Source organism: Equus przewalskii, chromosome 8, assembly GCF_037783145.1.
Source record: "Equus przewalskii isolate Varuska chromosome 8, EquPr2, whole genome shotgun sequence".
Classification (NCBI taxonomy): Eukaryota; Metazoa; Chordata; class Mammalia; order Perissodactyla; family Equidae; genus Equus; species Equus przewalskii.
In genome coordinates, this window is record NC_091838.1 from 77,640,106 (window position 1) to 77,712,194 (window position 72,089).

Genomic DNA, 72,089 nt, shown 5'->3' on the forward strand with positions numbered 1-72,089 from the left:
ATGGCCAACATGTATATGAAAGGATGCTCAACATCACTAATCATCAGGAAAAAGAAAATCAAAACCACAGTGAGATATTGCCTCATACCAGTTAGGATGGCTATCACCAAAGAAACAAAAGATAAGTGTTAGCAAGGATGTGGAGAAAAGGGAACTCTGTACACTATTGGTGGGAATGCAAAAGGGTGCAGACTCTGTTGAAAACAGTATAGAGGTTTCTCAAAAAATAAAAAAAAGAACTGCCATATGACTCAGAAATCCTACTTCTGGGTTTATCCAAAAGAGTTAAAATCAAGTTCTTGAAGAGATATATCTGTGCTCCCATGTTCTTTGTAGTATTATTCACAATGTCAACGATATGGAAACAACCCAAATGCCCATCCACAGAGGAATGACTAGATAAAGAAAATGTGGCATACGCATACAATAGAATATTTTATTCAACTTTAAAAAGAAGAAAATCTTGCCATTTGCACCAACATAGATGAACCTAGAGGAACCTGTGCTAAGTGAGATAGGCCAGTCACAGAAGAACAAATACTGCGTGATTCCACTTACATGAGGTATCTAAAATAGCCAAATTCAAAGAAGCCCAGAATAGAATGGTGGTTGCCAAGGGTTAGGGGGAGGAGGAAATGGGGAGTTGATAATCAACACATATAAAATTTCAGTTATGCAAGATGAATAAATTCCAGAGGTCTGATGTACCTATTGATAACAATACTGTATTACACCCTTATAAATATGCAAGGAGGGCAATCTTATGTTAGGTGTTCTTACCAAAATTTAAAAATATTTAAAAGTTTTAATTAAAAAGAGAGAAACTGAAAGAGGAATCTTAGATCACTCATAAGTGGTCTTTATTTACGTGAACCTGGCTGAAAACAGTGCTAATCAATTCACTTGGAATCCGGTCTTTTCATTGAGATTGTAACATTTGAGCATATTTTGGAAGGACATGTAGGAGTTTTCCAAGCATGAATTATGAGTATGTGGAAGTGAGGATGGAGGAGAGTGGGTATGGGTTTAGAATCCACACAGAGAGATGCATGGAACTGCAGTATTTCAGAGGGAACTTGCAGTGGCTCTGTAAAGCTGAGAGGTAAGCTGAAAGGAGGGGGATGGTGAAGGAGATTGATAGCTGGGTAGAGAAGAGCCATATAAAAAAAGTATTTTTCCATTATTCTAAATGGTTTTAATTTTACCTCAAGTTTGGGCCTTGGGGACATATTGAAAGGTTTAAGTCATTCAGCAATATCTTGGATATCAATAGGAAGGATGAAATAGAGAAGAATTCGTGTTGGAAATCTGTGGATGCCAACCACTCGCCTCTCTTTCCCACTGCTTTCTAACCACTTAAGAAATGGACTTGAAGATGGAAGGGCAACATTACTTATCATTGGTCCAGACGAGTTCTCATTATTCCTAAGTGTTCAGGGCTCTTTGACAGAACCAAACTCAAGAAGGCAACTTGAACTGAAGTCAAAATGAGGCCTCTTCCTACCTGCCTCCAACTTAGTAAGGCAGCCCACATGTGGCAAAAGCATAATCTATCAAGAAGACATCTGCCCAGTCCTTGAAATACAGGTTATGCTGTAGTTCACATACCAGTGTCTGATACAGTAGAGGGGACGAAAGCATCAACATCCAGGTTTGCACGGGCTTTTCAGGGCAGTGGCTCCACCCTCCTCTCATGTTGTCCAATGTGTGTCACACCTCTGAGGTACATTACTCAGATGAGCCATTCTCTTTCCCAAGGGAGGAGTAGAGGGGCAGGTGGGGCCAGATGACCTGAGTTGCTCATTCCAACTCTGCTCCCCTTGGGAATGAAATGGAGTTTCCTCATCTTTCTTTGGAAACTGAGCTGGGAAGGGAAGACAGAGGAAGGATGGGAGATAGACAAAAGTTCCCACCTAACAGTATGCCTAGACACAAGAAAGCCAATAAAAAGATTATGACATCAATAATCTGCCTAAGAGATGATGAGACCCTCAGAATGTCTTTTGTCTGATACTCTCAGAATGGAGAAGGGGGTATCAGGCAACATGGTAGCTACATACATTTCACAAAAGCATCCTCCTTAGAATCTGCTTTTCTGGATTATAGCCCTATCCTTGCCATTGATTCATCCTGTGACTGTGACAGCTCAGGTCACCACTCTGAACCTTAGTGTCTTTATCTACACAACAAGCAGATTAGAGTGGATAATCTGTATAACCCCTTTCCACAAAATCTTCAGCTTGTTGACACTTTTTCGCCGAGTCAAACTTTTTGGATTTTCTTCTGCTATCAAAAACTGCACAGCATAAAACTTAAATGACCAAGAACCTATTAAAAAATTAGTAGCTGCAACCCCAAGGAAATGAAAAGTTTAACAAGGGTGCAAACAGGGCTGGCGTTTAAATGGGGAAGAAGCATTCACATAGAACCCTTAATTGGTAGCTGGGGCAGCCTGAGTTAGGCAGCTAACAAGCTAAACAATTTTGATGACATAAAATTAACACCAGGACATAGGAAAAGCCTGTTTTATTTGCTATTTTATGTGTTATGTGACAATTTAATTAAACTTTGAAGGGATCCAAGCAGTTAATTCCCCAGAGAAATAAACTAAGAATGACTTTCAGGCCTGTCTCCTAAGGAGTTAGGCAAGGGAGTACTTTTACATTTTATAATGCTATAAACCCAACTTTTACCTTGAAATTAATGAGTGTGATTAAATAGTCTTGGCCTTGCCTATATCCTTTCTCCTCTGGGGATTGACTTGAAGCCCCTTGGGGTTTCCAAATGGAACTGTTAAAGGCAGTTTGATCTCACCTCCTGGTCTGTAGAATGAACCTTCAATATATGCAGCACTGCAGGCTTGCCCTGGGCATTTCTGCTTTCTCCTCTCAAGTACTAGTGGAGATGTGTTGTTAATACAGTAATAATAATAACAACAACAACAAAATCATCAGCCAAAAAAGGCTAGGTTATGGTGCAATAACAAACAGCCACAACCTCTCAGTGCTCCAACAGAAAAGTCTATTTCTTGCTCATACTTCTCGTCCACCCAGGATTCTGATTGCTGTTGATGCCTCTCTAGGACCCAGGTGGACGGAGTAGCCATTACCTGGATTGTTTTGGTCTCAGTGTTATAAGGAAAGGAAGAACGCTACAGGAGTATCAGCTATAAAAGCTTCCATGTGGAATGGACACTTGTAAATTCCACTCAGATTTCATTAGCTAGAGCCAGTCATATGATCAGCCCTAATAAGGGGTTCCAGGGAGGGAAAACTGAAACTATTTGGTGGACAGCACCTCCTGTGTGCTTGGCTTTGTCCCAAACAACATATGTATACGCATGCATATGTGTGTGTATGTAAGGGTGTGTATATATCTAGATAGCTCGTATATAAGTGTGTAAGAAAAAACATATATACATATATGCATGCATATATATGTACATACATATTCATTTAGTATAATCAATAATATAAAAATGTCTGTGCAGTAGATTCAAAAGATCTTAAAGTCTGGCATCTCAGTATGTGCCAACATGATGCTTTCTCAGCTGTGTGTCTTGGGCAAGAAAATTAGCGTTTAGTTTCTGTATTTTTCATTTGTGAAATGGAAAGGATCAAATTGCCTAATTCACAGGGCTGGTGTAAATATGTAATGCAGATGACATTATTTCATAAATGATCAACAGGTGTCAGTTATTTTTATCTGCAAGGAAAGCTCAACACATTATCCTAAAAAAAGAAAAATGAACGTGAGACTGATTGAAATTAAAATTGGCCGACTCTCGTCAGAAAAAGTAGGTCTGCTTTCTTTGGAATAAATAAAGACTTGACTTGACTTTAAGCTGTGTGTAATCTTCACTTCTACTCTCATCTGCAGGTCTGTCATCTCAACTTCTAAGTTCCCTCTTTGCTTAAGCTGCGTTTTTCTCTGCAATTCTACAGCATTTACTCTTCGTCCCATTCAGCCAGGTTTTAAGAGTGCAGTGTTTGATATTGCAATGATCTAATAAAGTCCTGACTGAATGTAGGACCTCTAGTTCAGGTTTGAAGCCCTAGAGAGTGGCCATCAGGCCCAGGAGCATGGAGGTGGGAAGAAAACTATTATCAATGGGGTAACTGCTATGTGCTTAGTAAATAATATGTTAACTTTATAAATATATTATCTGATTTGATCCTCATAATAATTCAATGAATTATATATGATCACCCCTTTGCTATATGAGGAAGCTGATACTCAGGTTCCTAGTGGAATAAGGAAAACAGCGCTGCTTATTGAGGATTCACAACAGGATGAGCACCTGCTGTTTGTCAGTCAATATAATAATCACACACTCACACAAATGTATATCACTTAGCACAGTGCCTACACATTAGCCACTTAACAAACGTTAAGATCTGGGTTAGGAAAGAGCAGGGAGACATTTGAACAAGAGGCTAAGGAGCTTGTCCTTATTTCAGTACCATTTCCGGCACAGAGTGGCGTTTGACCATCAGTAATACAGGTTGGCAACTGTATGTGAGATGAGGGGTAGGCAGGGAGAGAGACTGAAGATGGGGAGGTCATTTGAGAGACTGTTGATGTAGCTCAAGCAAGTGGTAGTGTGCTCCAGGACTAGGGAGGTGACGATGGAAACAGCACTGGGCAGCAGGGAGGTTCCATAAGAGATGTTATAAAGTCAGTGTTGAAAGAACTAAGCACTAATAGATGTGAGGGCCACAGAGGGGAGAGGCATCCAAGGCTGGCCAGCTGTAGATTCTGGGTGCCTAGTAGGATAATGGGGCCATTTCTAGCAATTGGGAGGCTCATAAAAACAGGTAGTTTGGGAAGAGATATGACAAATTGATTTCTAGTGTACTGTATTTGAAGTATAGACAAATGATCAAATAGAGCTACCTGGCAGATGTTGGGCCCTCCAGAATCAGGAAGTCAGGAGAGAGAATTAGCTGGACCTGGACATTTGTGTATAAACAGCAGAGGGTTGAATGTTAAAGCACGAGCAGTGAGGAAGAATTTCCCAGGGGGAGTGAGTAGATGCAGAAGATAAGAGATGTGAGAGTGGGACCTAGACGAAGCAGCAAACAGGAGATGAGAAGCATTGTAAAAGTTGGGCAGGGGGCTGGCCTGGTGGCACAGCAGTTAAGTTCATATTCTCTGCTTTGGCAGTCCATGGTTCACAGGTTCGGATCCTGGGCACAGACCTATACATTGCTCATCAAGCCATGCTGTAGCAACATCCCACATACAAAATAGAGGAAGATTGGCACAGATGTAAGCACAGGGATAGTGTTCCTCGAGAAATAGGGGAAGATTGGCAATGGACATTAGTTCAGGGTCAATCTTCTTCACCAAAAAACAAAACAAAACAACACAAGAAAAACCCAAAGTTGGGAGGACCACGGGAATTGAGCTACCATAATCTGGACTCAATTCACTAGGCTCTGATGAAGCATTGAAGGTCTTTTGAGTAGGAGATTGTCATGGGAGCCAAACGACAATCAATGGCTAAGAATAAGGGTGTGATCCACAATGGAGGTGCACAGAAAGCGAGGAAGGTGCTAGTTAGGAAAGGTGGCAGCCTGCGAGGTGCGTTCTTCGTAGACGCTTGGATGTGCGGTGAAAGAGAGAGAGAAAAGTAACCCCACATATTGGGGAGGGGAAAAGGAGGCTTGTTTCTTTCAAACCAAGGAAAGCCAGAGCTCTTCTTAAAGCTGAGGAGAAAAGTCCTAATAAAAGAGATAAAGACACAGGTGAGAGAGAGAGGAATTGATACTGCAGGCGGCACAGCAAGCAAATAGGCTGGCATTGAGGGTGAAGGTGGAGATAATCCCAGTAAGTTTTGGTAACAAAGGGGTCCAAAAGAGAGAGATGGTGATGAGCAGGCGCACTTTATCTGGAGGGAAAGGAAGTTTAAGTCGCTGGAGTCTCACAGTCTGCATCTCCTCAATGAAAGAGGAGTTTAGTGCTTTTGCCAATCGTACTAGCCTCGGGTTAAAATTAGGTTAACTTGACACTGCTAAAGGGAAAGCTTCGTCTATTGTCAGTTTTAGCAGGGTTAGAAGCGCCTGATCGTGCAGAATACACAGAACCCAGGATATGGTACAAGACTAGCACGGAGCAATACTCAATAAATGCACAGTCAATAAATATCTGTTTTGAAAATTATTTAAATTTGACTTATCTTTTCTCTAATGTCTCTCTCTTTCCTAACTTCCGACTAGATGCCAAAGGGAGAAAGGAAAACTATTTCTGAAAAATCTACTCTGTGTTACCATCTTTTATTTCCAGTGTCTTGTACTTGATCTTAGACATTATCCCAATTCTTCTCAGAGTCACACGGTTAGTAAGTGGCATATCCATGGTTCAAACTATTGTTCACTTGTCTCCAAAAAGCATGTATCTTCCCTCCAGCATGAGAATGCCATATTACTAATTTTAATGACTGGTGTCATGTCTCACGTCCACTTAATACCTACACTTTCCCTTCAATTGACTCGGAGCTCTTTTTCTCTTTTTCGGGTTTGCTCCTGCTCTCTGCCTACCCCCACCTCAACTCCAATCTCCTGCATTTCCAGGAAGAGCTGGCCATGAATGTATTACTGATGTTAAGAATCACACCGTGTCAGCATGTGGATCTCTCTCTCAGCTTATCAAAAGAAAACAGCTTTTATTTGTCATGCTGAGGAAAGATTGGGATGATGAAAAAGAAGTAGGGAAAAGTGTGGAGGGAGGAATGAGATAAGAGTAATGGAGAGCTGTGAAGCAGGCTGTGAAAGGACAGAGGGAAAAGTGAGGAGGTGGGAAAAGGCAATGGCTGTTGGGAGGTGAGAGGAAGAAGTGGAAGGGGAGGGAGGAATGGAGGAGGAGGACAGAGGAGAAAAGATGTGTGGACAGAGGTCAACACAAGTGAGAATGCAAGTGAAGGATTGCCTTCAACTGGGTGCGGGAACCTCATCTCCATCAATGTGAATTTTTGCTACTTAGGAACCACAGCAGACCAAGTCTGTGAAGATAGGAGACAGTCTGTTGGACGCTTAATGATTTATAACGAGTACACGAGAATGCCATTAAAAACTAATTCATCACCGACAGGCTAAATGATTTGCAAACGTCTGCTCTGCAACAGGACCCTCTTGGGAAGAGAATTTCCAAGCACTGAAAAGTTCTTCTAATGTAGGTACTGCAGATGGGAGTTAAGATACAGACACCAGCATTTGGGTCATCAGCTTTCCATCCAAAGTGATTAATTAAGGTGACGCCTAAATGTTGCTTTTTGACCTGCCCAGTTCATGTGCTGAAACTTTCTCTAAAGCTTGGTACCCTGCAGAGTGATACGCAGATTCAGACATGGCTGTCTCCCACCCTGGTGGTTCTGTTCCCTGAAATGACTAAGTTTCTTAGAAATGGTAGGTCTCCACCTCTGCATCTGCTGACCTGACCTTCTATCAGACAGCAAATCCAGACATGAACGAGCTCTCAGGCTAAATATCTTCACTTCACTTCTTGCCAAGGACTTGACAGTGGATCACATTCTTCTGGGACTGACCTTGGTTCTCCTCCCATCCTTCAGGCAACTCCATTCCAGGTAATCCTTAAATTTACCGTTTTAGGTAATAACCTGTGGCTATTGGTATCTTGTCCTCCATACTCTGTGCTTACTTCTGAATTAACCTGCAGCCAGGGCAGATAGCTTTCAACATGCTTACAGCTTCCCATGTCTTATGAGTTGAATCATGTTCCTTAAAAAGATGTGCTGAAGTCCTAACCCCCAGTACCTCAGAAGGTAAGCTTATTTGGAAATGAGGTTATTGCAGATGTAATTAGTTAAGATACAGTCATACTGCAGTAGAGTGTGCCCTTAATCCAATGTGACCAGTGTCCTTATAAGAGGAGAAGAGAGACACATGGGGAGGAGATGGCCATGCAATGATGCAGGCAGAGATGGGAGTGATGAATCCACAAGCCAAGGAACGTCAAAGATTATCAGCGAATACCAGAAACTAGAGGCAAAGAAGTATTCTTTTCTACAGGTTTTAGAGGGAGGACTGCTCTGCTGACATCTTGATGTCAGACTTATAGCCTCCAGAACTGTGAAACAATAACGTCTTGTTGTTTTAAGCCACTCAGTTTGTGACACTTCATTAGAGCATCCCTGGGAAACTGTATCTCTCTCCTTTGCTTGAGGACATTCTCTGACATAGTGGGAGCCTGCTCCATCAAGTACAGACACAGCCTGATAGGGTTAGAGAGTGTGAGAACTCTTCAGTATCGGGTGATGAAAGCTAATGGATAAATGCCCCAATTTCCTCATCTCTTGGCCAGATGATTTTGAAGTTGGCTCTACAGTTTCTAAAGGGTCCCCTGAGGGACTGAGATCCAGAAAAGAGGTGATGGTGGTGTAAATCAGGACAAGAGCAGTGGAGGTGTGTACAAGTGGCTGGATTTTGGATGAACTTTGAAAGTAGAGCCAACAGGATTTCTTGGTGTATTAGATGAGTGTGAGAGAAAGAACACGTGGACATCTCCAAGGTTTTAGCTTGAACAACTGGAAAGATAATGTTGCCATCAATTCCAATGGGGAAGTCTGAGGGGGCTGGGTTTTGCTAATCTTTCCTAGTTGAACCCATTTGAATTCTGTAACTTGGTCTATTTCACTACTATGGTGGAATAAAAATGTCCACAAGCTCTTTGCCACTCTTCCCATCAAGAAGAGTCTAAGTCCCCTTTCATGTGGACTTTGGGCTTGGCCTGTGACTTGTTCTGGCCAATGGAGCATCAGCAAAAGTGACGCAAGCAGCAGCTTTGTAAACGCTCACACATTGTCCCTTTCCCAGAGGCTGCCAGATAAGGAAGCTGAGATAGTCTACTGGAGGATGAGAAGCTCCAGGAAGGAGAATCAAGATGTCTCCACTGACAGCCAGCACCAAATGTCATACAATCGAAGCCAAGCTTGGATGTTCCAGCTTCAGCTGAACCCCCACTGATTGCTGCCACTTTGGTGAGCCCGGGGAAGATCAGCAGAAAGACCACTAGGTCACCCCACAGAATTGTGAGAAATAATGTGTTGTCTGAAGTCATTAAGTTTTGGAGCAGAAACAGGTAACTATACAAATATCCAGCAATCCTGTCAGAGTCTGTCGCTAGAAAGCAACCTGAGCTTCATGCTCTGCGCCTCAGCCACAAGCGGCCATGTTCTTGCAATCAGCTCGCATCCCTGGAATAACAATCTGTCTTCTTCTTATTTTTGATGGTCTCTGTGTCCCTTTCAGGGATCAGCTCAAACCCCATATTATCCCTGAAGCCTTCTTCAGGAAACACAGCCTACAGATCTTCCGACGCTTTCGTGGAAGACAGGGGAATTCAGCTGAGTCAGAGAAACTCAGCAACTTGGAAATAATCACAAACAACCTCCCTCATCTTACAGAGGAGAAAATTGAGTCTCAGAGAAGTGATGTCTCCTGCCCAAGGTCACACCAATTGGTTCATGATAGTACAGAGACATGGTTAAATGTTCTGCCTTGAGTCCTGGCTCTGCCCATTCGAAAGATGTGTGTCCATGGGCAACTTCGTTATGCTTCAGTTTCTTAATTTTTAAAATTATATAAGAATAAGTAACTTTGTCATAAGGCTGTTATACTCTCTATGAGGTAATATACTTATGATGCTTAGCACAATGCCTGGCAGATGGTAACTTCTCAAAAATATTAATTAATCCTCTATTGAGTACTAGATACTAGTCTAGGTGCTGGGGGTACTGAGAAGAATAAAACAGACAAAGTCTTTGTCTCTTTGTAGCATATTTTCCAGGAGGAGACAGACCATAAACAAAAAAGGAAAATATAAATAGGATGTAATGTCAAGTAGTGATAGTAACTATAACAATAAACAAAGTAAGATGAGGCCTAGAAGGATGTGTATGTTACCTGGATAGGTGGGTTAGAGAAGGTGTCTTTGAGGAGGTCCCATTTGATTAGGGGCATACATGGTAGCTGCAAGAGCATCATCACCATCATCCCCATTGTTGTCATGGTTGCCATCATTCTCATTACAGCTGGGATTGAACACAGGCTCTTGAAGTCAGGATAAAGCTCTTTTAGCGACATCATACTGCCGCCCAGTGACTGAGTACAGAAAAAGAATTTATAAGCAACCAATCAACAAACAAAGAATAACAGCTAAAATACAAAGCTCCAGTGCATCCCTTCACTCCAAAGTCAGGAAAAAGCTACACAAATAGGTCAGTAAAAACAAATCCTCCTTTCAGAATATCCAAAATATTGGTGTTTGGAAAAGTGACCATTTCTGGTTCCTGCAGCCATTCAGTCTGATTGTAGCTTGCAAATGCCACTCCGGTTTTTTCTCCTTCCTGGCTGAGTATGTGTGTGGGGACTCCAAGGGAAGGAAAGTCTCACTGGGTTGTGCTGTCACCGAGAACAATCAGCCGGAAGGTACAGTGGTTAGAGGCACAGGATTTGGAAGCAGAGAGAACTAAGTTTTAGTTCTAGTTCCACCACTTACCAGTGGGTAATTGGGCAAGAAGATAAACTGCTGAAACGTGAGCTCCATGAAGGCAGGTCTTGCTCACCTGGACAGCACGTGCTCACACTGTGCAGGGGCTTCAGTGGATTGATGAGTGAGTAACTGACGATTCATCTCACACCTCTAATCTTCAACTTTCACATATTCAAAATGGAAATGATATTATACACAGCAAATTTTTGTAAGTTAAATGATAAAATGATTATATAGCACTTAGCACAATGCCTGGCACACGGTAAGCAATCAATAAACAGTAGCTTTATCTTCCAATGATTCTAGAATGAATATAATTATGAATAAATGAAGACCATCCATGCTAATGAGAGAATATGATATTCATTCCTCTAATGAATAGGAGGGCTAAAGTTAGGAACACCTTTGGAAGTAAGTATAAAATAAAACACAGACCATGTTGAAGGAGACTCAGTCCAAGGTGTCTGAGAAAGATCCCCAGAATCTTTAGGTGAAAATAGGAGTTCAGACTCAGATGGCATTTAAGAATTATCACCTGCGTATGCCAAGAACTGTGCTGTATATGTCTATACACAATTTCATCAAGAATCTCATAACAACCCAGTTGGGTGTGTATGGTTATGGTCAAACTCATAGATCTGTAGGGGACAGAGTTAGGGCTTGAGCCATACTTTTAACCTGAGAGATATGAGGGTGACACTGACTTCTAGAGTAGATCAGTTTTCATGCCAGTCTTTCTGGATGAATGTCATATAGTGGATTTATCCAGGATCTTAGGCATCTGTACTCCATCCTGAGTTATATTAACAACCTATCCCATGGGTTTTCTAATCTATCAAATGGAAAAAAAGAATAACATGCTCTGTGTACCTCCCAGAACTGTTCAGAGAACCAAACAAAAACAGTAAAGCATTATGAAAGGGCAAATGTCCAAATTTAATATTATTACTAAATTGAGATAATGATGCATACTCCTTATAATTTTTTAAAAAATCACAAAGTCTTTTTTGTAAGGGTCTTTTTATCCCCTGAAGCATGTCTGGTACACAAATTTGAGACTTCCCAGAACCTGTCATTCAGTGGCAAGAAGTTTAATTGTTGATCAACAATTTATAAATCCTCATATAGACTTTGCAATTTCTAAAGTGCATTTGTATCCATTTTCTTATTCATGCAATCATAACAGTATAAGAAGTCGTCACTATGATTATTTTTATGAGCAGGTGAGGAAATCAAAATGAAGAAAGGTGAAGTGACTTGCCCAATGTCACTTGTTCCTAATTGACAGTCAGGGCTCACAAACAGCTCTTTCAACTCTTGATACCACGACTGCCACCTTCACCTTGCTGCCCCATGACCTTCTCTTAGGCTCAAGGCGCTTAATTAGGCTAACTATTGATAATGTCTTTTTTACATGATTTTATTTGCCATATTGTCCCAAAGCATACATTGTGAACACAGATGCAAGGGACAATGGCCTCTTTTCATTTGTTCTGTTATGCTTACATTTTTTGAAAAACATTTACAGAAAATAAAGCCATGAACCCTTTAAGGGTGTATTGATCTGAATGCATTGTGAAATTATGGGGATTTGCAAAGATGTGACCATGTTAATTGGACTGTGAAGGATTTGGAGAACTTAATCAATTGGGTTAGTAACTTCGTTGCTAAGATCATTCTTCACTTATTGGAAATTAGGACAAGACGTTTTGGACATGACTGTAGGAAGTATGTGCTAGGTATTCTCCTTTAGTTCCCCGTTGCTTCCCTACCTTGCTTTGGGCCCTGAGAGTCTGGTCCCAAGGGACTGCTTCAGCCTCACTTCTTTGTCCTCCTGTTTTAGATTCAGCCCGTGGGAAGCACCAGCAGGAGATGGGAAGATAGAGTTTGGGGTGTTTATTCTCCTGGGCTGTGATTGATAGTGGAGTGCTCCAGCCTGAGGCTACAACTCCTCAGCTGTATGTAGGACAGGTCCGGCACTCCCTGGGGTCCCGTAATTATTCCCTCACCCTGCCCCTTCCAGCCTAAGAGGGCAACCACCCCTGTCTCTTCTATCTCTGTTGTCATTAGCCCAGAGTGTTTCATCATCCTTTACTGGTTGTCCTTAACCCTGCCCTGTCTTTGTAATAGTTCTGGCATTAAACATTTCTACTCTCCCTGTTGAGTGTGACACCAGCTTCCTGCTGGGAATAAGTAGTGATGATAGATGACAGATGCAAAATTGTCTTGCTTCATTCATATACGCTTGGTCCTAGAAGAGGAAAGTCCCCTCCCTCTCAACACACCAATTCAGGTGACTAGGCAATGGGAATGGGTAGTACGTGACAAGTAGTAGAGCTTGATCCACTCCCGGGAATGCATGTATGACAGACTGAGGGATCCCCATGAGGCAAAGCTTCCATCGACAGGGTTTAGTTAAAAAGATGGCAGGAAGAATGTCCACAAGGACTGTGGTGCCCAAGCTGCTCATATCCATCAGTGACTATCAGTGGTCTTGGGGCTCAGAGCTCCTCGATCTCAGAATGCAGGAAGTGAGAGGAAGTTAGAAACAATCCTCAAAAGCAGAAAGGCAGCCAAGGATTTGGTTAAGTAGTGACTGAAAATAGAGTAAGGGACAAAATTCATAGCTATTCCTAATTTTTAATATTTTTTAATGTATATCCTTAACCATATATTATGTTGCATGCGATATAATAGTTTCTATTGTGATTTTAATAAGTACTTGTATTAGAGCAAGAAAAGATGACCACTGGTTAGCTTCTTTGGTGTGTTTGTCAAGAGTCAACAGGGCCTAAATACACCACAGTGTGTAGAATCCCCTTTCGAGTATATTCCAGGTAAGGCTGGAGCACAAGAGAGATTTTGTGCAAGACTGGAAGGCAGGGTGATCAACCATCTCTGTTTGCCCAGGGCTCAGGTATTTTCCCAGACATGGGACTTTCAGAGCTAAAACCAGGACATTCCCAGGCAAACAGGGACATTGTCCACCCTGTTGGATGGTGGAAGCGAAGCAGCAACTCACACGTTGTCCCTTACCTGCTGCTCACCTTGATGGTGTAGGGCAAGAGTGGGATCTTTGGACTGTTCTACCGTCCCACCTCCTCCTTCAGCTTCTCCAATCCTGGGCCAGGCGTGCTCTTAGCTCTGTGAAGAGGGCGTCCCTCCTCTGCTGGACACTGACAGCACCAACATCTGCCAGCTCGCTCTCGAAGGGTCAGCATGTACCTGACTCACCCACTTTATATCCATCTTCTCTTGCTGACCACGTGCCTTGCACAACTCAAGCTCCCAAATCAGATGCCAAAACAACAGCATTACCAGCATGTACAAATGCATAAAGTCAAATTCGTACAATCAATCCCCTTATATATATATCTAGATTGTGCTTCTCAGATTTAACTCTAACAGATACAGTTTCATTTCCCAAGTTTCAGGCCTTAAACATTCCTTAGGAAAGAGGCGTGTGGTTGGGCCCACACAACCATAACACAAGCACCATCTCTTATCAGTTGGAAACTGCCAGAAACACCGCCTTTGGCCCAGAAGGCAGTCATGTACTGGATGCTCACAGTAATATTATAGCTGGTGACTCTAGGAGGGCAAAGAGGTCCAGAATTCAGAATGGTAGTCACTCCACTGCTCAAAATGCAGTGTTTCCTAAGTATCTACTGATGGAACTCTTTATGAAGAATGTGAGGTCCCCTAAGATGGCTCCCTCGTGTGTTGTGTCACCAGATCTCCCTTATTTTGTCTTCATTTTGTTGTCCAACAACAAAGAATGATTTACTATTTCTTCTGTGTTTGCATCTAGCTTTCTGAGTGATCCTGTTATAATATAAATTATAATAATCGCATGTACCTTGGGCTGTTCTCTTTTTGTCATTGCTCTTCTCCTCCTTGTTTGTCTGCACAGTTGTCTTAGTGCCTCTAAGTTTTCCTCCTCTGTTAGGTCTCCTTGACTTCCCCAGTCACACCAAGGAGCTGCTTCCTCTGGGCTACCTCAAAGGAACTCCTACTTCCTCTTCTGCCATTGGTACTACTAAATGACAGTAATAATAATAATAATAATGGGACAGGATGAGTAATTACCATTTACTCTCAGGATCTGGGGCAAACTCCTTACCTGTATTATCTTCTCCAATCCCCACAAAGCCCTAAGGGATGTAATGTGACCATCACCATTCTACAGATGGAGGATACAGAGCTTCCGAGTGGTTAGGAACTTGCCTTGGGTCTCAGAGATCAGTGTGTTCCTGGGATTTGAACACAGTCTGACTCAGAGCTCCAGAGGATGAGTGTTACTCTACTCTGGATCCTGCTGATCACACTCCATCCTCATTGCCTATTTCTGTCTGTGCCTCATCTAGTTGGTAAGATTTTAAAAAGCGAAGAGGTGCCACGACTGCTGATTTTTCTTTCTCTAGTCTTTAACCTTGTGTCTGGCACAATACAACTTTGCAGAGGAAGGCATGAATGGAAAGATGGATGGAGGGTTGACTGGAAGTGGCCTGAGAGCTTACCCTGTCCCACCTGCTGTGTGTGAGGTGACCCTGCATGGCAGAGCTGGCCTGAAAAACCACATCACTGGTTTTGCCCTGTGTCTTTGTTGGGGGAGGTCGTTGAGAGGATGTAACCTCCAGTTGACCCGCGAGCTGGACCCAGGCAATCAGAGGCTCCTTACCCCTTTCCCTGTCCTTGGAATGTGACTTCCTCTTGCCTTCCCTACCCTGGAAGCTGCCTCAAGGACACAGCCTCAAGAAAGTAAGGTGTTGTTGAGACCATCTGGATTGTGGATGTGACTGAACCCCGTTAAGGCCTCTATATAAAATTCTAAGATTCTAAGGGGTGGGTGCGGAGATCTATTCATCTTGTCGCCACCCAAACAAGCCTTGTATGTAAGCTCCCTTGCTTATGAAACCTGCCACCTACCAATCTGGAGTGGCCTGCCTCTTGTTTCAGTTTCTCTGTGCCCTCTGTGTAGTGGGGCCACTTTGCAAACCAATGGTCATTGACAGCACAGCACACCCTGACATCTTTCAGCAAAGGAGGGAACACAGGAAGGTGGTACACAACATCTGAACATTGCAAACACCAAAAGAAAGGAGTATGCTGGGACTTGTCCCTTTCTACTTAATATTTTATGGCCCCAAACAACTTTCTATTCTTACACATAATGCAAAAATATATGCTGACTTTGATAATTAACTGACTGCTTTTAGCCACGAGCTGTGTAAAAACATCGGAAGAAAAAACATGCTGGGATTTTTCATTTTCTGCCTTACTCTTACTGAAACTTTGGGATCAAATTATCTGCCTTTTCTACAAAACAACAAAACATTTGCCCAATTAATCTCTGCCCTGAATTTTGCTTTTCTGAGCCTAAATCCATGTCATTATGCATCATTCAAATCCTGAAAATGCAATAAAAGTGGAGACTAAAGTGTATTTCAGCCTCCATTGATCAACATAATGATTCTAAATGTATTGGATGTAAAATAATGTACTAATTTTGCTTACTCTTCATTTTTTCCTCAAAACAGAGAAAAACCACAATGCCTCAGGGGAAGTGAAACTCTGCAGTCCCTGTACTTCAAATATGTCATAGTTTCAGCAGTGATTCCATACCGGCTGGCTGGTGAGAGTGCTTAGTCCCTTTCCTCTGTATCAGGGTTTGCCAGTGACTATGTTGGAGCCAGGCACCAGGGGCCAGCCAACCAGGAGACAGTGATAGTGAGGCTGTATTTACTGGTTTACTCTCCAAATATATTGCTTTTATTGCTTAATTTGATGCCATAGACAACACTCCATTAACCAATTGGACACTGGTTCCAATTTGTTAGACAAATTACTGATCATTTAGTTTGTTTGAAATGAGCACTCTACAAGGAGTCCTAATACCTGCCTTCTAGAATTTGCTCTGCCACTAAGTAACTATGTGACATTGGGAAAGTCCTTCACTTTTAGGGTCTGTTTCTCTGTAAACTGAGGGAGCTGGACTGGCCAAGTATTTCATACACAATGGTCCTTGGATCTAGTAGGATTTAGGAACATATCCTTGGAGTAGTTGAGTATTCTGTGAGAATTTTTTAATTTCATGTTTTGTTTAGGTAAAGATTTATGAAAAGCTAAAAGTGGCATCTGAGTCGTGTGTATGGATAACAAAGAGTCAAGTTCTTCCCATAATTTAGTCCCACCCTTTGTGTAACAAAGAGTCAAGTTCTTCCCATAATTTAGTCCCAGCCTTTGTGTTTGTGTTAACCGTCTCAAATGAAAATCTTGCATGTCAAATTTGACTTTTATTGTCCTGTTTCTATTAGGGGCACATAAGAGATTTCGAGTTGGAGAATCGCTGGGCTAGATAGCTCATCTCTCTCTAACATTGGTGATTGTCTGAAATAACTGTGAGTGGTTGATTCTACTTGGTCATTTGTCCATTTATTTTTCCTTTAATTCGCATGCTTCTCACGTGTTTTATTGCACACCCATGGCAAGCCAGACGCTATTCTAGACACTGAGGTAATCAGAATGAAGGAAGGTCTCCACGTGCTTCCGGAATCTCCAGCCTGAGGGGGAAGACACATGTGTCCATAGGGAGTTACTAGACATGCAATTTTAAATTGAAAAAGCTTTATAATATAATAAATCAATCTATATGTTTAACATCACTGAAATGCTTGCTAACCTTTTGGCCCACTCATTCTGAATTCACGGAGACCTCTCGGAGTCTGGGCGACTTGAGCGATTTTCTCATCCACATTCAAAGGTTGTCATGAGAATGAAATGAGATATTCTGAGTAAAATGGCCTTGAAAACAAAAGGTTTTACATTTCCTTGAAAGCAGGAACAACCTCTGGTAACTATTCTTATTTATTAGGTTGTATCTTTCCAAAAAGCCATATAGTAAAATAGAACTGATAAAACCTGGAAAGGAAAGAAAAAGAAGAACATTCGGTCAGTCTCCCGGCGAACTAGGCATGGGGTGTATTTCAGAGTGCTGCAGCTTGGAGCCCTAGAGCTGGGGCCCCGTCCCAGCTCAGTATGTCCACCTCAACAACTTAAGGTGTGCTTCCTCACCTCTTTAAGCCTCAGTTTCCTCATCTGTTAGTTGGTCTATTTGTTTCTACTTAAGAGGACCTATGAGGATTAAATGATATGAAATGTAAAACTTCAATGAATAACTTTCACAAATCCTAATATTTGTCTTTATCTTTTTCTTATTCCTGGACTCAGAGGTCAGGCTTCTCTGGGTTGACCCTGTGCATACCGTTCTGCTTACAGGCTTCTCGTCACTTCAATCCATAGACCCTTTCTAATCCTGTGCCCTTACGAACTGGCACCAATTCCTGCCAGATAGGATGAACCGCTCAGAAGTGTTATGAGGTAAAAATGAATGAACGAATGAATGAATACGCATATGAATATCTTTATTTTATCCATGGGAAAATTGGGTGTCCTTGGTGTTTATGTCAGGCAGTGGTCAGGGAGGGATGAAATCCAGGGACTCCGGTACCCTTTCCCCTTGTCCCACCCCCTCCTGCAGCCCCTGTTGTTCTCACAGAGCTTCTCAGACCCGGAGACTAAGCCTGCTCTCCTCTCTTGAGACTGCCACCACCCACTCTAAGGATGAAATTTCTGTTCTGTTCACATTGACTTTGGAATAAGACACGGTTCTGAAGGTTCTCCGTTTCTTTCTTTTTCCCTGATACATTCAAAGCTAAGAGTCTACTTTTGTTTAATTTTCTCTCTAGTGATGCAAATGAAGAAAGAGATGAGTTCAATGGGAAGGAACCAAAGGCAGCTTCCCCATCTCTCCAGGAGTGGAGATGACAGAGGTTCTTGGACCTCTCAAAATCCTCATCATCGTTGTCCCTAGACATGCATTCTACAACTGTAGTTCCTAGAATTTCCATTGGAATTTTCTTCTCTTATTCTAAGATGGGTCTTCATAAACCTTCTCTCTTCTCTAGGTTATGGTGAACATTTTACCATTCAATCCACTTAGAAGGTAAAGTGATAGCTATTCTTTGTGTGTCAGGCTATTTTTGACATAGTTTCATATGTTCTTCATAAAATCTTACAGGCCTGGTAAAATGAGCCTTGATTGAAAGGCTATCAATTATAGCTGCTTTATTTCTTTTAATTAATATTTTTGCTTTTTCTCAAGAGCCAGGATTTTTTTGGGTAGGAAAAAAAAATTGTTTGTACAATTCTGTGGGCAACCCAAATCTGAGCCCAAGGAGGAGGTTTAAGTAGCATCTTTAGTCCACTCAGTCTCTTCGTGTTTGAATCAGGGAATGCTCAGGCTTATAGGTTCCACCCATTCCTTGCTTCCAGCTTAGAGGGAATTGGTTGCATGAAGGTGTGTATGGGTGATAAGACCTTGTGGTTGTTTAGGAAACAGGTCTTTCTGCCTCGGGTAGACAGAATGGACCCCCAAGTACGTCCAGGCCCTAATCCCAGAATCCTGCAGATGTGTCACATTACCTGGAAAAGGGGATTTTGCTGATATAATTAAGGTTATGGACCTTAAAATCAGGAGATTATCCTGAATTATCAATCTAATCACATGAGCCCTTAAAGTCAGAAAACTTTCTCTAGCTGGAGTAAAAAAGATGTAGCAGAAGGAGAAGTCCGAGATGTAGAATGTGAGAAGGACTTGGCCCACCATTGCTGATGGAGACCACACAGAAAGCATGAGAAGGGATGTGGGCAACCTCTAGGAGCAAAGACTAGCTCTGCTGACTGTCAGCAAGGAAGTGGGGACCTCAATCCTACAATCGCAAGGAAGTGAATTTGGCCAATGATCTGAAGGAGGTTGGCAGTAGATTGATCACAAGAGCCTCTAAGAAGGAAGACAACCCTATTGACACTTTGATTTTGACCTTGTGAGATCTTAAGCAGAGGACTCTACTGAGACACTGTTTCCAGACTTATGACCTAAAGGACTGTGAAATAACAATGGGTATTGTTTTAGGCACTGAATCTATAGCAATTTGTGATGGCAGCACTAGAAAACAAGTATACTGCCTCACAGATGGACAGTCTTCTCCACAGTCCGGGGGATCCACTGCTGTGCTTGGTCCCATGGGGCCTTTTGTGGGAAGGTCTTGGCACCCACCAAAAGAGCCCATGATCATGACTATTTTCTCCTGGCCGTGCTAGCAATCTTAAACTTTCTCAAAGATACAGAAGCTTCTGGCTCAATAGGCAGGAAGTCATTTCAAGAAAATACCAAAGAGAAAAAGCACCTTTATGTTTCAGAAAAGACTACTCTACTCCCCAGGTCATTGCTACGTGTATATTAGGTGTCATGAAAAAAGTGGTAGCAGGAGCATTTAGAAAGAACATGTGTATGTGTGTGCGCTCAGGCACATGCATGTGTATTTGTGTTAGGGTAACAGAGGGCACGCTGAGTTGTCAGAGAAAGCCCTCCAGTGGAATTTGGTCCTGAGATGAGACTTGAAAGAAGAGACCTGAGGAAGAGAATTCCTGGCAGAAGGAACCGCATGGACAAAGGCCTGGAGGTTGAGGACTGCAGATGGTTGGGGATGGCTGGAGCACAGGGTGCTGCCTTAGAGCATCTGGACTTTACCAGAAGAACAAATGACACCTGTCAAGCATTCTGTGGCTGGAGAGTGAAATGATCAGACACGTTTTAGAAGGATTGCTCTCATGATAAAAATGACCCAGAGGAGAGAAAGAGCAGAGTGAGGGAGGACCATTATCCTTAGAGGATTGTTGTTCCTTGTTTAAAGAAAGAGAGCTTGCCTCCAAAAGGTGTTATCAGGACAGGGAGGGTTCAGATTACTGTTATCATTACCTGGCGCTCAGGCCCCATCTTCCTACAGGAGAAGCGAGGGGGCCCGATTGCTTTAGCTAAAGCTCAGGTCAAAACTCGGGTAGTGGAAGGTGCTTATTTTTCTTTCTCTTTCTCCATGGTAAAGACAGTGTAACAAGAGAAGAGAAAATAGACCTCAAATCACCCTCCATCTTGTCACCACAAAACGATAATTTTCGCTCTTGTGGGTTCATTTCTTGGCTTCTTCAAATGCCTATATAATTCTACACTATTGCAATCATACAGTGTACGATTTTCCATCTCACTTTGGGAACTCAACATGATAATCTTTTCATGTTGCTGTAGCACCTTCACGGGATCACTTCTGATGCCTACAGAAAATTCTCCTGTATAGATGCTTAATAGATTTAATTAACTATTCTCTTTCTGTTGGATATCATATTCCTACCAGAATTTTCACACTTATAAGTAACACTTCTAAGACATAGGATGTATTATTTTGGGGGTCATTTCCTTAAGATAGACCTCTTCTGATGTTATTACTAAGTTGAAGATCAAGAATGTTTTTGGCTCTTAATACCTATTGTTAAATTGCCTAAAAGTGCTAATTGGAAAAGTCAATGTATTCCCCATTACCGGAAATCATTGCAGGATCAGGAAGAGGAGTCAGCTGCTACTGAGCACTCGCCATCTCCCAGGCTTTGTGTTCCTTAGCTCACTGAATCTTTAGGATAACTTCATGAGACATCTTGTTTACTGAGGTCTAACTTTACGCAAGGAACTTTGTTAAGTATTGTTAGTTCTTTATTTCATTGAAGCATTGAAAGAGATCAGAGAGGAAGATGTTCTGTGGCCATTTTACAGATAAGGAAAATTGAGTTTCAAAGTGGTTAAATAACTTCTCAAATCAAGTGCTTAGAAAATAACAGATCTTGGGGCTGAGCCCTGGTCTAGCGGACTTCACAGGCCCTAAGCTTTGCCATTACATTGGTAAGCAACATATCCTCTCCGTGCCTGTTTGTCAGGAGGCTCAGATTTGCAGAAAAGTCAAGAGGCATGAGCAGCAAAAACAACCTAAAAATTGAACAGTAAAGGAAGTTTTAGGAGCCCTGAGCACCGGTTAAAACTCCTTTTGATATGTCATAATTGCTATCTGTTGTGTAGCCTGGGTCAAGAGATGTCAGGGCTATTGTCTGTTGTTTATAAACAGTATTCAGAGAGTAATTCCTGGGGGGGTCCAAACACCTGGGCTCTAGATGATTTTAATAGCGTCTGTGTGAATGAGTTAGGTATCTGGGTAAGGCTTGGCAGACTGGCTCCTCTGAATTTGTGCAGATGACAGGTCACGAGGACATCTATTAGCCCTGGGAATCTTCAGCCTCAGCAGCTGGTGGAGGGTCAGGCTGATTCCATGGAGGAAGAGGAACATGAGCATTTTTAGCTTGGGGTGGGAAGGGTGTGAAAACAGCAAGAGTATGTAATTGCATTGTGACTGGAGTTTGCGGTGGATTCAGACTTTGGAGGAAGCAAAGGGTGCTATATAATCCATCTGCTCCTGTTCAGCTTGCCAGGAACAAAAGTCTGCACAGAAGGCGAAAGAAGGGAAGACCATGGGGACTTGGGATAAAGAACCCCCTGTGGCTGTTTTGCTTGATGTCACAACACTTTGAAAACGACTAACTTGTTGTCTTTGGGAAAGATAATAATTTGGGACGACGTAAACTTGTTTGCTTGTTTATCTGTCTCATTGCTTTGCGTGTCTTGAAGGTCTGTCCCTTTAGTGCATTGGAGGGACAGAGTCTTCTTTCCTGCCTTAATGTAGTGCACTTCAACCAATGACTGAGCACAAATTCTGTGCCAGCCACTTTGCTGCATGGCGGGGACCTAGAAATCAATAGAACGGCATGATAGTGCAGTGGTTCGAGTGTGGACAGTGCACAGAGGGGCCCGGAATAGGGACTGTTAACTCTTCCTAGGGCAGGAAAAAGCATAAGAGATAAGATAAGTTTTTAAAGAGGTAGAAGAGATAGGTTTTAGATGTTTTATAGGAATTTTCCTGGGGGGCAAGGAGGGCATAACATTTCAGGCAGAAGAAGTAACCTAGATAAAGGCATGGTTTGTTTGGGGGTATTGCAAGACCTTTGAGGTGTTAAAGTCTGAAATGTGCAGTATGCAGGAGTTTGGAAGAGGTGAAGGGAATGGGAAAAAAGAAGGGCTGAGAAGAGAGGTGGGACATGAAGTGGTCTAGGAGGCAGGGGCTCTGGGTTGACTTTTTTTTTTTTTTTATTAATTTTTGTTTTTTTGTTTGAGGAAGATTAGCCCTGAGCTAACATCTGCTGCCAATCCTCCTCTTTTTGCTGAGGAAACCCAACCCTGAGCGAACATCCGTGCCCGTCTCCCTCTACTTTATATGTGGGATGCCTACCACAGCATGGTGTGCCAAGCACTTTATATGTGGGATGCCTGCCATAGCATGGTGTGCCAAGCGGTGCCATGTCTGCACCCAGGATCCGAACCGGTGAACCCCGGGCCGCCGAGAAGCGGAACGTGCACACTTAACTGCTGCGCCACCGGGCCAGCCCCTCTGGGTTGAGTTTTTAAGAAGCGATTTGACCCTACAGTACCAACCACCAGGAACTATGACGTAGTACCTATGACCTAGAAGAAGCACACATTAGGAAATCAGGTCGAAGTCTATGTAACCACCCACTAGACAATTTTGTCATGTTAGGCAAAGTATTTCATATCTTTGAGCCTCAGTGTTCTTATCTTTAAAACAAGAACATTAGTATTTATTTTACAGGGTTGTTCAGGCTGATAAAAAAATAAAAATCTAATAGCATAAGAGCCCCCAGCACCATTCCTGGCATGTGGATATTACTTTCTTCCCCAGGCATTCAGTTGTTGCCCCATAAATTTGGACTGCATATAATTTTATTAAAGAAATATAAACAAATTAAAGATTATCATGGTCATTAATAAAAGAAAGAATGTGAAGAAAATTTTTATCACTGAAGAAGAATGCATCCCACAGAATGGAAGGGAATGGGAGGCATGACAAGGCAGACAAGTGGAGGGAAGGAGAGAGAAGGAAATGGAAGACACACGATTCATGGCAGGCAGGTTGATTCACAACAAGGCAGAGCTTTGCCTGGCCTCTGTGTTGGAAGACCTGGTTAATAGAGACTGGATCAAGCAAGTGCCCTCTGTGATGTGACCCTCCTGGACACTGGAGAGCAAGTCAGAGCCTCTGTCACAGGTGCCTGTGTTCATTCTTTTTCTCTGTCCCCCTGAGTCAGGGAGCAATAATTCTTTCTAAGCTGGCTCCCGAACATGCAGTTAATTTAGATCTATTGAGTTTACAGGGATTACCTTGCTTCCTTTGTAGTAAATAAAGCTGTAAACAGCTGGGAAATTGATTAATAGCTCCAGGCGAGCCGCAGCATTTAATCAATGGCAAAACCTGTTCAGTGGGTACAATCAAGAGAAGAAAGGAGCCCAGGGCAAGGACTACAGCCTTGGGGCAGCACAGGTGAGCAGAGGGACGTGCTGCAGGCTCCACGGGGCAGGAGTTTCCTTTAGCAAAAGAAGGGTCGCTAGATGGTACTCATCCAATCCAGATGCTGGCCTCATGCATTTCCTTTTCATATTGTTTGGCTGGGAGTAATTGTTTGAAATATTACTTTTAACAACTATAATGACATAGAAAACACGAAGAGAAATGCAAATGGGTAAAATGAAGAAAAAGATATCTAGTCCAAAATAAATCAAAGTAATTTAATTTTCTCTTGTTCCTACCTTGCCACTGGTTGCACAAAGTGTCATTTTTGCATTTTTATTTTGCTCCCCAACAACCCATTCTCCCCAGGCTATCAGAGACATTGTCTTAAAATATAAATGTGGTCATACTATGCACTGCTTGTATTCTTCAGGAACTTCTTCAAGGTCTTCAGAGTAATATCTCAAATCCATAACAGGTCAGACAAACAGCCTTACACGGTCGGGCCCTGCTCATCTCTCCGACTTTATCTCCTGCCGATATTCTCTTTATTTCCTAGATTCTTGCCACACTGATCTCTTTCCAGTTTCTCAAATGTCCCCTGGGTTTGTTCTCAGTGCTGGATCTCTGTCCTGCTTTATCTTCTATCTGGAACACCCTCCCCCTATTCATTGCTTGAGGATTTTAACGCAACCTACACAAGCTGGAGAACTGTTTCCCACTCCAATCTAAATTAGAGTCTTCTAATTAAACTATATCTGAGTACCCTGTACTTTTCTAATTTTGCCTGGTTGCAATTATTCTAGTTTGGATGGTTTTTGTTCCATGTCCTTTTCCCCCTAAATTGTAAGATCCTCGAAGGTGGAGAACATCTATTTATTCATCACTGTAGATGAAGTTCCTGCCTGAGAACCTGATCACAGTTGAATCCTTGACGACCACTGAATTTAATTATAAATACACACTTCTATATTTTGATGTCATAAACATTAGACCACATGGATGCATTTGATTGGTTGCTTACTATTCCATCAAATGGACAACTTACTTTACTTCATCATCCCTTTGGAGTTGAGCAATTGAGTTTTGTCTACTATTTCATGCTCATAAATAATGCTCACCTTTTAGCTTTCTCTGACTGAGACACTTAAGAGTTATTTCTAGGGAAAATGGGTTAAATTGAACAGAGTATTTTCTTTGTTGCGTAGTTAGTCAGAAATGTAATCATCAAAGTCCTTGTCACACAGCATGCTGAGAATTCCTGCCTGGAGGGAATATGAGTGAGGTCTGACAGGCAGATTTGGGAAAATGGCAGGGGCATGCCAAGTAGACCAGCTCTCGGTCTACTCTGATAAATTGCAATGGGTTACGACAAATTCAAATTCTGATTCAGTGGTGGAAGCCACCATAGACACTATGTAAATAAAAGGTCGTGGCTGTGTTCTAATAAAATTTTATTTACGAAAACAGGGGCAGCCTGGATTTTGTGCTTGGGCCATAGTTTGCCACCCCTTGGTCAAGAGAATTGAATCCGATGTTCTTTGTAAAATGCTTAGCTCTATGTCTGGAACACAGAAAGTACCTAATAAAATAATAGCTATTATAGAGATTATGGTGATAATCATTATGATTGGCATCTGTCAGTCAACTGGACTTGGTTACCTGCCATTATCCTGAGGTTTCTTGGATTCTGACATCTGTAGTAAACTCTGGTGGTTCTTCCTGCCAGCTTTGCAGAGCATAATACTTCCCTCAACAAGACTCAGTAACTCCCCTCTCTTTAGGTATTTTCCATTATCATGCAGGAATTCCTAGAGTCCTTTGCAAATTCCAACCCTTTCAACTAGACACATGTTTAAAGTGTATAATTACTTCTAATTGGATTCACAGTCAGTGTGCCGCAGTGCTATTAGAGGCATAATCAATAATCACTCTGTGGAGCAATTCTAGCTCCATACCATCTCCTGCCCAAGCCTTCTGATCAGTTGAGATTTGACTGCATGCTAGATAATACTCCACAAATGAGGTCTGTGGCACTGCACTTGGCCTGTGATTACTGCTGTATTTTCCGTCTGCTTCAGTGGAAAATCGTTGTCCACACACTTGAGGAGAAGCGACTCTCAGCAAGATGTGGAAACAGGAGGGTTGATGCCCATCTTCTGTATCCTCATGGCTCCAGAGATGGAAAATAACGTGGGTGAATGAGAGAGGAAAAGGCCACTGTTATATTTAATTATGCAATTAGCTCAGCAGTCATTGGGAAGCACTTTAGGGTTCATCTGGGCTAATTCTAAACCCCTCTCAGACACACCAAGAAATATAGCCTTATTCTTGCTCAGAAAATTCCATGCCCGAGAAGAGCGCCCCGGCATATCAGCCCTGTGCCCCACACGGCAGCGATCTCCTCACACAAGGGGTAAGGGTGAAGCTCCTTAATCTTATCCTTGTCTATTCCAGCTCTGCAATCCCTTTACTCTTCTTTTTTCCAACTATCACTTTTTAAACATTACCCACAGAGAATGGGAGCTAGAGACAGAGGAAAGAGTTGAGATCCTGACTCTAACACTAACTGGTTCTGTGACCAGGGTGACCCACTATGAGCCTCTGTTTCTGGGTCAGAGTAAGTCTACGGTCCCTCCAGCTCGAGCTAGCTGGGTGAATGAGTACCTGCACCACCTTGTGTGAACTTTCCTTGCGTTCATAAAGGGGTTTATGTTGCGTCTTCACGAACTGACCTCTTTGGAATCCAGACGCTGGACTATCAAACATTGTTGAGGATGATCAATGTTGAGGACAGTTTGAGGTGTAAGTGATTTTATAAGTTAACCCATTCTTTTTATAAGAAATTTTCCTATGCAAATAATTTTTAATAAATTAAATGGAGCCAGAAAAGTAAAGGAACGAATCAAGTAACATGTTATTTCTTAAGCTTCTGGTATGAGCACTATTACAATAAGCAAGGGAGGAGACAGGCAAGGAATGAGTGAGGCACCAAGCCCCAGCCTGAGCTCAGTGCTGGGCATATAATTATTGCTTACTTGAGTGACAAATGGTATACTCACTGAATGCAACTCCCTCCATTCTTAGAATGAGTTCTGATTAAAGTGGAAACCACTTTAATATTGCCTTTTAGGTGCTGACCATATGGCAGGTGTGAGAGAGCATGCTATGCTCTCTGAACACATTAACTTACTTTATCATAGCTCATCTCCCATCATGAGATTGGTTCCACCTTCTAATTTTACAGATAAGAAAAACCTAGATTCAGGCACATTACATTACTTAAGGACATGCTACAGGAAATCGGCAGCCGAATTAAGATTGGACTCAGAACTGTCTGACCTCAAGGGCTATCGTCTTAGCCGCTGTTCTTCAGTGCCCTCCTGTGAGCTGGTGGCATTGAGGCTTGGACACTTCTGTCTCTGTGGGCCTGGTGACTGGCCTGTCCTGAAGGGAATCTGGGTACCTCTCCTGAGTCCCTGCCTTATGGCCTGGCTCCTGTCTTTGTTTCCTGAGTTTCTCCAGTCCTCCACTGGGTCTGAAATTTTCACTCTGAATCTACTTACTTGTCTGGAGTCTTGAAAAATTGCCTCTTGCTTGTTGGTCACAGTTCTTTGGGTCCCAGCTTCTGGTCCTTGTACCACCACTCCTGCAAGAAGTGAACTACTGAGAGACTGATCAACTAGAACTGAAGGGTTTGGAAAAGTCCCACCTCCTCCGTGTATGCTTCTCTCTCTGCCTACTGCGTCAGAGTCACCCTTCTTACTATCAAGGCCACCCGTGGTTAAGCCTGAGTCCCACACACCTCCCTGGACACTTGATACTGGACTACAGTCCACTCAACTTTTAGGCCATCTCTATAAGAATATCTTGCTTGGACAGAAAACAGTTTTGGAGTTACTTTCTAGCTGTAGGATCTTGGGAACCCTCTCTGAGGCCAACTGCCCTTCTCTGAAGTGGGCGTGATACTGGCCCCCCACTGTCTTCAGAGGGTGGTGGTGAGGATGAGAAGCAAAGGATGTGGAGCTCCTGACACATGGCGGTTGCTTAGTAAGTGGTCACTTTGTTAGAGTGGTGGTTGTTAATTGCTCTTTCTTGGGGTTTATGCTGCTGTTGTGAAGGTGGCTGTGACCTCTTTTCCCCTTTTGCTGTGAAGTCAGCATCACTCTCCCACATTTCCAAACCTCCCAAATTTACAGAGATCCAAGGAAACAAGTCTGGCATGCCCATAAGTTAATTAAGAAAATGAACCAGATCAAAGGAGGCAGAGATAGTTAGGAAAGAAAAAAGAAAGAGAATTGGGTTCAAAGTGTGGTTGTTAATTACTTGCTCTGGATTTATAATGCCAAGAGGGTCCATCAACCAGAATACAGAATGAAGGAATGAAATAAATTAACAGAGAAACTCCGCCTTGTGTTGATTCTCTGTAATAGGCCAGAGTCCTTGTGAGTAATTAATAGCAAGTTAGGAAGCCAATTTACTCAGCCATTGAAGGAGTCTTTGTAGAAATCTTTTTAAGTATAAAAGCAGAGATGATGGAGGAAACTAGGAGCTATGTCACAGGAATGAATCACTATTATTAATTCCTGAGGGATGTCACACTTCAGAGTTGAGGTTCATTGACAAGCAGGGTGATTATGGGCTTGAGGGCAGCATTGAGCTGAGGAAATGAGCTGAATGGAGGTATTAAGGCCATAGACGGAGTCCGAGTTCTTCTTCCATTTGCTCTGTGATTTTTGGCAGCCACTAACCTCTCTGAGCCTCACATTTTTATTCTATGTGAAGGATGATGAATGCCCCATCCAACTCTCAGGGCTCTTGTGAGGACTGAATGGGAGAAAGGATTTTGCAATTTGGTAAGAGGCTTGAGATCTGAGCAACCATGATGATGAAGACAATGGTGATCATAACGGTGATGATGTTGAAAGTATTCAGGATCAGGCTAATATGAAGATGAAGTTGACTCTTAGATGTCACAACCTGAGTGCCAGGGCCTATTATCTGCCCCACTGCCTTCCCTCTGGCTCCCTAGTGTCTCGACTGGGTACTTCGTTATACCGTATACGTAATCCCTGATGAGTAGCTTTCCTTTCTTTTCATTGCATTGTCATTATATTTTCTATCCATTTAACAACCTGTCATTATACAATTTACCACAATCCACTCCAGTTTCTCTCAGGTGAGTGTCAGGGAATAAGAGTGGATATGTCACGTGTTGTGCTTATGCACTGCCAGGAGCTGTACATTCCCCACACTGTTACATCCTGCAAAACCATCCGATATATCTTATTAATCCAATTTTGCATTTGATAAAATTGAGGCATGTCTGGTATGATACAAATATTGAATAACAGAGTCTAGAGTTAAGTTCAGATTTATTTAATTCTTTTTGATAAATAAACTAACTCTCTTAGTATGTTTAACCTTGTTCTGTTCAGCTACGCTATGTTTGGAACTTCTTATAGGAAGTGATCATGGCTTCTGTAAGATCACATTTAAAGGCTCAATGCTACAGCTTGAGTCTTCAGGAAAAAGAAGCGTCAGCCTATGCTAAAGGTGTATTCATTATAGTAAAGGGTTAGTCGCCCCCTCCCCCACAAATTAACCACCAATGCTAAGAGGAAGCTTCCAGGTTAACTAAAGAATATGTTACTTGGATAGATGTTGATGGCATAATTGTGCACTTGCATTGTCTCCACCTCTCTACTGGTCACCAGGACCGAGGGTCTTATTTTCAGAGTTAATAGTCATATTTGAGTTGTTCTGTATGCCAAAAGAAGTGGTGACTTTTGGAAGCAGACTTCACCCTGGATGTGATTTGTAGAGACACAGTTGACACCTCCCTCTGATAAAGGTACTGCGGAGCTTCCAATGCCAACAGTGTTACAAGCCTCTTGGGAAAGTCAAGAGTTAAACGTGATTTTCAATTTCTGAAAACTCAGATGAGATAAAACAAAACTTGCCAGAAAGAACAAAGAAGAGAAAGATTCTAAAGAGCAGCGACTGATAACAAAGGCAGAAAGTAATGTTTCCCCAAGCGTGCATGTGTGCTGTGGGGCAATTGGGTGTCATCTACAGTGGGGGCTCTATGCGCACATTGATGTAATCAAATTCAGAGTCAAACTGTGTTAAACACTATTAATGCTGCAGGACTCCTCAGAGTCTTCCTAAATATACTCGATCATCCGTCCCCCCCACCCCCCACCCTTCTCCGTGTGATGTCGCTGCTCCATCTCCGCTGGAGTGTTGCGTGGCACATAACTGAGACGTACTGGAATAGACTTGACAGGTTGGCTCAGCAGGTGCAACAGATGTGTTCTCTGTACCCAAGCTCTTCTTATAGGGAGAGTTAGCTGTCCCATTTGTTATTTTAAATAAAAAGTGGTTTAGAGAAGAAAAGGTCTTATTTGTATGTCTTATTTAGACATTCCTGTAGTCAGCCTCAGAAGTTGTACCCCATAGCCCTCAGTGTGTGGAGGACGTACAGATAACAGTCCCCTGGACATGGCCTTTCATTTTCTGTCTGACAATATTTCGTAAGCAACCACCATGTGCCAGACCTCTGATAGGGACTGCGATTTCAAAACAAAAAAATAAAATTGCTAATCTCCAGGAGCTCAGAGTCTGATGTGTGTGGGGGCAAAACAGGAACAAGCAAACAATAGCCATTTACAAAACACTGTGATTCCATGCTCTGATAGAAATAAGGGACATAGAGATACAGAAAGGATGCACAACCTACCCAAGGTGAGGTATTCTAGAAATGAGAAATTGGCTTCACTTGGTAAATTGAAAAAAAAAAACTATAAAATAGTTTCAAAGAAACTTCTAGATCAATGTAATTACATTACTTGGGTTATGTGAAACTGTGAGTCTTCCCAATGGACTTCTGAAGATTTTGTGCTTCCCTTCAAGCTTCACGGGCTTTCTCCTCCGATTTAGGGGTTGCATCTTAAGCCATATAATTAAACTACTTTTATGTGTGAGTAGCTGAGTCTATTGAAATAAACCAAAATGCAGGCAGTTATTAATTTTTTTTTCTATAAAACATAAGTGTTTTAATCGCTAAGTTGTTAATAATAAATCTATAAGTGTTAGTTTTATTTAAAGAATGAGTCAACGAAGGGTAAGGTTTAGACAACTACCATATCTAAGTAGAAATACATTCACTTCTTCCCTAAATATCACTGTTATCCATCACTGGTTGACATTATTATAAGCTTAGTGCCACAGTTTTAGCTGATTTCAGCCTGTCCCACTTTCCTAATGATGAACTTCTGAGCTGTGTCTATGCTGCGGATTTGCGGAGTTGACTTTTTCTATAAAAGCTAAATTAGTGTAAAGGCATTTGAATCGAAGATAATGCTCTGGTGTTTACATGGAAATGGGAATGAATCCTACTTAGAGGAACATAAAAGGAAAAGTTTTTGCCATATTTTGTTCCCCAACCAGAATATGATTCTCAGAGGGTGGTAGAGGATTTTTCAGTAATATTGGGAAAGAATAATAAATTATGCTATAATAAGAGTATAATAAAAGGAACAGACAACCCCTCTCGGAGTCAAAGTTTTCTGCGATGGCAGGCACAGGACATTTACACTGCCTGGGATAAGGTAGGTGCTCAGTAATCCACTTAAAATGAATGATGATGGATTGACTTTACAGTTCTTTGATAACTGACTGACTGCAGAGCATCTCTTTTATTTATTAGAGACATTCCCAGAGATGAATTCATTTGCTCTTTGGTGGTTTTTCAGTTTGGGAAAGTGTCAGTGAGACCTGGTCATTTCAAGGCGTTCGGAATCATTTTAATAATTCCTGTGAACATGTTCATGAATATCTCAGAGCTGTGCTCAGACCCTCTCTCCTTCCCTGCCAGCTTTAACAACCTAACTTCTGCTACAAGGAAACCAGCCTCTTATTTCCCCTCTCATTGTGGTTTGATTCCCTGGCTGGGACCCCAAATATCTTTTCATCCATGCAGGCGACTCTCTGATTCTTTCCACCTCCAGAGTCCCAGTCTATGCCCGGAACTCTTTTGCTTTGACTTGCATTACATGTCACGTCTCAGCCCTTTCCAGACATTTTCTCACTCATTCTCTGTTATAGAGTTTCTATTCACTCCTATGATCTGATATTTGAGACAATCAAGCTACTTATGATTTTCATTCTGCTCCTAAGATAGATTGTTACATTGATGATCGCAATTTGTTCACACTTCTCTGTGTCCATGCCCTTGGGTAGTTCCTATCACACAGCCACTGAGCTTGGCCATGCAACTTTGTAGCCAATGGAATAACAGCAAACATGATCGCTCCCGATTTAGAATCTGCCTTTGGACTTGCCTTCCTACATACCCATCTCTGAGTCACCCACATCTGACCAGCTGCTTTTCTTTTAGCCCTCACCTGTCCCCCGTCTTGGGTAACTGTTTTAAGTCTTATCTTCCAACTTCATCTGATCTGTCCCATCCAGCTGTTGCCCCAGGCTTGGTTCAAATCCTAGAGGACCATGGCTGCCTTTGTCAGATGATACCTAATGAAAGAGCCCCTGGCACATCCTGCTGAGGGTGCCTCCAGGAAAGAATCCATAGATTGGTTGGAGGGACATAGCTTGAGGAGCAGAGATGCTGCCACAGAATGCTGAGTCAATGTTCTGTCTGATGATGAGCAGTTTAAGGGACTAAGAGAAGAAACAGGTGTAGTGGAGGCAGGTGAACTATAAACCACAGGTCCTAGAGAAAGCGAGAAAGGCCAGCAGACTGCTGAATCAGCTCAAACACTGACAGGCTCACCGATCCAGAAAAGGCAGCCTTAGGAGAGGCATAACCTCACTGGAGACAGATTGAAGAGCAGGGAATTGCCAAAGGTTAAGATGTCCTGCATAGTCTAGCAGCATAAATTGGGTCAAACCCTTGAAAGTGCTGAATTTTGTAGCACAGGGGAAGTGAGTTTTTCCAATGTCAAACATCAACTACTGAGTTAATGCCACCTGGTGATAATTAAACATATTAATATAGTTCAACTGTAAGAGAGTCTGTATAGATTTTCAGATATTCCTCAAAGGGCTGAGAGAGAGGAAGGTGCCAACTCAGAGAATTTTCATGAAGCTAATTACATATGGCAGAAATCCAGGGAAGATACACAGAGACGAGTGTTTTATAAGCATCTTTTTTCTTTTAAGTCTGCACTCATTGCATTTCATTTTATTTAGATTCACTCCACATTGCAGGTCATACAGAGACAAATGCCAATCAAATCTGTGGAGCAAACTGATTAGGATTTGAGTATCAACAATGCCATTTAATAGTGTGTGGCACTGAAGAAGCTACTTCAGCATTTGAGGCTCGGTTTCCTCAGAAAATGAGAAGCAACATTATCTCGGAGTGAATCTGAGGATTGAAGTAGATTAAAAAAACACTAAAAAAAGCCTGCAAGGACAAGGCTTAGTACAGTAGGAGTCACCAACAAAAGTGTGTTACTATCATTATCATCCTATACTTTTTAAAACAGCTGGTCATTTCCTCATGATATTCAGGAGAAGACCATAAAAGGAAAGCAGAATTCTGACCTACCCGCCAGCCATAAACCACCCCTCACCCTGCATGTCTATCCGTACGACCACCATATGGATTCATTCTTCTCCTTTCTCTTGAGTATGAGAACCAAGACAATCCATCACCTTCACCCAAGACAGCTGAGTGGAGCCAGCTCGGAGATGAATGGTTGAAGAACATAAAGAATAATGACATTAACATATACTGATATGAGGAAAAGTTTAAAATTGCTTTCAGAAGAAAGGAGAGAGAGGAAAAAAATGTCCTCCTACCGAAAGTTGTAAAAGGTATTGGCTCTTTTGTAGCAGAATCATACCCTGGGTTGATGCTATTCATAATGAATTCTGTGGTGGTGATTTATTTATACCAAGTGTTTAAGAAACTTGCCAGATTGGTGAAAAATGCATAGGTATGCACTTTAGTCTGATTCCAGACATAAGATAGGGGAAGAAAGAGCCAATTTGGAAAAAGAGGGAGATGGAGGAACCCATAGGAGGCTTATGGGGTGGTGGAGTGAAGAAGGATAACATTTTATAATCAAAACCACACAAATAACATGAGCAAGGTTTTCACTTGAATGTCCCCCCCTCATCATCCATTCCTAAGATGACGATAAGCTGTAAGTTTCAAGATGGAGCCAAGGGCACATTGAAAGCGGCACCATGATCAATAGGATCCCACAGGGTTGGGATCCAGGCTGACCTGATTTAAATCCCAGGTTTGTCAGTGTCCAGTGTGTGACTTTGGGGAGTAACTTACCTTCTCTGTCTCCGTTTTCCTGGTCTCTGTAATATTGGCCCTAATGACATTAGTGAAACAATGAAAATTGAGTCAGAACAGTCAAAACAAACTTAAGCTGGAAACTTAAACAGCAGAAGTAAAATTCAAACAGGAGCCTTTGGGAACCCAAGACTCCTTAAAGGAATTCAAGGTCAAAATCTAAGTTCGCACACTCCACTTCGGTAGCCTGGGATTTTGCTGGTTTGGATCCTGGGTGCAGACAAGGCACCACTCATCAGGCCATGCTGAGGCGGCATCCCACATGTCACAACCAGAAGGACCTATAGCTAGAATATACAACTATGTATTGGGGGCTGTAGGGAGAAGAAGAAAGAAAGAAAAAAAAGAAGATTGGCAATAGATGTTAGCTTAGGTGCCAATCTTTTAAAAAAAAGAAACAGAGAAGATTCACATTTTCCATCAGATGAATGAGGCTCACAATAAAAAAAACCCAGAAAAACAACGAGGGTTGACCTGGAAGGCAGACACAGAAACTGCAGAATGTGTGGGAGAGAACTTGTTAAATCAGACTTTCACTTTACAGCATGACTGTCTCCTGTTCTCTCTCTTTTGGAGCTTACATATGTGTGTCCATAGTGAAAAATTAAGGCCTGCAATTAGCCAACACTTAAACAGCACAAAATAGTGAACCTAACATTCTTTCTTACCCTGTTTTATCTAAGACTCCTGTTTCCCACTCAAGTCAAACACTGTGAGCAATTTCTCATGTGCTTTTACAGATACTTTGAATCATATACAAGAATAGACACACAATAGATAGATGTAGGTGAGATGTGGATATAGATGTATGTGTGGGTATAGCTATAGGTGCAGATGTAAATGTAGATGAGATGTAAGCGCATGTGTAGATACAGATGTAGTTTAGGTATAGGTGCAGATATGTGTGGATGTAGGTGGGCAGTAGCTGTTGGTGTGGATATGGGCATAGATGTAGTTGAGATATAGACGTATGTGTGGATGTAGGTATAGATGTAGATGTCAGTGAGAGACACGTGTAGATGTTGATGTAGATATGATTGTACATGTAGATAGAGATGCATATGTAGGTGAGATATAACTATAGATATAGGAATAGGTATAAACATAGCCATAGATGTAAGTATAGATATAGACGTAGTTTTAGGAGTGGTCGTAGGTGTAGACATAGCTGTAGATGTGGGTTTATCTGTAGCTATAGTTCTAGACATTTCACCACGCCCCCCTTGCGTATGTGGTTTGTAGCACACTGTTCTCACTTTTCCAGAGCTTTCTCTCTCCCCTTGTATCTTGAGGACTGCTCCACAGCCCTCCAAAGAGATGGACTTAGACTTTCTCAGCACCCCCAGTTCCATTGTATAAATGAAATATAACTAATTTTCCTAGTCCCCCTATTGCAGAACGTTTCAGTTGTGTCTAGATTTTGCTCTTCCAAACAAGGTCACAGTAATTACTTTTGAACTTGCATTTTTGGGAAATATATCTGTCAACAAATTCAATAAAGTGAAATTTTTGTGTCCAACAGTGCACGCATTTAAAACTTTTAAATATATTGCCAAGATGTAGGACCCCAAATCCCAAGTGAATGGCTGAATTCTCTTGAAAAAGCATAGTGCTCCAACCCTGGCAACTGACAATAGTCCTTGCAAATAAGCCTAGATCACCTTTTTTAGTTTGTAGGAAGATTAGCCCTGAGCTAACATCTGCCGCCAATCCTACTCTTTTTGCTGAGGAAGACTGGCCCAGAGCTAACATCTGAGCCCATCTTCCTCTACTTTCTATATGGGACGCCTGCCACAGCATGGCTTGACAAGCAGCACGAGGTGCGCACTGGGGATCCGAACTGGCGAATCCCGGGCTGGGAAAATGGAATGTGAGAACTTAACCACTGCGCCACCAGCCCAGCCCTTAGATCACCTTTTTTGTATCAAGCTTCATTTGTCTATTTCTACAAAGAGTTAATGCTTAATTCCCAGAGAGAGCCATCTGACCACAATCATCATTGAGCCATACGTTATTCCTATTTTAGAAGAGATACTCCATTATCCTCAGTCCTTTAATATATTAGCTCTGTCTACATCACATTCCAGAGATTTATAATTGAAAAATAATGTTAGTTTAATCTCAAATGTAACTCTCTTTGAAAAGTGCAAATATTACATAATGGAAATGTTAACTATGTGTGGTAAACTGACAGAAGAAGCCATCTAGGTAAATAGACATTTCCCAGTAGTAATTCTTAAAATATGGATTGAATATGGGTCTTACACAAAATAAAATGCTTCTGTCTAAATATTGTTGTGGACCCAAATGCCTTTAACTGTGAAGAATAGAGCACGTGGATTTTAGTCTACATTAAATATACAACAAACAGTAGAAGGTTCTTTAGGGAATGATGGAGCCCTCTTCCTTTGATTGCAGAAAGCCAGAGCAGGCAGGAGGGTTGCACGACCTGTTTAAACCAAGGCTCTGTAACCTTAGATTACCTTGGTCGACTGCCTATTTATATTGTAAGAACTTCTAAATACGTTTTTAAATGTATATCTCATTGTGAGATATTGTTATAGGGGCTTGTTAGGGGCTTGGAGAGAGTAAGAATCCAGAAGGCAGTGGTCCTCAAAGTGTGGTCCCACAATTCGCAGCATCAGCATCACCTGGGAACTTGGTAGAAAAGCACATTTTAATCCCTGCTCCATTAGTGAATCCAAAAGTCTGGGGTGGGGCCCAGCAATCCATAGTTAAGCAGTCCACCAGCTGATTCTCATCGCATTAACGTTTGAGAAGCACTGCTCTGAAGCCTCATCAGAGAGATTGGGGCAGAGGTCGCTCTCTTGCCTCCAACTCCAGGGCCCCTTAGACGAAGGCCCTGGAGACACTGAGAGCTGTTGGGGATGGGGATTCCCACTTGCTGAGTCACTCTTGCCTTCCTTCTTTCACACCTGGCAATGACCTTGTTCTTCATCTGTGGGACCATCCTCAGCTGTTTTCTTTTCCATCCTCCAAGTAAGACAATGAAGCAGAAGGAAAAAAAATGCCCATCCTGCCAATATACACAGCGACTATATGTTTTCTCCAATCAGCAGTATCTACTTTTCCGAACTTTTTTTGAAAAAATAGAGAAGTATTTTATCCCCTATATGGTTTTACACAGGAAGTTTGATGTTAGCCAAAAGTTAAATAAGACTCCCTAGCAACAGCAGCAACTTCCTGGCTATATTTACAAATTGCCTATGACACAAATGTTCTGAGACATTGTTTGTTAATGTTCTAAAACATAAATTTAAACAAGGCATTTGGATATAGATTAGAGCTTTTGTGCTTTATCCACAAAAGCAAGTGACACAAAAATAAATCACATCAGGGGGTTATTCGCCTCACTTGGACACCCTAGGTGTAAGAGGACTGTGAGATGGAGACAACTTCGGCCTCAGACAGGAATTCTTTTTATACTTCCTGACACAGGACTTCAGAGCAGGAAATAAAATGAATAGAATCACACAGAGCTGTTGATACTTTCCTTTGGATGAGCTTCTCAATGGCTTCCTTCTGTGTATAAAATGTAAGTTTCTGTCGTGACCCAGGAGGTTCTCCAGAGCTGCAGGGGTGTTACCCTCTCTAGCCTAAAGCACCTCCACACCCACCTGTCTGAGCTGTCCGTCAGCTACCGGGAGGGACCTATTCTCTACTGTTCCCTTTGGAATTCTCTTCTTGCCTGGTCAGTAGAACGGAACACCACCCGTCCTGCAACCTGGGATAAGGTAAGCCCAATCTGACTTATTAACAACCAGGATTAGGTAAGCCCAATGGCTCTATCAGCAGTCTTAGATGGCACCCCACTCCCAACTGAAATCATTCTTTCGTTGTGTATCTCTTCAATTTAATATGAACGCTTTTGGCAGAGGGTCATGTCTTGATTGTCAGTGAATCCCCAGAGTCTCTGGCAGACATATCACTTACCAAGAACCCCAAAATGTGTTTGTTGAACATAGGAGTGGAGACTTGAACATGGAATTTAGAGAATAGAATCAGAAGTCACAGTTAACACTTTATTACTATTCTCAAGATGATTTTCCTCATTGTTTTGCTGCTGAGGGCTTGCACCACATCACCAATAGAATGAGGAGTAGTGCCAACAAGTTATTCAATCAAATAAAATTTTTTCCTGATTTTTTCCTCATTAACTGACCTCATCCATTTGGAAACTCCGTACAGAGCGAAATTAAGAGACACGATTCCCATTAGCACATTAGTTCAGTTTCTTTGGCTGGTTAGCTGAGGCTTTTTATGGAGCAGTGGAAAACTACAAAGAGGGGCCATGGGCCAGCAAAGAATTGCTCGTGGGATGGTCTGGGCGGCAATTCATGAAAGAGCCCTGGAATAATATGGGACCAGGGAAGCATTTTGTTTTCATTCAATTAAGCAAATTCAACAAAAATGTATTGAGTTTTAAAGTCTTAAAATAAAGAATTGATAAGCACACACGCACGCTTTCCACACAAATATAAACCCATCACACCTAACCACACACACCACCAGTTCTAACGCATGTGGTTTATATAAACTATGTTACAAACAAACGCCAGATATACTGCCCAGTATAGATCTTCACCTCACGTATGCATTCATACGTGCACACCCAGAATTACAAATGAGACTTACACACACATATCACACCAGCATATCTACTTGTACTATGCACAGAACTTTCCCACATTATTCATATGCACGCAGGTGTCACTCAGGTGCAAAATACAATAAATAAACATTTACACACCATAAACAGATGGGCCCTCAAACTTTTGTCAGAGCCCACATCTCACATACATTCATATTCCATACGCTGCTCCCCATATTCCATGTCCCACAACAGCCGGTCCCCCATCCTTCAGGTGCTATACAAATCTATATGCCCTGTGCCTCATGTTCCATTCCTCAGTTGTGATACACACACACAAACACACACATTTACACTAGTGAACACACACACATACACTGTTCACCCACAAGGATGCTGGTGGCAGGTTAACTACGTCCAAAAGAAGCCCTTTGACCATACAACAAGCAAGATTGAGGCACCTTCAAAAGCAATGGTTTTGAATAGCAACCTGCTCGAAACCAGGTGTATGAAACATTAGTACATGCCTAGTTGACGTTTCTCTGTGGCTGGAAGCTCCAAAAAACACAAAGAGAACATGCTGCGGTAGCCATCTTTGTCTCCATCATGGTTATCACTGCCCCTTTGTTGTGCGTTATAATTCACTGAACGTGTTCAAACGCATCATTATGTGCAATCTTTGTAACATGTATTCAGGGTGGGACACTGAGAGTCTGAGAAAGGAGGTGACTTTTGTAGTGTGGCACAGTCAGGAGGGGCCAGAGGCAGGGCAAAGATAACCACCTGCTTCCTCCTCCAGCTAGAGGAGTGATTCTCAACTGGAGAGGGGAGGTGATTTGCCCCCAGGGGACATTTGTCAGTGTCTGGAGACATTTTTGGTTGTCACAACTTGGGGGAGGGGCATTGCTACTGGCATTTAGATTCCAGAGATTCTTTTGAACATCTTATAATGCTCAGAACAGCTCCCTACAAGAAAGAATCATCTGACCCCAAATTTCAATAGTGCTGAGACTGAGAAACCCTGAGCTTGACCCAGGTAGCTTCTTGACATCCCTGTGAAGGAGTTGGGCGGTAGCTACCTGGCCTGACACAGGCAGGCCCTTCAGATGGAGACTAGGATAGGAGGCTGTTTCTTCTCAGTGGGCCATCTGGACAGATACCCTGGCTGAGTTTAAAGGCCAGGAATAAGGTAGACACACAAATGGCTTCTCTCTCCTGGCATTGTTTCCGCACATGCCCTCCAGAAGCCATCTCTCTAAGATATGGGGATTTTATTAAAACAGAAAGACTGAAACCTCCAGAACATGAGCTATTGCTGAGCTAATGAATGGCTGCCCTTCCTCTTGAAGTTACACGCCTTCCCCTCAGAAGCAAGTACAAGAGAAACCAGGAAGAGTAAATACAAGCTTCTCCTTGCATGACATAAATCAACTGGACAGGCCCTTGCAGAGCTGACATACATCTATCAGGGTCTCCCATTAAATCAATTAACAAGCAAGAAGGAGGACAGAGGAGGCCTGCAAAGTTCCCAGCAGCCATCCCTAACAAAGGAGCCAGCCATTCTTGAGTCTGAACCCTCCCCTTGTCCTTGTTTCTTTGGGCACAGAAACTGCTTGGAGTCAGGGGAAATGAATCATTTTATAGGAGAAAAAAGGGAAACCAGCCATCATTTGATTCATGAGAAAGTCTCTGGACAATGAGAGTTGTTCTTAGGATCACACCAGATCCTTCTGTGGTCTGCTGTGAAGAAGGTAGGAGCCCTCCTTGTCAGAAGATCAGTAGTTTGTATGTGTGTTTATTTCTGGCAACGGGAATTATTTGCTTCAAAGCATCCACATTCTATCTTCTGGGCCTTCTGATGATTGAGGAACCTCAACAGATATGGTTTAATAATATCTTAACCTCCACATAGCAGTGTACCATTTACAGAAACCATTCACATTGATCTCACAGAAATCAAGTAAGGTAGGTGGTATAAGGTATTATTCCTACTCAATAAATGATGAAATGAACTGAGACTGTGAGATATCAATTCGCGTGACCTCAGCGACTCAAAGCAACAGTAGAGGGATTGGAATGCAGGGATGTTAGGAGTTTGAGAAGAGAGCACCTAGTATCTTACATTCATGGCACTATATCAAAGGTTCTCAGTGTTTCTTGCTTACTGGAAATAGTAGGGAGCTTTAAAAAATGCTGATGCCTGGGTTTTACCCCCAGGTGTTCTGATAAAACTGATGGGATCACAGCGAGCATCAGGGCTTTTGGAAGCTCCCCAGATGATTCTAATATCAGCCAAGCTTGACAATTACTGCCCTAGATATTTACTACATTGCAGGTTGGGGAAAAGGGCCCCTGAGCTTCTAGGGATCATTGCGATGGACTGGTCAAGACTTGAGCCCAAAGACATCTGACTTCAAAGCTCATATTCTTTCCAAACTTCTCAAGAATAATTTCTAGTACCAGTTGAGCACCCAGTGATTTGCACAGAGCTTTCATAGCCAACATCGCTTTGATTCTCATGAACACTATGAAATATGAGCAGGGTAAGCATTGGTATTGTCATGTTTCAAATAAGGAAGTTTTGGCATTTTTAATTTTCAAAAAGAGTTACTAGCTTTAAATCCTATTCTTTCCATTCTTTGCTCATGAACTTTAAACCACAGGCTGCTAACTACACAATGCTCTGAGATCTAGCCATGAGCAAATAAAACCCCAGTCTGATCTCCACAGCTTTGGGAAGAGATAGAAGCACAGGCGTGTGTTTCGTTTGTTGCCTGGGGACATGTGGCTGGTGTTAATCAAGTGAGGCAAACCAGAAATGAGTAGAGTCCAGAACCTCTGTCCTGTTTCTCATGCCACCACTAAGGTGACCTAACAATAATACTGATTGAATTTAAAAAGGCAGGGGCTAAGGGCATGATATGCAAGAAAGAAAAGCAGACAAGCCGGTTATGCAATTTACAATGATAATGTAATGGAAACAGGTAGAACTTGAGTGACTGAGTTACCTTCCAGATCAGAACATCTTTGCTTTCCAAATCTGGAGGGAGACCACATGAGTCGGAAATTGCATCATGGTGAAATAATGCAGTAGTGTGGACCAATGTGTTTTACTAATTGATTGGTGTTTTGCTCCCCAGTTTTCTTTCTTAGAAACCCTGTGTGTCTTTGTTTGAGCTTGTATGGAGCATGGGGATTTGGGACTACTATGGAGGTCATTGAATCCTTCTGAAACCTTTGCCTGCTCTTTTGTCTGTGTATTTTTGGGGTGCACAGAATTCCTGACAATAACAGGAGCTCAGTGTGAGCTTCTGAATAAATGAATGCTGGGACAGCCTGAGCATTTGCTGTGCATTTCCTTAAAAAACAAAGTTGGGATAAACGTTCTATTCTTTTCTTTAATTGACCCAAATTTAGCTGCAGCAATCAGAAACATTGTGTAGTGGGTTTTCCTTTTTAAGGAACTAGGTGCAGTTCCTGGACTACTGAAGTAAAGCCATCACCATTGTCATAGCAAAGGGCCTTGGGCAGTTGTGACACGTGTCTGCAGGTCCTCAATTAGAATGTTCATCAGCAGGATCATTTGAGAAAGAGGGATCAAAGGGCAGGAAATGTGTTACAGTAGCTGCATTTCTATTTCATAAAGCCAGAGACTGCATAAAAGAGCTTTTAGATGGAACAATAATAATTAAAATGTACGTCTGGCTGAATGGAAGGCTCTGCACGGCAGTGAGCATCAGCTCATTGACCCCGCATTAGGCCGTTCTACTCATTGAGTTGGAAATCAGTGACTTTTCTAAAAAAAACCTTTTATTCCTCATTGTTTATGATCCTTCAGTAGTTCCTAAATGATCTAGGATTAAGTTAAAGGATCTTGAAAGTGTTATAGAGCACCTACCTACTTTCTCAAGTTTCAGCATCCTCTGCCCTGGCATGCCTTCACACGGTCCTTTGTAATATTAAAGCATGCTCTTATCTGCACAACTCTTGTATTTTCAACCTGTTCCTAAATTCTTGAAGGTAGAATAACAACAATGAACGTTTACTAATATTTGACATGTACCAGTCTGTCTTGTAAGCTCCTTACGTGCATATATGCATTTAACCCTCACAATAACCTCACAATAGATACTATAATTATACCCACTTCAGAGCAGAGGAAACTGAGACAAAGAGAGGATTAACTAGCATATTCAGGATGTGAGCACTCTAGTCCAGCTCTGGAGCCCACACTTTGCCAATAGACTTTACTGCTTCTCTAAGACGAGAGAAAAGGGCAGCTTGTTCTTACTCCCCTGCTCAGACTGTGTGAATATGCGTGATTCAGATACAATTAACTGAGTACCTGCTCTGCACTAGGAAATACGCTAGGTTTTTTGACAAACATGTTCTCACTTATTTCTTATCAAAATGCTAGGGGATAAGCATTATCTCCATTTTTCTCACTACTCAGATCAGGAAACCAGGGCTCAGGGAGGGTCAGTGACTCTCAGGTGCTGTGTGGGCCACAGAGGTATGACACCTGGTCTATAGGATCCTAAAACAAGTACTTGTATAGTAGTTACCATAGAAATACAGAGCAGATTCAATTTAGTTAATGTAAATAAATTCCATTTATTTATACTCCAACCCTAACATTGAGTACCTTTATTGAGTGCCCACTCCAAGACAACCTAGTAAATCACAATCTTGCCTACAGCAGAGAAGCCAGTCACATGGAGAGAACCTCATACTGCATATGGCTAACATCATTTAGGAGGTGAGCAGAGCGCATTAGGTGAGTATGAGGGAGAGGAGCACAACACAGCCTGTGGCATGAGGGAAGGATCCCTGGAGGACATGATAGTTGAGTTGAGCTTCAAAGAAACAGTAGGAGAGTCTAGGCAGGAAGTAGGACATTTCAAGGAGAGGAATAGCATGAACAAGGCTCCGAGGTGAGGAATCGAATGAAGAGGCTTCTGATTAAACATCATAGAATTAACTAGCAGTCTGCTTATAATCTTTCCCCTAAGCCCACTAAGGTTATGGAAAAAGAGACTTCCAAATATGTAAACCCACGTGAATGGAAGGTCAGGAGAGGAGACCAGAACATTTGGATGTTGGAAAGAAGATGGGTAGGTGGCAATTTTTTAGCAGAACTGAGAAAACTCAATCCTAAGCTAGAAGTTGAGGGAGCTGTGAATTATCCAACTGATGTTGTAAAATCTTAAAAAACCCAAAACAAACAAGCAAACAAACACTTGGGAATATACAGTGTAGGTACCTCTGCTGAAATTCTGTTTATGGAGCTGTCGGATCACCAGACCCCACACCAGCTCAGATGGAAAACTGCCTCTCCCTCACCCTGATGATAAAGATGGAATGCTTATTCTCTGAGGACAGTAGGAGAGAGGGTCTCAGGACTAGGGGATACTAGGAAAACCATGGGGGACTGGGAGATGAAGGAAATATTTGCACACAGGGTGCTGAAACCCTCAGGTCTTTTCCAACATTTAGTTCCTAAAATTATGGCAGCCAAGACTTCCTCCTCCAGGAGGTAGATTGCAAGATTCTTTTCTGGGAACTCTGACCACCTCAGGCAGACAGACCTAAAATCACTGAGATTGGACAAATGCCCATGTAAGCAGCTAAAAGTGCTGGAAGTAGTTATCTCTGAGGGAGAACAATGGGGTCTTTTGGACACCTCTTTATTTCTCTCTGTGATTTTCTGAGGAATAAGGTTGGAGGCAGGGGAGCAATCAGAAAGCATTTGCAGTGGTCCAGGAGAGAGATGATGAAAGTCTACATAAGGACAGATGCAATAGTGATGGAGAGGAAGAGGCTGACTAGAGACCATCTAGATGGGACACTGTGAGTGACTGCAAGTGACTGAGGGGCAAGAGGAAGCAAGAATGATCCCGAAATGTCTAACAGGGGAGACCAAGTGTTGCTCCCTCCAGAGATGGAGATCTGGATAGCCTAAAAGGAAATAGTGGGGGAATGATGAATTAGATCTTAGATTGTTGCATTGCTTCTTGAAAACAGCACTGAATTTCCAGTGCAAGACACAATAGCAATCTTGTTATCCTGTAGCACTGACTGAGGAAGTACAGAGGTGACATGAACATCAGCTCGAGTTCCTGAGTGAAGACAACGCGGAGCAAAAGGCCCTGTCACCCCAAGAGGATATGTTGTAAGTGAGATTTTAAATTTTAATTGTGTCAAGTTGCAGCGACTGTGCAACAATGATTTCAGTCTATCCTAGCTTCTAACCAAAGAGAGGATGAAATATAAACATTCTCCTCCAGACTCTTGAGATCATTGTTTCTCTGATCTAATCCAAATCTTTTCTCTGTGGCTCAGTTATTCTACCTGTAAAATGGATGTACTAACGACCTCATCACTTTGTTTTGAGACTAAATTAGTTACTACATATAAAGCATTTAGAACAGTGCCTGGAGCATATTTAGTGTTTATTATTCTTATTACCATTATTGTTATCAGCTTAATGGTATTTGAACAAATATAAACCCACTTTACAGTGGAGTAAAGTGGGAACCATGCAATGTGGAGGGGGGACCACTGGGTTTCAGGTAGATGAACTTACCCTAGCCCAATTCTATCATTGGTTATTTGGGGAATGTAATCCCAGGCTAGGCAGGAAGCTAACCTCTTCCTCAACCTGAAAGTGAAGAGTTCAGAGTAAGCACCTTTGCAAGGTCGTGGTGAATACTTCCCTCTGGCCAGCATGGGACGCTATGAGAGGTGCTAGGTGAGAGGGACGGATGGAGAATACATGTCACCATGTGCCTACTCTAGGCTGGGATGGTGGCTGGGGAGAAGCCCTCACTTGGAGACAGAGCATGAGGTAAGTGCCCCTTCAGTGTTCGAGGACAAAAGGCTGGATACTCTGTATTCATGCTAAGGTGTCCCCTTTTTGTGATGCTATGACCTTCTCTCCCAGTTCTTTTCAATATCACACAAGGGCAAGGGCATAGAGAGGGAGTAAAATGAGGAAGGAATTTGTAACTTCTTAAGCATTGAATATCAGTCTCCTGTTTTATTTTTTTTCTTTTATTAAAAAAAGAGCAGAAGTTAATGATATTTTACATCAAATATTCCTTATATAATCTGGGGGTCTTTCCAAGCCATAATGTATGATTATGAACAACAAAGGAAATAATTGTGGTTCGCTCCTTGTCAGATACATTTAAGCTATGATTTATCATTGTCAGGTCGACTAGAAGTCTGCTTCTCTTCACCTTCCATCCACAAGAAAAGGTGCTATGAGCAGTTCTTAGCCTTTCCTCCTATCTCCAATTCTATGTCAGAACATCATTCATACCTGGCGCCTGCCCTGAAAGGATTTAAGTTGGGCAGCCATAACAAAACAATCCTGAAGATAACGTCTCCAACAACTCCAACACCATTAAAACTTGGTAGAACTGTACATTGAGCACTTCCTTTGTGCCAGACTCTGCCCAGTGAATTACGAATATCATCTCATTTATTCCTCTGCACATCCATAGGATATAGATATCATCAATCCCATTTTATGAATAAAGAAACTGAGGCTCAAAGCGACATGTTAACTGACTCAGGTTTGCCTATCTCAGATCTGACTGAGTCCATTCACCACTCAACCTCTATTCTGTCTTCACTGGATCATGTGCTATGGAAACGTGCTAGACTCTGAGCATGTTACATGAGGATCCTCTGCTTCAGTTTCTTTGTTTTTTCAGTAGCCATCTCAAAGTGTATAGTGAGGATTAAATAAGTTTTAATAAAATATAAGATACATGACATACATAAACACTTAACAAACGTTGGCAATTATTTCTGTCTTTCCTCCCTTCCTCCTCTGTTTCTTCCTTCTTTTCATTAACATATACAGAGTCCTTGATCCGTATCAGGCACTGGCATAGAAGACAGATTCTCCACACTACAAAGGAGCCCTTTTTCAGCATTTGCCCTAGGACAGAGATGCTCTTGTTAGCCAGAGATCTGAGCAATTTAGCCTCTTCTGCTTAAGAAAAAGCAGAAGAATAGACTGCATTAAACCTAACATACAGAACTATTTTAAAAATAGTAACAGCATCTTACGACATTTGTTCAATCAATCTCATTGCAAAGCACACCGCGGAATCAGGTGATGTCTTGTATTTCCTGCAAACAAATCTGTTACATACCTTGGGTAATTTTAGAAACAGAATTAACTTCCAATTTGTTGGCACTTTACTAAGGAGAAAAAGTAGAGAAAAATGAGACATCAAAATTAAATTAGCTCCCAATGCTGATATTCTAGCCTTACTATCAAGCACGTGGCGTCCACACACCCACGGAGCCATGATTTAATCAAATTCCCAATAATAAAATACCTTTCTTCAGGTTGAGTTGATTACTCATCAGCAAATGAAACTGGGTGGGAGATAACCCAGTGTCTTAAATACGTACACAGGCAAATAGACATATATCAGCTGCCCCTCTCCTTTGGCTTTAGGAAATGCCCCGTTTTGGGGAGCCTGGTCTCTGCAGGCAAAGTCCTTTGCAGGTCTTGGATCCATGAAGCTATAACTTGGTCCTTGCCCTCAAGGTCTACAGAGTATGGTCCAGAAACAGAAAAATTCCATCACTGTGTGAGCATGTTGTAATAGAAAAGTGTGCAAGCTGTAATAGGAGGTCATGGGAATGAGGACATGAGTGTGTCTCGGGCAGGCAGGAAGTCTTCCTAATGGAGGGAGTGGTGCTGTGAGGGAGAAGAGACCACTTCAGGCAGGAAGCAGTGTTAGTTCAGCTTGCTTTCCTAAGAACTAAGAGGGGGAAACTCAGAGTGTCTCCACTTGGTATGACCAGTCTCCTGGGCTGCCTCCATTCTCTCCCAACACCAGAGAAAGAGACATTTTACTCCTCTCATTGCTTAGGAAATTTTAATAACCAAAGAACTCCCTATTTCAAAATAAAAATCCCTACCCGCCTTTCTGAGGTCTAATATTCTAGTTTCCTTAGGACCTGCCCTTTTGTTCTGCAGCATTGCTGTCTCCTTAAACCTCAGCTTCCAAAGTAGGACCATCCTAGACTAGGATATTAATATATCAGGAGGCTTTTCCTCCCAAACCTCTTCCTATGCCTGGCTCAAGTGGCTGAGATCTCCCTCCTTTAGGAATTAAGGGCGAGAATGATGGCTGAGTTTTGAAGTTTTAAGTTCAACTGATATCCTGAGATTTACCATAACCCATGTGAATATTATGCTCTTCCTCCAAAAAATCCTACCTGCTGGACTTCCAGATCATCCAGACTCCAACCGTGTTCATTCAAGTCAAGACTTTCTGCTTTCTGAGCTGACTTACACATAATCTTGTCTTTCAGGAGGTTGCCTTCCCTGTGTGTCCTGGTCTGGCTGTCATATTCTTTTATATTGCAAATTAGGTTATCAGTGCATCTAGGAAACCATAGAACTCATCTACTGAGTCTTTGGACACTGATAAGTTTTGACATTAGTCTGATTTCATCTCCCTCTCTGAGTGCCAGATTCTTTGAAGGTCAAATCCATTCCTGCATTTGGATGTATAAGTTAACACTTATAAGCAAAAGAGCTGGCCACATGGGTGGAGCGATCACAAAAAAGACTTTAATAGAATTACTAACTTCCACGAAACATGTGAAGATTCTCCTTGAAATCCAATGACTCAACCTCTGTTTTGCGTCTCAATTCACTGGTCAACCTATTTAGGTGAAAATTTTCTCCGCTGAGACCCTCGGCCCGACCCCGCTCCGTCGGATTCAGACATTCTCAGGTTGGTCTTTGAGAGCAGCATATTCAGTAATATGGGAAATCACCAATTAACTATTGACACATTTATTTTAGAACTAAGAAATTTGTGACACTATAACACACTGTTCCAATGATGCCAAATTCTGAACTTTATAATATCCCTTTAATTTAAAATTTCAGCTGAATCTGGTTGCAAAAATACAGGTTCGAAACCACTTATCTGAACTCCTTGGAGCCAAATATATTTTGGAATTCATTTTTTTTTTAATTTTGAAAGTAATGAATGGGTATACTATATATCACATATACTCCAAGGGGTCCAGGGCAGCATTCTGCCATCAAATACAGTGATAGGCTTGACACAAACTTAGGAATGTTCTCAACAAGTGAGATAAATAAAGACCATAAAAAGTCTCTTGCCAGGTCAGATTAGGTATTGGCACTAAATGGGTTCAGGTCAGGTTAAATTGTCCCATTAAATAGTTCTATCAAAAGCTTCAGATTTCAGAAATGTGGCTAAGGGGTTTTGGACTGTATTATCAAGGTTGTCACTAATAAAACAATTTTATGTTTTCTGAGCTTTTTCTGGTTAACCCATGTTATTCCATTAATTTCTCATGAGGTGGTGGTGTTTCCACAGTACTGATGAGAATACTAATGTTTAAAGGATGTAAATAATTTCCTCTCACACATAATAATAATAAGAGCCAAGATTTGAACTCTGGATTACTGGATTTCAAAGCTAGTGTTCTTCTTGCTTTACCATACTGCATAATTTATACTCCTGGCAATCTCAATTTTGAGTGGCTCTCATTTCAGGGGATCTTTTGTGCTAGACCAGAGCTATCTCCTTAAGGTAGGGGGGGTCATGATTTTCTCTTCTGACAAAGAAATGGAAGTAAAAGTCTTCTCTAAATGCTCATTATATAACAACATTTACAAATACAGTCATGCTTCACATAATGACATTTTGGTCAACGACAGGCTGTGTATATGACAGCAGTCCCATAAGATTAGTACCATAAAGCCCAGTTGTGTAGTAGGCTATACCATAAAGGTTTGTGTAAGTACACTCATATAAGTACACTCTGTGATTGATGTTCACACAATGACAAGATCATCTAAAGGCACATTTCTCAGAACATATCCTTGTCATTAAGCAATGCATGACTGTGTGTCATTTGCAACTCAAAATCTGACCACCAAAACCTCATTTAACTGGCTATTCATCTGCCTAACATATAGAATCTGCCAGAATATTCTTTAATACTGTAGATATCCTCTTCTGGCTGCCATTTTGTTTATTCATTTATTCAACAATTATTTGTTAAGTGCCTAATATATGCCAGGTATCATTTGAGGGGCTGGGGATATAGTAGTGAACAAAATAGACACAAACTCTGCCTCCATGGAATTTATAGTCTGGTGTGGGGAAAGGGACACTAATTAAAATAAAATAAATGTGTGTTCGTGTATGTGTGTGATTAGATGTTGAAATGTTATGAAAAAGTTAAGGCAGGGATGTTGAGGAGGTTGTAATTGTAATATATTCTTGGAGAGCCTCATTGAGAAGGTAGCATTTGAAAGAGGAGGAAGCAGGAAGTGCTGAGACCCTAAGGGAGAATGATCCTGGTAGAGTTTGAAAGAGAGTAAGAAGGCCAAGGTGGCTGAACATAATGAGAGGAAAAGTAAGAGATGTTGCCGGAGAGCCGAGAAAGGCAGCACAGATTCTGTAGCACCTGGTCAAACATTGTGTTGTCCTTTACTCTGAATGAAATGGGAGCCATTAGAAAGTTTTGAGTAGAATGATATCTGCCTGCTATGTTTATAAGAGACTAGAGAGGAATGAGGGCAGAATCAGAAAGGCAGTGGAGCGAGCCTATCCCACACCCACCTGCTTGACTTTTTCATTGTGCAGGCAGAGCATAGCGAGAGCTGGCTGGAAGTCTGGATCTAGAGCGAAAGTTTCCTACCTGAGTCTTCCCCCAAATACCCAGAGGAGGAGAGATAAGATAAGTCAAAGCAATAAGGAAAGTTAAGATTTAAATCATAGGAAAAACATTCATCATAGGAAAACCACTCAGAAACCCTATGTCTCAAGTCTTGGTCCATAAATATGATCAAACCTAGATTTCCAAGCCAGCACTCAGAGTCAAATTTGCATGAGATGAGAAGAGGTCAGGAGCCTGAAGGTGGACGCAGATGATGGTGGGAACAACAGGGGTTCTTTGTCACTTGCCTTTAGTTTCAGCTAGTGTGGGGAACTTTGTTGGGCTAGGATGGGTTAAAGGACCTAAAGCAAAGGAGATCCCTCCCTCCATGGCTAACTAAAGTGAGGCAAGGAGAGTAAGAAAAAAGAAAGGTATGCCAAGAAGTATCACAATAAAGTCTCAGACTCTTCAGTGTGTCCTGTTTTGCTCAATAACCAAAACAAGGACAGCCACTTGGTTGAAAGCAGCAGGGGATTGTGGGAAAATCACACATTGGAAGTGAGAATTGTGTTGAATCCTGGATCCACCATCACTAGCCAAGAGACCTGGGGCAAGTTCCTTAACTTAGCCAAGTCTTGATTTTCTTATGTATTCAGGAAATTAATCACATTAGTATTTTTTGAATGAACTAGAATATTTTAAACCACATAAATACTACATCTACATTGCTATTACTCAGTGAATGCAATTACTATTATTGTTGTGAGCTATTTAGGCCAGAAATCTGTCTGTTGTAGGAAAAGTCTTATGAAGACATCTCTCTCTTCATAGGAAAACCTTTAAAGCCTGAGGAGTTCTTTCTAACAGATTTTTAAAAATATATTATAAATTAAAAAATATACATAAAATGTATAGCATGTATAAGTATATAAAAATTATAAGTCCTTTGACCATGAATATTGAAATGTACTGAGTTTTACTCTTGAGAGCTTGATTTTTCTTTTTGTCTAGAGGATATTCAGTTCTGAAATGGGCTTTTCTGGCCCCCAAGGACCAGAGCATGAGTTTTCTAGTTGTGTTAAGGAGGCAGTCATGCTACTTTCTGAGCCTCTCTGGCATCCAAGTTAGTTACATTCCATGACACCATATTGGTGAAAATTTGTTGTCCAGAGCAGTCCACAGTTTGCTTTTCTAAAGAACAGCGTACATGGTCATATACTGTACCATGGAGGCTTCTATGTGGTGTAAGATGAATGCAGCATTTGAGGCTGGATATACTGGGTTGAAATTATGTTGCCTCCTGGCATGTGAATTTAGTTGTGAATTTATTATTTCCTGTCATATGAGTTAGTTTTCCTCAAGGGATCTGAATCTCTCCATCTATAAAATCAGAATAATAGTACCTATGGAAACCACTGTCGTGAGGATTAAAGAAAAATAAATTATATACGTAGAAAGAGAAATCCCAAAATACGCAAAAAGCATATTCATAGGAGTAATTTTAAATTAGCTGGAAAAACATAGATTATTTGATAAATAGTGTTGGAACAATTGGTTAATCACACAGAATTACAAAGTTGGATCTGTTACCTCATACTATAGCTGGGGATAAAATTAGGAGGGATTAAAGATTTAAATGTTAAAATGAAACCATGAATATACTAGAAGAAAATTTTTATTCATTCAATAATATTTACTGAGTGCCTATCATATGCCAGGTGCTAAGTGCTGAGTGTGTAGTATTGATCAAAATAAACAAAACCCCTGCTCCTTTTAAGCCTAAATAGTGAGGAAGACAGAAAATGAACAATAAAGAAATGAATAAAAAATTAATAAATAAAAATGCAAATAAAGAAGCTAGATGAATAGTTGCTCTGGAGAGAAATAAAGGAGAGCAAGACAATAGGGACTACTTAGGGAGGGAGCTTGCACTAATAGGATTCTCACAGAAGGCTTTGAGGAGAAGAGGGTATAAGAGTCAACAGCTGTAAGAGGTGTGGAATTGAGACATGTGGCAATCTGGGGCAGAGGAAGGAGCAAATGCAAGAGGCCGAAGGTGGAAGAAGTAGTGTATAATCTTGGAGTGTGGAAGAAGTTTCTAAGCATAATTCAAAATCCGGAAAAATCATGAACAAAAAAATAGAATTATTTGCACTGTTCAAAAATGTACAAATTAAAAATGAAGGGAAAAACTTCAATCTATTTTATAAAGGGGAAGAATCCTTAAAACACAAAGGATATGAATAGAGAGTTCATAGAAAAGTTTCTTAAACATGTGAAAAGATGCTTAGTACAACTTGCAGTAAGACACATGAAAATCAAAACTGTACTGAGTTACTATCTTTACCTATTATGTTGTCAAAGATGGAACAAGTACTCTTTGGGAAAATCTTTGGGCAAACAGACCCTTTCACATATTGCTTGCAGAAGCATAGAACCTCATCTGAAAGGCAATATCTATCAAAATTATAAATTCATATGCTTTTTGTTCCAGAAATTCTACTTTGGGGAATTTAACTTATAGTATTGTGTTCACGTGTAAGATGATTTATGCATATGATTATTCACTACAGCATTGTTTGTAGTAACACAGGATGGAAAACCATGTAAATGCCCATTAATAATCACTTGCTAAATTATGATATTTTCATGTATTTGAATTCTAAGGTGCCATGAAAGAGAATGAGAAAAAATGTCCATATGGAAATATCTCTAAAATATAGTAAATTTAAGAAAGCAAGCTATGTAGCACGGTATCTTTTGTGTAAAAATGAAGAAAAATAAGAATCTATACTTTGATTTGCTCTTTTATGCATTGAGAAACTCTGGAGAGATACTTAAAAAACTGTATTAATGGGGTTGCTTGTTGAGGAAAGGGGAGATAGAGAAGGGAGACACAGTTTTCACTGTAGTCCTTTATGCTTTTGATTTTGAACCAACTTAATGGATTACTTATTCAAAATTAATTAAACCATATGATTAAGTTTAAAATGCAGCACTCGATTTATATCTGCTATTATAATTATTAATATTAAAATTGATATTAATATTAGATATCCTGAATTCTAGTCAGACTCTGATACAAGCGAACTTCTTGGACTCTGGCAAATTTTCCTAATTACTCTAAACTTCCTTAACTCATAAAATGTTAATTTTTGAGGGTACTTCCTCCTCTAACATCATAGTGACAAGAAATGAATGGGCATTTAAAAAACAATGTGGTATGTGCTGGGACTTTTTGAATTAGCACTATAGTAACGTGAGGTAATTCTTTTTCTCTATGTCAGAGATGAGGAACTTGCAATGTATATTATTTAAATAACTTTCTCCGAGTCCCAAATCCAATGGGTACTAGAACCGAGTCACGGACCCGTGCCTTCTATGATCCCTAAGCTCCCGGTGTTACCACTACCTGAGGGATACTTTCTAGCTTAATGGAACTTGATCAAGAATCAGAGTCTAGTACTGAGTAAAAACTAGAGGCCATAGTTCCAGGCTTCATTCCTGCCTTAGTCCTGCTCAAATTGGAAGATAGAAAACCAGCAATTGGCAGGATCAGATGTGTTAGGTTTCTCTGCCATTTTATTGGTCATAGCAATTTATCAACATTGTCATCAGGGAAGTAGGCCCCACACTTTTCACTGAATGGTGTGAATTTATTTTTTTCTCTTGAATCAAGTACCTTCTGCTGCATGTTCCTTGGGTCCAGAGTTCAGTCCATGTTGGCTCAATGTTTGCCACATCCTTTTGGACATCCTTTGAGTCTTCTTTTAGGGGTTATAATAGATTAGCTAGAAATCCTGACTATAAAGACCTATATCCAGGATAGGGTCTTCAAGATGGGGATGAACTGAACAAGCCATTTATCTGCAGAGATCATGGTTGAAAAACAATAGATGAATGCAAAATCTAGTTGAAAAGGGGCAAATGGTATCAGAGCTAAAAAATTAGTTCCATGAACTGGGTTTGAAGAAACACCTAGATCATGATGGAAGATCAAAAGTCAGGGTCAGAAAAGCAGTAAAGAGACCAGGAAATGAGAAGAGACTGATGGGATCTGTTTTTTTTTTTTTTTTTTTTGGTGTTGATCACATGTCTCTCTCTCACTCTCTCTCTCTCTCCTGGACCTGTCCTTCTCTTCCTTCCTTTCTTCTTTCCCTCCTTCCTTCCTTCCTCTTTCTCTCTCTCCTTTCTTTCTTTTGTTTGTTTTTTTCTCTTAGCTTTATTGAGATATAATTGGCATATAACATTGTATAAGTTAAGGTGTACAACATGATGATTTCATACACATATATATTGTGAAATGATTATCACAGTAAGGTTGGTTGACACATCCTTTACTCCTAATAATTGCAATATGTTTTTTGTGTGTGTGATGAGAACATTTAAGGTCTACTTTCTTAGCAACTTTCAACTATATAATACAGATTGTTAACTATAGTTACCAAGCTGAATATCAGTTCTCCAGAACTTATCCATCTTCTAACTAGAAGTTTGTACCCTTTGACCAAGATGTCCCCATTTCCCCCACCCCACGACCCCTAGCAACCACCATTGTACTCTCTGTTTCTATATTAGAACAAATCCACTAGGCTCCTACTACTCAAAAACATTGATTTTTCCTCTTTTCCTTTCATCTCCTGGCCCTGTCCTTTATTATGCAAGTTTCTCCTGATATTTTTGGTAGCAAGAATCTAATTCACAGTCTCTGAGACACAAGGCACTAGAGTAATTGGTGAAGTCCAAAATCTCCGGAAATCTGGGTGGTGCCTCGGTCCCAGGACTTCTCTGACTTTAACTCATATTTATGACTTTTCCCATGGCTGATGTGACTCAGGAGATACACGTGTGATGCACAGAGAGAGAGATATAGGTGTCTGAGAGTGGGCTGGAGTTTGAGAGAAATTTGGTAAGAAAAATCCTCACACTTTCATTATGTGTCTGGACAAAACCTATGTTTTGAGCAGCTCCCTGTTTCAGATCAGACAAAACATTCCTGGACCTTAAATGATGCCTCAATCGTGGTGGGCAATTCAGATGCACTTAGAAGCAACGACACCTGTGTGTCCAGCCATTGTTGAAAGGGAAAGGAAAGTACTGTTTATCAAAATGGCTCCCAAACTGCTCTGTTTTGTGTAAGCACAGTCTACAGGTACTCATCAGTGTCGAGGCTGAGTGGTGTGGGGAGTGTTTCTGAGAAAGGCCACAAGGAAAAGGGCTCACTTTGCTTTCATTTGAAACTTGGGAATAATTTTCCGGCAGTGAACGGAGACGCCTATATGTTGTGATCCTTGCAAGGGTGGCGGTGCTGATGGTTTTTAATCTCTGCCTCCAGGATGCTTTGGAAACCAACGATTAATTTCCCCATTGCTACAGGGTTGTTTTAGGGTTTTTTTTTTTTCCATTTTCATTTTATTTTAAAGCTGGGACACTGCAAGCCTCTGTAAACAAAGTAATCGATCAATGGCTATCAGCAATTCTTGAGAGAGGGCAGAATAATTTGATGGATTCCGGACAATAGGAAAAGAATAGTGCAAGTAAGCTGAATAAATTAGCAGACGTGATTATCAGCAGAAATGGACATTCCCTAGGTGTTCTTAAAGGGGCACATTCATTCTTGCTCTGAGGCTAGTAAACCTCTCACAGGCCACGTGGGGTTGATACTGTGTGGAAGTTTGTCATTTACAGCTTCCAGGCCATTCTCGAGTCTTCTTGCATTTGTCTTTATATTCTTCCCCCGGATTACAGGTGGTTTAAAAATGGTTTGTTGTTCAATTTTAATTTTTATCAAGCCACTGAATGTTAGTGCTGGATGAAGGTGCTTCTGTTTTCTTGCACCCTGACTGCTTATTGTGAGAAATAAAGACTCTGGATCCCAGAAACGAGAAGCAATTTACTCAAGGCTACAGCTGCTTTTTGTCAGAGCCAAGCTTTACATTCAAGTTTTCCGCCTTCATGTCCAATGCTCTTTCCCCTCCATCCCACCACATTTCTCTCCAGTTTTTTTTTTTTTCTTTTTGAGGGAGATTCGCCCTGAGCTAACATCCACTGTCAATCCTCCTCTTTTTGCTGAGGAAGATTGACCCCGAGCCATCTGTGCCCATCTTCCTCTATTTTATATGTGGGACACCTCCCACAGCATGGCTTGACAAGTGGTGAGTAGGTGCAAGTCCGGAGTCTGAACCAGGGAACTCTGGGCCACTGAAGCGGAGTGCAGGAACTTAACTGCTGCGCCACTGGGCCGGCCCTTCCAGTTTTTATTCGGTCACTCTAACGTGCACTCCAGTAGGACTGGGACCTCTTACTGCTCCTTTGCTTTCTCCCCCTCCCCTTCCCATCCACCTTTCAAATGGCCTCCTGTTCAAACTCCCCCAAACACAATTTTTGTCCTTAACAGGGCCAGAGAGTCTTGGACCAGAGTTCAAAATTCTTTGATATTTATCCATTGTTGACTGTTTTAAGTACTATCTATTCTCTGACATTTAAATACTATGTATACCTTGCTTGGGGTATTCCAATCTCCTACTTCTCATCATATGTTCTCTATACTTCAGCTAGAACCTTCTGCTCCTGTGCAGATATAGAAGTTGGCTCATGCTCTTCCCTTAGCTGTTGCTCTCTCTTCACATCGTTTATTAAAATCTTACCTGGTTTGTAAAATGCTTGTTAGATGGCGTTTCCTTTCTGAAGCTGTGGCTGTTCTCCACACCCCTAGCCTTCCCATGCACAATCTTTCATGCCTATTTTGTTTCTGGGATGACCTTGGATCCCCATATTGAAGATGATAGAGCCACTAATGGAAAGCACCTGAGTCCCAGAATCACCACTCAAAGGAGATTTGCCTTTAGTCAGAACAACCATTTTGGACTCTATATGAGTAAGAAACGAAGTTCTCCTTTGATGGCCGCAGAATTTTAGAAGACCTTATATTACGAATGTGATTTATGCAAAAAAGACCAGGCAGAACTACAACCAGTTGGGGATCCTCTTCAGATCAAGACCTTGGCTGTACATCTGAACCTCAGCAAACAAAGGCTTCCTTCTTTTTTATGTTTTAAGTTAATATAAAATGTTTAAAGTGTGTATGCATCATTTTTATGATCCTCTCTTTAGCGGATTCTTTTGATTCATTACCCTATTATGTTAGCCCTATTTTATTGGCTACAAGGGCTTCTCATGAATTTTGAGACTCTTTTAAGCCACTGCTCCTCTAAGAATTCTGCCCTTAGCAGGTGCTCCTTTTCTGTGTCTCTGGACTCCTAACCTGGCACACCTCTGTCGGGGCAGCCTAGATACCTCCTGTCAAGTGTGAGGCACTTGAAGGAAAGACTCAGTCTTTTGGCTTTATTTTCCCAGTTCCCAGTCCAAGGTCTGGTACATTTTAATTCCACTACCATGCAGTAATTCAACTGATGATCTCCATGTGATTATCTAAGCGACATTTCTATAACCATCACCTATCCGACCTGCTCTTCACATAGTCTTCCCAGCTCGGTTAGTGGTGACTCCAACCTTCTGGTGGCTCAGACCAAAATCCTTGAGTCATCCTTGGCTCTTCTCTTTCTCTTATCCCTGGCATCCAATTTTTCAGCTAATCCTGCCAACTCCTCTCCCTTCATGAGAGATGTAGATCTGACCTCTTCTCCCCACCTCCGATAGTTCTGCAAGGGCCTGAGACCCCTCTCTCATTTGGATTGTTTCAATAGTCCCTTATTTTGTCCCTCTGCTTTTATCTTTCTTCTCACTACCTTATTCCCGATACATCAATCAGAATCATATTTTTGAAATATAAGTTAAAACATGTCACTCACCCCTTTCCTCAAAGCACTTCCTTAGCTCCCCAGTTTACTCTCAGTAAAGGATGTTTGATAAATATTTTTAAATGAATGAATAATAACTACAATTATAACTGTAGAAGTAATTCCCATGGTAATAAAAATAATAGCTACTATTATAACTGTAGTAGAATTCCCTATAATTCCCAGAAGAGATAGCAACAAAGATCATGAGCCACCTCAGTCTGCCTAGGACTGAGACATCTGTGTAGCATTCGCAAGTCCATGTGGCCGCCGGGTATGTGGCCACGTGTGGGCCATAAGATGTCATGTCATTACAGAGCATGGGGAGAGAGAGGTGGCAGCAGGATCTCAAGTGGGAAAGACCTTGGATGCCACTTTGAGAGGTGTGGGTTTTATTTTATGAGCAATGCAGAATATCACCAAGCCCAACCCACATCTGATGAAGGATAAGGAGGGAAATCATCTCACTCTGTAAAGACTACTGATGGTATTAACAAAAGGGGGTTGAATTGATTATTGCTTAAATGTATGAATGAGTGAATGAATGAATGAAATAAGTCATCTGATTATGTGATGGGAAGGGCACTAGAATTTATCTATCATCTATTAAGTTTAAGGCACTTTTCTAGTTGTCTTTATCCCATTTAACCTTTACCAGGTCTTAGTATGCCTAATTTTCATAGATAGGGAAATTGAATATAAGAGATTTAAAGCGGTTATAGCATGGTTTTGTTAAAGAGCATGGGTTTGGGGATCAGCCTGTGTCCAGATCCCTGCTCTGGCTCATCTCTCCTGGAAAAGTGTACTTAATTTTTCTGAGTTTCACTTGGCTCATCTATAAAATGATAATATTATTGATACTTCTCTTAATGGGTTGCTGTGAGGATTGAATGAGTTAAAATAAAATGATCCCTATCATGTTAGTCCCACAATGAACGGTCAGTATTGTTACTGATTTCCTGGTTCACCCAACTAGCATGGAAAATGGGGTTAGAACAGAGATTGTCTCTTTTCAAATCCTGCATCAGGCTCTGTGATGGTTAATTTTAAGTGTCAACTTGGAGAGTGTTCTTAGATGAGATTAACATTTAAATCTGTAAACTTAGAGCAAAGCGGGTTGCACTCCCTACGATGAGTGAGCCTCAAATTGGTTGAAGGTCTGACAAGAACACAAAGACTGGCCTCCTTGACTAAGAGAGGATTCCCCGGCAGACTATCTTCAGGATTCATCTGCACCATCAGCTGTCCTGGGCCTCCAGGTTGCCAGCCCACCCAGCAAATTTTGGACTTGCCAATCTCTGTAATCTTCACTTGCATGATTCTTGAATATTCTCTTCCATCTACCTATTCTTTCCCAACCAGTGAACTCCAGTTCATTTTGTAACCCCCAATTCAGCTTCCATCACCGCTCAAAGCCTTCTGAAATGCCCCCTCTCTCTGTCACCTCCTGCTGTTTCCTCCTTGGCACATACTCTTTTTACTTTTCTTTAAAACCTCATTGTATTATATACATCTTTTATAAATTTCTGTGCCTTTTCTACACTGTAAACCTCTTGAGGGCAGAGGATGAGTCTCTTTCATTTTTCTTTCCCCAAATTCTGCTTAGTGCTGTGCCAGGTACATATTAGGTGCTTAATGTTAATAATTGTTTATTTAATCAATAAGTCAGCAGATGAGGGAACTTAAACATCCCCACTGACCCACAAACGAGCATGCCCAGTGACTAGCCGCCATCTCTGTAGGATGTCCAATAGGCTTCCCTCTCACTTAATCTGTTCAAAACCGATATCTTGAGTTGCAAGTTGCATCCCTGCTCCCTGAAACCTACTTTTCTTACAATCTCCCTCATCTCCGGAAGTGACACCATCATCCACACAATTGCTCAGACAAAAACATTCTGTGGTCATCTTTCTCTCTCCATTTCTCTCGCAACCCACCTCTGGTCTGGTCACAAATCCACTCACTCTACACCGAGTCGCCTCAAATATTGGCACACTTTGCCACCTTTCTAAGACCACCCTGTCTGGCCATTATCATCTCTGGCTCAGATTATTGTATTAGAATAATGGCATCTGACCTGTTGTCTCTGTGTCGATTCTCTTCTCTGCACAAGAGCCAGTCTGATCATTTCAAATGTAAACCTGTTTTCTCAACACTTTTTATGATTCCTCTTAAATTATCCATTAATCCCTCCTAGGATAGAAATCTGATGTTCTTACCAAGGCTTAGGAGGTGCTATGTGACCTGTCACCTGCCCCCTCTCCTAGGTCACTGTCTACCTTATTGCTCTTGCTTATTCTTGTCCAATATGATGCATTGCTGTGCCTCCAAGACCCTCAGCAGGTCCTCACATCAGGGCTTTCACTTGCTTTCTCTTCACTGAACTGCCCTTCCCACTGCTCCCCATAGCTTGCTTTTGATATCAAGTCTGAACTCAACCATCTCTGCTGAGAAGCCTTTGCCGATCATCTGCTGACCTTCTTAGGATGCACACACTTACCATAAATCCCTACCATTAAACCCTTTATAATTTATGAATAGCTTTAAGTATTAGCTGAAATGATACTATTGGTTCATTTGTGTTTCTCCCCTACTCAAGTGGGAGCTCCATGAGAGCAGAGACTTCTTAAAAAATCTGTGTGCTGAGTGCCTAGCACATGCCCAGCACATAGTAGGTGCTCCATGGTTATCTGCTGAATGAATGAATTGAAGGAACAATGCTTATTAGGTTTGGATGCTTTGCTTTAAGTGGCTATTTTTTCCTCTTTAAAAGTATTCAACACATTCTTGGCAAGAAAGCACAGGAGAGTGAATGTAAGTCAGATGATAGATGGGAAAACGAGAAAATAAAAAGGAAAAACTGCTGAGCTACTGAATAGTGAATCTTAAGGGGGAACTTTCTTATTTGCAATATCTTTATTTCCCAGAATAGAAATAGAATATCGTTGTTTGGAAAGGAAATCCCAGTGGAACTTGCAAAACATGAAAGAGAATTGCTCTGTCTTTTTGGGTTTTGTTTTGCTTTTCATTGCTTTAGTCTATGAAAAGAGGTTTCTGTGCATCTTTATTAGGTCAAAGTTTGCAATAACATTGTCCTCAGGGCAGTGGGGGAGAGACTGGAAACTTTAGAAACGAGCATTGGGCAAGAAAAAGCTACCCGTTTTTCAGACCTACTCTGTGCTCATTGCTTTGCAGTTATTATAATCGTAGCTGAAATTGATTAAGGAGTTCATCATTGTCCTGTGTGACACACATTATCTGATTTTGTCCTGTTTAATCTTTATGGCATTTGGATAAGTTAGTACCGTTATCACGATTTTGTCGATGAGAAAACCAAGACTCAAAAATATTCCCAATCACACAGGTTGTAAGGTTCTCTTCTTGGTATTTCCATTGTTAGTGCCCCGATTGAGGCTTCCCTCCCTTCTGGGGTACTGGAACAGCTTCTTCAGCTGGTCTACTTGCCTGCAGATTCCTTTTCTTCAAACCCTTTCTCAAGACTGGACAGTCATTGTGTCGCTTGGTGATCAGGTGCGTTCACTGATTCCTTCTGATTGACCAGCTTCAGAACGTGTGATCCTGTTGGCATCCAAGGCCCTCTGGGACCTCTGCAGTGCAGTGGAGATAGCTGGAACCTTCTAGAGTGATGGGTGGGAACTTTGAGACGTTTGAGGGCAGGGCTTGGGCCTTTGTGTCTCTGAATTTCCAACACTTAACATGGTGCCAAGAACAGAGAATATATTCTGTAATTGTTAGCTTTCCTATTAACATATTTTTCTACTTTATCCCCCAAAATCCTCTTGTAATTCTTGTGGATTTTTCTGTGAGCAATGGCCATTTGGAATAAGCTGGTAATGGTGCACATTGTGGCTAAAAATAGTTACCTCTTTACAAAGCACTTTGCAGACCACAGCCCAAAGTTTAAACTCTCTCCGTTTCCTTATCTATAAATGGAGATAAATGATCATACTTACCTCATGAGATTTCTGTGTGATTCAGTGAATTAATGCATAAAAACACTTAAAATGGTGCTTAGGTTATAACAAACACTTAATAAATGTTAGCAAAAATTACTATAGTTCTTACAAAAACCGTGTGAGGAGCTCCCTATGCATACGCCCATTTTATAGATGCTGTCACTGAGCCTTGGGAGTTTAAGGGACTTCTCCAAGGCCTCACAGCTAGTCAGCAGACATCCTTGGGTTACCACTGGTATCTGCTTGCCTCTAACCTTGCAGTACTCAACCAGGAACAGTCAGTCCTCCAGGCGACATTTGGCAGTGCCAGCAGACATTTTTGATTGTCACAACTGGAGGGTGCTACTGGCATATAGTGTGTAGAGGCCTAGGATGTCCTAAACATCCTGCAATGAGCAGAACAGTCTCCCCGACAAAGAATTATCCTGCCCAAACGTCACCAGCACTGAAGTTGAGAAATTGGGCTTTAATCAGTGATCAATTAGATTGATTAATCACTGTGCTATAATCACAATCTAATAACTACAGAACAGACACCCGTAGGCAGCATTGCAAATCCTTCTGCTCAAAGGATCTGGTCAACCTCAGCTGACTGGAATCTGGTACTATTAGCAAAGGTGATCCAATCAGGCCAGTTAGGGGCACCAGCTCATCTTTCTAAGTAACAATGAAACTCCTGGTAACAGTGTCATTATCTGGGGAGAACGATTCTATTTAGATTACAACCTCAAGATTACTCTTTGAGATATTTATTACAACTATCATTCATTGATCCATAATATTATTGTCTCTTTACCTGCTGTCTTCCTTTCTACAATGTAAACTCTGTGATGACAGGCACCACACTGGGCTTGTCCACTGCTTTTCCTTAGCACCTGGCAAAGTGTCTAGATGATAGTAAGTCTAAAACAGATCTGTGCTGAGATATAGTTGTATAAATGAATTAGTAAATAAATGATCCAGGTAAGCATTTGCAAATATAAAAACTGGGTCTAGTGCCCAGGAGATAAGTTTGTAATATTTAAGTTGTATTAGGCAGTAGAGAATGTTTCAAGGATTTTAAATCCAATGTTCATTCATCCACTGACCAGATACATATTGAAAACCGACAACATGCTAGGCTTGGTGAGATTGAAGAGATGCAGCCAAGAATCTGGAGATGCGCCTGGCTTTGAGTCCTGGATTTATCACCTTCTAGCTCTGTGAAGTTATCTAACCACTCTGCACCTCAATTTTCCTTTATAGAATGGGTAAATGGTCTTTGCAAGGAGATTGCTAAGAGGATTAAAAAAGATCATTATAGGGTTAGATGTAGCATCTGGACATAGAAGGTGTTCAGTAAATGAGTAACCATATGTGGTGGTTTTAAAACATGTTCACACATTCTTTGACACACCTTCCATCAAGGGGTAGCATCTATGTCCCTCTCCTTGAACCTAGGCAGGCTTTGGGATTTCCCTGGGTAATAGAGTAGCAGCAATGACACCTCGTGACTTCTGATGCCAGGATAGGAAAGGCCAAACAGCTTGGCCTCCATGTGGAATGATCAGAGAGATAGATAGGGAATGAGAGAGAGAGAGAGAGAGAGGCCTGAGGAGCCCATGTGTTCCAGTCGAGTTGCGTGAGTGAAGACACGTGAGAGCCTAGACACTGCCTGGCTGCAGATGCGTTTCCTGCTCTGGGGATGTCAAATAGGGAAGAATATGGAGATGGTGGAGGTAGTTTGAAAGATGAGTCTAGAATGCTACATTGAAGTCCGATTTTTTTTTAAGTCTTACATGTTGTATTCTGAAGATTGTTCAAGAATGGACTATTGGGATTTTTGTCCGGCGTGGTGGAAATCCAATAAAAATTTGAGAAGATTCAAGACACTGTGAACCATGACACCAGTACTTTCTCTTATAGAATTCAGCATCATTACAGGTTGTAAGGAGTAAAGTATTATTACATGATCTACGCTGAAGAAAGACAGTTGGATGCCAGTCAAAAAATATGTGTATGCTGTGCTTTAATTATCCTAAAAATAGACTATCATCACAGTCCTAATCTTTCACCTCACTTCATTCTTCCAATAAACATTTAAAAAATGTAGTCAGACAACTCTTCAGGTATCCACTTCTTATTAATGGTGAAAGTAGCCATTTTAACCAATTCCCAAAGACTAGTTTCATAAGAAAATGGTACCTGCTGCTCATTTCTTCTGTTATGAAAGAGAACAAGAAAAGAACAATGTCAAGAGATGAAGCCAAAGAAGATTTTTGTAAGGCCATGATCTTCTCTACAGTAATCAAACTTTGGGTAGCATATTAGGTATCAGGGGAGACAGAGATATCCACATTAGAAAAGCAATCTTTCCTCCCAGCATTTGACATTTGGCTCCACCTTCTGACCTTTGGATAGTGTTACGGTGTGATCTGATGTCATCTACCACTGAGGGTGTTTATTTTTACTTATTTCTTGTGGGAGAGAAAATGCCATTCCTGGTTTAGTCAGTCTGCCTCCCACATGACAAGGAAGCAGTTGCCTCAACAAGCCGGCAGAAGGTTGAAGCACTGTGAGCGGCACAGTGAGGAGTATTTTTGTAAAACATCACTCAGCTGCTCGGGCCACTTGAATTATTGAGAGCAGATTTGGCACGCAGCTAGCGATGCCTGAAGTTATTATGGCTCTTGACTGGAGGAACCGGAGGAGGTGTGTTTCCAGAGCCGGGCGCCTGACTTACCGGGGCCATAGCTGAAGGAGCCACTGTCTTGCTGAAAATTGGAGTGTGTGGGGGATGGGCTTTATATCTGAGAAACCCTTAGAAGATGTATGCTGTTGTGCTGGGTGCCAATGGGCTCTGATGAACCAAGAACTCTATGTGCCTTCTCATTCACTGATTCATTAACTCCCGGGACACAGTGGACAGATATGGGCTCCGATCTAATTTGTTGCTGATGAGTTGTGTGACTTGACGAGGGTCTTTGGATCTCTCTGAAAAATAGGAGAAATGACCTAAAAGTTATTGAGTCACTGTTATATGTCTAGTGTTGGCATTGGAAGGGCAGCAAATGTGGTGCCTCTCTTCCCTGAGTTCCGAACCAGCTCAGGAATGAGAAAAAGAAATGTAGATGGGCACCAGAATGTCGAAATAACCCCCTTACCACTCATTGGTGGAGGAAGATTGCAGGACTCAGCTTATGGAGCCAGACAGTTAGGTTTCTGACCCAGATCCCAGACAGGAGCCAGGCTTGTTGCCCTAATCCCCATGCCCATGGGTCAGGCGTCTTCTCTCAGCCTCAATTGCCGAGTTTTCCACATGGTCAAGAGCAGTCACGGCATCCAGCTATCTGTTGGCAGCCAGCTCCCAAGAAGAGAAGAGAAAATGCATGAGCTAGGAAGGCTTGAATTTTACCTGTATATTTGCCAAAAGTAAGTCTCTAGACTTCCCCAGAAGAACAATGAAGGAGACACTGGAAAGGGGAACCAGTGGGGTGACAGTGGTGGACCTGCCTCCATCTGGGGGGACGTGTCAAGTGTGGAAAGAGGCATTCCCTTCTGCCACCAACATCTCACACCGTAAAAGCCACTTCATGACTATTATTTCATAGGGCTGTTGAGAGGATTAAACACAATAGTGGCCATAGGTAAAAGCACTGTGCTCACTAGAAAACCTTTTACAACTGGAAGATGGCCTTAAGTCTTTACTGTCTAGAAAGCCCTGTGGACTAGCACTGTGGAGAATCAACAAATGACAAACCAAAACCAAAGAGATTTGTATCAAAATATTTCATTGATTTTATGTCTTTACTAAGAAAATGGTTACTGGAATCAAATTTCAAAGGTCTGGATTTTACTTCTGCCACTTATAAGCTGTATGACTTTGGGCAAATTGCTTCACCTCTCTGTGTCTCAGAGAAAAATAGATTCTTAGAAGTGTTGTAAGAATAAATAAGTTACTATAAGCTTAAAATAATGCCTTCCATATAGTGTGTATTTATACACACTAAAAATTAGTGATGATGATTATTAATAATAGTATAATAGAGTCGAAGTGGTAAACATTAATCAGATTATAGCACTCTGATACTTAAAACCCTTCAAATGCTTCTGTTGCTTTTAGAATAAAATCCTCAACAAAGTCGCTGCATGATTTAGCCTCTTCCTGCCTCTTTGTCCTCAGAACATACTCCCACCCTCCTTGCTCAATCCACTCCGAACGTGTGGCTACCATGTGTGTTCCTTGGTAAAGCCAAGCCTGCTTCCATCCTAGGGTCGTGCCTTGCTGCCCCTTCCATCTGGAAGGCTCTTTCTCTGACTTCCCTCCTGCCCAACTCCTTCTCGTCCTTTGGGTCTCTGCTCAAGGACCATGTCCTTGGAGAGGCCTGCCGTGTGAAGAGGCCCCAGCTCAGCAGGTACCCGCTCCTAGAGCGCTGCCATCTGATCTTCAGAGAATTTATCACAGTCTGTAATCTTGTTTACCAGTCCTTGCCTGTCACCCTCGCTAGAATGTCAACATGAAGAGGCCAGGACTATGTCTGTTTTACTTATTTCTCTCCCCTCAGCATCTCTCACAGGGCCTGGCCCTCATAAGTATTCAATAAACGTGTATTGGTTGAAGGAATGGAGAGTTCTTGGCCTTTGGACTTAGGCAACCTGGATCAGAGCCCAAGCCCTGCCATCTGTAGCCATTTGAACTTGCAAGGCATTTAATCCACATCGCTGAGACTCTGTCTGACCGTGTGAAAAAATGAGAGACTGTACACCCGTGGTCACAGCAGCGTTATTCACAACAGCCAAGACGTGGAAGCAACCCAGGTGTCCATGGACAGATGAATGGAAAAATGAAAAGTGGTATATCCATACAATGGACTATTATCCAGTCTTAAAAAGGAAAGCAATTCTGACACGTGACAACATGGATGAAACTTGAGTATCCTGAGATAAGCCAGTCATGAAAGGATAAATATTGTATGATATGGTTCTACTTATACGAGATATCTAGAGTAGTCAAATTTATGTAGAGAGAAAGTAGAATGGTGTTTCCCAGGTCCTAGGGGAGGAAATGAGGAGTTATTGTTTAATAGGTGCAGAGTTTCAGTTTTATCAAATGAAAAGGTTCTGGAGATGGATGGCGGTGATAATGACACAACAATTTGAATGTACTTAACACTATTGGACTGCACACCTGGAAATGGTTAAGATGATCAATTTATGTTATGGCTTTTTTTCACCACAGTTAAAAAAAAAAGAAAAGAAAAATTAAAAAAGGGAAAAGAGAAAAGAAGCACTTTATCTTACCAAAAGATAGAACTTGGATAATTAAAATCCTCATGGGAGCCCCTTGAGTCTAGACAGGTGAATAAGTAAACTGACCAAGGTAGGGAGTGACTGAGTGTAGGATTTGAAGTCAGAAGAGCTAGGCATTGAGAGCTGAGTAATTAAAACCGCTATCTAAAGCTATATAATGTAAACTTGCAATTAAATACATTATAGTAAAAACAAATGTAATGAATAAAAAAATGAAAGACTGATTTATTGATCCTTTTAGTGCCTTCTATACATATACAAAGCAAATTCTGTTCAGCTTATTCAACATTTCAGAAGCTCTTCACATAGGAATCTAGAGAGACCATTTGGCCTATTTCCTTCACTGCAAAAAAGCACTACGCTGCATATTGTTGCTTGCTTTTTGTTTTTTTGAAAGCCTCAGGGAAGAGAGTCCAACACTTGTTCTATCAGTTGTCATGCTCTCCAGTTCAATAACTCTTCTTTTCCCCCCTCCTACACACTGGGGTTTTCTTTTTTAAAAGTTTGTGTTTTGATAATAATATTAATAATGCAACTGTGGTGAAGCTACAGTCTTGGCCATATTTTATATCCTTCTACCTTAAACTCATATCCCACCTCATTTATTTGTAGCAGCAACCATTGCTGTCTGGCCTCTATCTCTTCGTCACTCACCATTTCCCTACCCTGAGGCCTTTCTTCTGCCAGTAGCTGGGTCACTTTAGCTGAGGTCTTTGCTAGCCAGAGTAGGATCTGCCCACAAGCCAGGCAGAGGCAACCAGAAGGCTAGGGAGCAATTCCCCTGGGAACAACCTTCAACCAATGATTGACAGGAGTGGGGAATGCATACCCTGCTTCCTTACCTTTGAGTGGGATAACTCAACTCAGCAATGGGTTCTGTATCGTCTTCCTGGGTCCTCAAATGTATGGAGCCCACTTACGCGCAGCAGTGACTTGCTCATCAATGCGTAATACATTGTGTTCCTTCCACCCTCGCGTCAATTCCCCATTCATTTATGCTGTTTCCTGGGAACTCTTCTCACATAAATGAAATGCAATCAAATCTTTGTCCAGGATGTGCTTCTGGGATCGCCCAGCTGCAGACATTTGTCCCAGTGGAAGTGTTTCTGACCCTTGCATTATTTTTGACAGACGGCCTTTCCATGGCAAGTACTGTTGGGGCCTTTAACTTGACTGGAGTGAGGTTGGTGAATGAGGATGGTCTGGTTCCGTCAGACCCGCCCCCTCCAAGAATCTCAGTCTATTGGATCAAAGGGTTCTGAGAGCAGCGAATGTGTTACCTTCATTTCTCCTTTTCTCTTCAGCTGGCTGAGTTTATTTTGTTTTTGTAAGTGGGGAGGTTGTGAATAGACATATTCGTTGTGAAGACTTGATTTCTCAACAGAAGGAGGGAAAGGAGTGAATATTTCCTGAGCAGAGGTGGTGAGCCAGGGACACTGCTTGGTGACTTAGACTTAATTATTTTATGTTATCTTCACTCACTGGAAGGTATGTTGCCCTGTGTGATGGTTAATTTTATGTGTCAACTTGACTGGGCCAAAGGGATGCCCAAATAGCTGGTGAAACATTATTTCTGGGTGTATCTGTGAGGGTGTCTCAGGAAGAGATTAGCCTTTGAATCTGAATGGGTGGACTGTGTAAAGAAGATTGCCCTCACCAAAGAAGATTGCCCTCACCAATGTGGGTGGACATCACCAATCCATTGAGGGCCCAAGTAGAACAAAAAAGATAGAGGAAGGGCAAATTCCCTCTCTCTCTTCTTAAGCTAGGTCTTCCATCTTCTCCTAGCCTTGCACCCTGGAGGTCATGATTCTCAGGCCTTCGGTCTCAGACTGAACTATACCACTGGTTTTCCTTGTTCTCCAGCTTATAGATGGCAGACTGGGGGACTCTTCAACCTCCATAATTACGAGCCAGTTTGCATAATAAATCTCCTCTTATATATCCATGCATATCCTATTGGTTCTGTTTCTCTGGAGAACTCTGACTAATACACCCTGTTTTACAGGTGAAGGAACTGAGGGTATGTGTGTCACCTAGTGCCTCAGTATGTTCATCTGTAAAACGAAATGATATTACCTACTTCCCTAGCTCTTTGTGAGAATTTCAGGAGATAACACAGCGAAAGTGCATAGGAAAAGTCCCAGAATCGAGCGAGTCACCAACAAATCTCAACCACTGACTTTCTTATTCCTATGACTTGGTTAGTAAGTGACAGGGGCAGGAATTTATCCTGGGTCTGCCGAAGATTCACGCGTGCTCTTATCATTACCCTGACATACTCTGGAACTCTAAACTTTTGGGACAGAATGGCACTATGTAACGAAAATCAAGTCAGGGTCACCAAGTTTTGCAAATAATGAGAACGTCGTTAAAGAACAGTGCATTCCAGACGCTCCCTGTGTGTAAAGTACAGCGACATCATGAATCTTATGTAATGAACACAGAGGGTGTTTCTGTGTGTGTGCGCCTGAGTATATGCACACGTATGATAATCAAATGTTAACGGTGCCGTGTGAATTTATCCTATTTTTTGTCCTTTTCTCTATTTTTCAAATTTTTGAGAATGAACAGTTATTTTTATAGCAGTGTAAGTGTTAAAAGTGCTCACAACATGAAGTTACATTAGAGACAGAATAAAATATTCATTGGCTTCTATGTATGAGATATGCTGGCATTGAGACCCTTTCCTTAAGCCCATCTGCAAATAGATGCTATATAGGGAAGATTCAAGTCACTATAGAGTTTCCTATTTTTATTAATACCAAGAAACATGCAACCTAAAAAAAGCCATTTCTCAGCAGAACATGGTGATGTTTAATATAATGTTGAAATCCTCCAATAAATAATGCACTTGAGCACTATGACTTATTTCTAGATTATATCAAATAATGGGCATCAGGCCACAGAGTACTCCCCATCTTGATCATGGTTGGGCTAGAGCCTGGAACAGACCTGGACAGCATATCAAGTTCACTGTGTCCATCTCTTACACAGGTCTGACACTCAACGAACAAAAACCTGGGCATGTGCATGGAACTTCACTGTACATCCATTTGTTCCACCCAGCTGACAATCAGTGAACAAGATGGCAGTTCTGAGATTCAAGAAAAAATGATGAACCAAGAAAATGCTGTATTAAAATGACAATAAGATACCATTTTGTAACCTCAAAATTATCAAAAAAAAAAAGAGAGAGCGAAAAGAATCTATGAATATTAAGTATTGGCAAGGATGTGGGAAACTAGAGTTTTCCTAATCTGTTACTGGAAGAATAAAATGTTGTAGATAGTAAGGAAAACAAGTTTTCATTACCTAGTAATGTTGACAAAGTTCATAGTACTTCAAAACACACACACAAACACACGCACGTTTGCACCAATTGATATGCTCAAGACTGTTCTTTCTTTATGTTCTCAATTAAGTTCTCTTTACCCAATTTGATTACATAATCGATCATTACAATCACTCCCTTCCAGATACCCTTCTCTCTCTAGACCTGGGGTTGATCACCCGTTTTGTAAATACAGTTTTATCAGAACACAGAGCCATGTCCTTTTGTTTACATATTGCCCATGGCTACTTTCGTGCCACAATGGCAGAGTTCAGTAGTCACAACAGAGACTATCTGGCACACGAGGCTTAAAACATTTACTATATCTTCTTTTACAGAAAGTGTTTGCTGACTCATGACACCATCTCCTACTTTTTCAAAAACAAAACTAAAATAAGCCTGGCTAAATCTGAGTCTGCCTCCTCCTTACCTAGCTCCTGTAGCTCAATACGTCTGAAGGAAGACACACAAGCACATTTGTTTTCCTTTACATTTTTAAGCATTAATCCCAGCTGGGATCTTAGCATCAACCAGTTAACCTCCTTGCTTCTCCCTAAGTTTCTTTTCTCTCCCACTCTCCCAGGTGAATATTTTATACTTTGTCCTCACTCAAACAGCCTTCTCCTCAAAAGTCTGATGCCACTGTTCTGATCCTCATTCTCAGTCATTGGCCTTATTTTTTATATCTATGAATAAACAGAAGTAAACGGAAAAGAATTGCCAGATCTCCACCAGCATATACATTTCACTTATGTGCTTTGTCTTCGTAATATGTATATCAGTTAGCTAATGCTGTATAACAACCTACTTCAAAACTTAAAAAAAATAATCACTTACTATTGTTCACAAGCCCACAGGCTGACAAAGCACTTCTGGTATTTGGAGCTGGCCTGGCCTATTTCCTCTGGGCTCCCTCAGGTGTTTGCAGTCACCTGGTGGCTAGCTTTGGTGGCTTTGTCTTGAATGACTCAATTCTCCTCCACATCTCTCATGTCCCTCAAGCAGGTTAGTCCAGGCTTGTCGATATTATGCGAACGAGAAAGCAGAAATACATGAGTGATTTTTTAATCTCCTGTTTACTTTAATTTGCTAATACCCTATTGGCCAAAATAACTCACATGTCAAGTCCCAAATCAGTGTCAATGGACACAGAGAGGTATGCAAAATCAAACTCACTTATGCAGTAGTCCCCCCTTATCCACAGAGGATACATTCCAAGACCCCCAGTGGATGCCTGAAACTGGGGATAC